The 72,089-nt window shown below is 42.6% G+C and overlaps 1 protein-coding gene and 2 long non-coding RNA genes across 4 annotated transcripts; 2 read left to right on the top strand and 1 right to left on the bottom strand.

Annotated features, from left to right (window-relative positions):
• Positions 1-34,653: 34,653 nt before the first annotated feature.
• LOC122236402 lies at positions 34,654-35,553 on the top strand. Its single transcript, XR_006214460.1, has 2 exons — positions 34,654-34,883; positions 35,380-35,553. It is a non-coding gene; the product is annotated as an uncharacterized LOC122236402 (long non-coding RNA).
• Positions 35,554-37,735: 2,182 nt separating this feature from the next.
• Positions 37,736-57,977, top strand: LOC122236714. Of its 2 annotated transcripts, none has more exons than XR_006214918.1 (4): positions 37,736-37,944; positions 39,715-39,932; positions 50,161-50,222; positions 56,053-57,977. It is a non-coding gene; the product is annotated as an uncharacterized LOC122236714 (long non-coding RNA). The 2 variants fall into 2 exon arrangements; XR_006214917.1 differs by having other exon boundaries at positions 56,030-57,977.
• LOC122236709 (transport and Golgi organization protein 1 homolog) lies at positions 51,543-55,026 on the bottom strand. The gene is made up of 3 exons (XM_042979408.1): positions 54,977-55,026; positions 54,755-54,848; positions 51,543-51,676 (listed from the first exon to the last, which is right to left on the bottom strand). The coding sequence occupies exons 1-3, from the start codon at positions 55,015-55,017 to the stop codon at positions 51,563-51,565; spliced, it is 249 nt and encodes an 82-aa protein (XP_042835342.1). The 5' UTR covers positions 55,018-55,026; the 3' UTR covers positions 51,543-51,562.
• Positions 57,978-72,089: the final 14,112 nt, after the last annotated feature.

Genomic DNA, 72,089 nt, shown 5'->3' with positions numbered 1-72,089 from the left:
TTATAACAGTGACTAGCCTCATGTAGCTGTATAAATTTAAATAAAACTGAAATTTGGTTTGGTTTCTCAGGCACACTAGCCCCATTTCTAGCGGTCAGGGGCCCACAGTGACCAGTGGCTGCCAGTTTGGAGAGCACGAATATAGAGCATTTCCATCACTGCAGAAAATTCTATCGGAAAGCTATGTCTATGGTGCCTCGTTGGCAGTTAATCAGTGTTTCTGACTTTGGGTTGGCTTTTAAGTAACCAATTCCTAACTCTCTTACTTCTTTTTGCTTCCTGTTATGGAACCTGAGAACCTGAGATATTTCTATTTCTAGACTCTCTTGCAGGCAGGCTTGTCCTTGTGGCCCAGATCCAGCCAATGCAATAAAAGGGTATGCTTGTTGGAAGTTTTTGGGCAAAAATATGAAAGAAGAGGGGCACCTGGGTGGTTTAGTCAGTTAAACGTCTGACTCATGGTTTCTGCTCAAGTCATGATCTCTTGGTTTCGTGAGTTCAGGCCCCGTGTCAGGCTCTGTGCTGGCAGAGCAGAGCCTGCTTGGAATTTTCTCTCTCTCTCTCTCTCTCTCTCCCTCTCTCTCTGCCCCTTCCCCACTCACGCTGTCTCTGACTCTCTCAAAATAAATAAATAAACCATTTTTTTTAATATGAAAGAAGAGAGAAGTGTGCATGGAGATCTTTCTTACTAGATGCCCCTTTGCCTTCAGATATAGCCATGTGAGGATGCCTTACCTAAATGTGCTGCAGCCACATCTTGTGCCCAAAAGGGAAATACCAGAACCATCCCAGATATAGCTACACAGACCCCTGAAATGGTTAAACCGCTCGATCACCTCTAAGACCCTGTTAATCCTCAGACATCTTAGTATGCAGTTAGTTACATTATTTTACTATTTAAGCCTCTCGGTTTTAATATTAGTTATGAATGCTAATTCTTATTCACTAACTACACCATTAGGAAAATTGTCTGTATTTATGCCCTGCCTCTTCAACTATGTTGCAAATACAAGGAGGCAAGATCATCTTAATAACATCCTTTTGGCTGATCCACAGCACATAGTAGGTACTCTAAGTCACATGAACAGATTGATTTCATACTGCTTTGGGAAATCAACAATGAGGGGCTCCTGGGCTGGACCATGGTTTGTGAATTTCTCTTCTGAAACTAACCTTAGCCTGTGTGAAAAACTGTGTCATTTTAACAACAGCAACACTTCAATCTATATTTGTACCTGAAAGTTACACTAGAAAGGTGAGAGAGGGAGAAATACAGTTCTTCATTTTTACCTCCACAATACACCCATGACAGATCAATTTTAAAAATTAATGTGCTAGTGTGATGTCAGTGGCAATTTGAAAGGAAGCCCATGAGTCTCATTGAAAGCTCTGCCAGGTAATTCGGTCACACTGAGCTTCAAGAATTATTTCCAGTGTGTGGTGTGTGTGGTGTAATGTGTGTGTGTGTGTGTGTGTGTGCACACATGTGTGTGTTTTCCTGAGTGGCTTATTATCAAAGATGTGTGAAGTGAAATAGGACATTAGTAACTTTGAGTTTCTTTATGCCTTTGGTTTTCCAACTTGTGCCAAAATTCTACCTCTCAAACTGATAGGAATTCTCATTTCATTCATTCTTTTAACTTCCATCGTTGGGTACCCAGCAGACACCAAAGATCCAAAAGTGAAGAAGACACAAACTCTGCTTCATTAACATTATCATTGTGCTAGCATTTATTTATTCAGTTTTAATTTAAAAGTTTCTTTATTTATTTTGAGAGAGAGAGCATAAGCAGGGGAGGGGCAGAGATAGAGGGAGAGGGCAAAAATCCCCAGCAAGCTCTGGGCTGAGCCCAACGCAGGGCTCAAACTCACAGCTGTGAGATCATGACCTGAAACGAAATCAAGAGTCAGACGCTGACCCAACTGAGTCATCCAGGTGCTCCTATAATGCTACCATTTAGAAATTGTCCTTTAACCCATCCTCAAACTCTGGCATGGAGTAGTTGTCTATGCCCCGTGTATAGGGCCACTTTTAAGGCTGGAGGCAACTTGGCCACAAGTGCACACTGAAGCCTGTCGGGACAATTTCAGAATTCAAATTTTGATTTTCTAAACCCTGGTTTTCCCTCTGAGCCATGCTGGGAGGGAAAGGGTGTTGGGGCACTGGTGGTGGTATCAGAGTCAGGGTTCCCTATCTGCCCTGTGCTAGGTGTGACACTATTTCTCTAGGCCTCTGTTCCTTACCCTATAAAATGGATGTCATAATAGAACTTATTCCACAGGGTTAGTAGGTACTCAGTAATATAGTAAGTGCCCAATAAGCAGTAAATTATATAGTAAACCATTTTAAAGCAATAGATAACATGAATCTAGATATGTGCAGAAATGAGCAAAAATGTCTGCAGGAGGTCCTGTGTATTCACTCCAGATTAAGTGGACAACAGGTTGGCTGGGATCAGGTCTGGGGAGCACATTTCTTCTACAAGAAAGGGCCATACTGTAGCTCAGCATCTCATGGGACCAAGAACTCACTTTCCCCTATGAGAAAGATTGTACTGGGCAGCTGTTATTGACAGATAACTCCTGAAGAGCTGATTCTCAGATCCAGACTGCCTGGTACTATGAGTTCCCACTGGAGGAAATAATGCAGAAAGCCCTGATCTGGTGCGGACTTTTGTGAAGTAATGAGACCAAGTAGGGCTCAAGCCTTCTCTTCTCTGGCTGATCTTGACCTATGGAAATTTCCCCTTTCTCCGACAAAAGCTATTCCTTAAACCACAGAGTTCGTCTTGAACTCTGATTCATAACAGGTGGAGGCTCACCGGGACCCACTTTGCCTAATAAGTAGGTGAAAGATAGATGCCCACTGACCAGATGGGAATCGGTCCATAAGACTTAGTGTATCTGCCCGAGAACCAAACAAGCTGTGACGGAAAGAACATCCAGAGAAGCCCAGTATAACCCCAAAGAAACATTATGAGTTCCGTGTAACTACTCATTTTGACACTGTAATTTTGTGTTTGTGATTATTATGCTCCTGGGTGGCTCAGTAGATTAAGCATCCAACTTCGGCTCAGGTCATGATCTCATGGCTCATGAGTTTGAGCCCCACGTCAGGCTGTGCACTGACAGCTCAGAGCCTGGAGCCTGCTTCAGATTCTGTGTCTTCCCCTCTCTTTGCCCCTCCCCCCACTAATATCTATCTCTTTCTCAAAAATAAATAAACACTAAAAAATTTTTAAAAAGAAGTAACTAAACCTTTCTTGGCCCACAACCAGTGGTGATAAAAGAAACTTTAACCCCCTCCTCCTCATGTTTATTAGCAACATTATTGAAGTAACCTGTCCAGCCGTTCTCCACTCACCCTTCTTCTCTCCTCCCCAAGAAACAGGCACCCTTTCTGAAGCAGTTGTGGGGAATAGTTAAGTGTGAGGGCCCTAAAGCCAGACTGGGTTTAAAGTTCAAGTTCACCACTTGCTAGTAAAATCCATAAACTCCCCGTGCTTTAGTTTCCTCAGCTGCAAGAATGGAGATAGGGGTAACTGTACCTGTCTTATTCAGTCATTACAAGACTTAAATGAATTAATTCATGTAAGCATTTGGAACGTTGGCCAGCATACAGAAAGCAATAAATGTTGGAAGAAGGAAGGGAGCAGCATGCTGCTTGTCCCTTGTTTTCCTTCTGGTTCTGGACCTGCCTAGACTTCAGATGACATGGATATTTTAGGAACTGTTGCTACTTCCCAATAGGATGTAAGGGTTGAGCCCAGGACTCGTTTGAAGAATCATGTTCAGATGCTCATCTTTCTTCTTGTGTCTGAGGCAGAGGGTGAAACAGGGATTCCATGAATGTGAATTCTTGCTCCAGTGTGATGCACCAAAGTCTAGATTTGTGCAAGGTACTTATGAGGTCCAGAAGTGGCCACAGGCCAGGCTGTTTTCTTCAATTGACTTTACCCACAAAACACCTGTGCTTTGGTCTTCTGTCTCATGTGAGGGTGTCTTTCATTCAGTTATGAATTGTGGGGGAGTGGGGTGGAGAAGGATAGTGCTAGTCCTTGGTTTCCTTCAAACCCCACAAAGAGATAGGCAATATAATACTAATTTTGTAGACTGGGCTAAGGATACACTGCTACTCTGGGAATTGTGTAGACTTTGATTTCATTTATATTAGTAGCACATTCTCATAAGGGTTTTAAAACAGGGACTTAGGCAATATCCAAGTTTATTTTTTAAGCTGGAGCAAATTATTCTCTACATATAATTAAGCACTTTTGAGAGTCCAGTAGGAAATGATAATTCACTAATAAATGGTAATCTTAGTAATTCAAGATAATTAAAAAAAAATCTTCCTCTGACTGATCCTCAGGGAGAGACAGCTTTTTCAAACCGCTGGGGGTATTCTGTAAATCTCAGGTAATGTCATTCCTGTAATTCATTATTTATTTACACATAGGAAGGCGCTGACTCAACAGGCAGCAGTTGAGCCATTACTTAATTAACGTCTCATGATTAATCTCATTACTTCCAGTATCTCTCTTCTGGTGACATGTTCCCCAGATTTTCTGGGATGGCTCCAGTTTTAAAGATCCTATTGTGTTCTCCCTCCAATCATCAATCTCTCAAGGAAGTGACACATCATCTTTCAGGTTGGATCTGGCACACAGAAGTAGCAGAGTCACCTGTTCCTTGTGTGTGTGAATTTCGATTTGGAAAGCGTCCCTCACCAAGCCCTGGAGAGAGTTGAAGCAGTGAACTTGAGGGCACAACCATGAGAGGTGTTACCCTGTATGAAGAGCCTGGGTTCTGGAAGCCGAGGGCCTGGGGTGAGATTCTCCCTTTGCCATTTAGCTATGGGACCATAGGAAAGTTGCCTCACTCAAGTTTTCTGTTTGGAAAACAAAGGTCTGTTGGCCCCTGCTGTTGTCTTCCTTCCACTTTATTTTTTAAAAGTTTATTTATTTATTTATTTTGAGAGACATAGCATATGAGTGGGGGAGGGCAGAGAGGAAGAGAGAGAGAATCGAGAGAGAATCCCAAGCAGGCTCCGCACAGCCAGCAGAGCCTGATGCAGTGCTCGAACCTACAGACCGTGAGATCATGACCTGAGCTGAAGTCAAGAGTCAGATGCTTAACCGACTGAGCCACCTAGGCACCCCTACCCTTCTACTTTAAAGCAAAATGTCCAGGTTCTTCCATAGACCAGCAGTAAAAAACAAACACAAACACAAAAACAAAATGCAGCATTTACATGTTAGACTGAGTCATAAGTTCTTTGTTAAGAAGGGGCTGATATTTATCTGCTATGTACTTCCCTTCTTGTCAGGCTAGCACGTATTCTGTCTGCTCATTCTCTGTACTGAATCTTAAGTATTTTGGCAATGTCCCTCTCCTCTCCTTTTCCATCCCTAATTAAGAGGATTAACTTCTGGGGTCAGAAAGACGTGGGTCTGAGTCCTGATTCTATGCCCATCGGCTCTTTGATCATGGGCAAGTTATTTAATATTGCTTTACCTTTGTGCTCTGTCAAGTAGGGACACCAGTAGGCACTATGGAGTATTCAACAAGCATCAAGCTCAGTGTTTAACATCATGCATAAAGCCTAATAAACATTTGTTATTATCAGTATAGTGAAAGAAAGGACCTCAAAGTCTTCAGCTAGAAAATGGACATTAAAAACCTGTCCAATAAGGAGGATTAAAGGAAAACCTCACACTTGCAGAGAAAACTCCCACTTATAAAAAGAAAACTATACCAAATAAAAAGTAGAAGAAATGTAACCAAAATTGACAATTTGCCTCATCAGTGGTTAATGTTCACTTAATCGTATGAATGTAATTAGAGAATATCAATTTGACTGAATACGTTGTAATAGATCTATCCTGGGAGGGTGAGGGAAGAGGAGGAGAGATTTAAGAGAGTTAAGTTCACATCTACCATAAAAGGCAGTCAATAAATATTGCCAAAATTGATTAATCAAGAAAACACAGCCAAAAATAGAACATGTGGAAATGTGGATGCAAATATGGCAAGATACAGTGAAAAAGTAAAAAATGTTGCACGTGGCTAGGGAGCTGTACAAGAGCCAAACAATGCTATTTTTTTCATTACAAGCCTTTTATCATTGTATTATTTAGGAATATATTAGGTTGCAAGGAGCAACAACAATAAAATGTATACAAACAGGAATAACTTAAATGTGAGAAAGTTTATCCCTTGCTCAGATTAAAGTCCACAGGGTGAAGCCAAGCCCTGGTATGGCAGCTCCATTCCACAAAAACCCAGCAGAGAATTCCTCCCTGGCTCACCACCTCAAGGAAATGGCTGTCTTCATAGCCCCAAACTACCCTCCTCTCAGTGATGTGGGGAAGAGACTAAAGAGAAGGCCAATCAGAATGGGACTGGAGAGTGTCTTTAGGAGAGCTCCATGAAGCAGCCACAACACTCCTTCTTGCATTCTATTGGCCAGAACTTATCCCATGCCCACTTTTAGCTGCAAGGAAAGCTTGGAAGCATGGCGTTTATTTGGGATGGCCATATGTCCAGCTAACAGATTTCCTACTTTGGAAGAATGGGTGTTTGGATATAGGATCAACTAGCACTATTTGACTTTTGGGTGACTTTAAAGTTCAGACACTTTAGTCAAAGTAAAATCTAAATGCAAACCAAATAGAACACCACTTATTATGTGGTGGTTATGAGCTTAATCTCTAGGTTCGGAGGCTGGGGGCTGAATTTTACATTATTTACCCAGTAACTTCATTTCCTTATGTGATATGGCTGTTAAAGCAGTTGATACTAAAACATGCTTACGATAGCAGTTGGCATATGGTAAGGACACGTTCAGTGTGTGTTTGTTGTGGGGGTGGTTGTTATAAACATTTTACAGCTATTAAAATAAATAAGTACCTAAACTTCAACTATCTGACAAAGACAAATAAACAAAAGGGACAAATTAACGAGTACAATTACATCCCTAGGAGACACTTAAGGAATCATTCAAGAAATAGAGAAAATTAACACATTTTAATAAATAACATTAAGGACATCCATAAAATACTATGTACAGCAAAGAAGAAATTAGTACATAAAAAGGGGGCAATGAGACAGTATTAGATACAGTTAACACAACTAACATACAGCCTCAGATTCTCTGAACCTCACCAAGGTCACAGACACATACTGGTGTCCTGGACCCCACCCACCTAACAGCACAGGAACTGAGACCAATCAGTTACTCTCCCTGTTTCTGGCCCTTGCCACCACTCTGGAAATGGTGTACATTCTGGTTTGTCCCACAGGAGGTGGATGGTGTTACTCACATTGGGGCTGAATTAACTCCTATGGGGCAAACTTTTGACCAGTGAATGATAAGAGCCAGGAGGAAGCTGAGACCACAGGACATGGAATAAATGCAAGTGCACCAATTTTCTGGTTTTTTTTTTTTTAGTATAAAAAAGCTAACAGACATGTTTGAAAATAGAAACATATTATTCAAAGTTCCAAAACTAATCAGTAGAAAAAAAGCTGAAAAAGTACTAAACAAAAATCAGTAGTAACAAGGAGCAAGAAGCAATTAATAACATTAATTGTCTGCATTCAGAATTAATGGCATAAATATATTATTTAAAGTTATAATGTTAACTGCTGGGAGAAAAACCCTCATATACATTATTGGCAAATCTTTCTAAGTAGTAGAGTAGGAAAGACATAATTTTAAAGCTATACCATTATACCCTATTGAATAAAAATTTTCACTGTTTAAATATTATGCTGGTATAGTTTCACATAGAATTACTTTTTTAATTGTGGAAGAATACATACAGACTCTCGCATTGGTTGACATAGGAGAAGAGGTTTTATCTTGTTTTTGTTTCACATTATATAGCTTGGGGTTGTTGTAATAGTTATGTTGATCATGTGTGACATTTACAAATAAACTCTTTGGGGAGGGAAACTGATATATCAATACACACAATGCCTGGCATGGAGCACACGGTCAGTGACTTCTTGCCCTCATTGAACCAGTCAATCACAGTAGTTATGAATTAAAGGATGTATATATAAAGCACTGAGTACACTGCTTGGCATTTCTCAATGAACACTGATTATTACTATCATTTTGATATTGATGATCTTCAAGTCTCTAGCCTTGAATTCAGTACTTGTATCCCACATGAAACAAGTGGATTTCACACACCAATCTAGAAAGTTTCCTTCTTCCAATCAACTCAGGGTTTAAAGATTTTCCACAGACTTTATGGCAAATCCTGGTTTCCACCTTCACTTGAGTGAGATTCCGAGCATCAGCATCGTCATCTGAGAAATAAGGACAATAACAAGATCTAGCTCAGAGATTATAAATGCAATACATCAAGTGCATGGCACAGAGCAAAGTCCCAATACGTGAAAGCTCTGTTACTGTTGCCCTTGTTACAAACAGCAGTGAACCCAAAGGCAACTCTTATTGCCTTATCTTATCCATTGGATAAGAGACGGGAGAAATGCCTCAACAAGCACTCGGGCTTAAGACAGATTCCTTGAGACCCTCTGCAATTGGGAAGCACAAGGCATTCATTGGCCTGGTCATCACTAGGATCTGCTGCCTCCCTGTGGAATTTCACAGACACAGTCATGAGACAGGCAAATCTTCCAGGCCAGAATTTCATTGTGAAGCCAATCTTAGAAAGATATCCAGGGCTTCCTAAATGATTTGCTCATGAATCATTACTATGCAAGTCTTTATGCAATTGTCACCTTCTCAGTGAGTCCTGTGCAGTCTACTCCATTTAACAGAGCAACTCATAGCTCACCCCCTCTGAGTCTCACACTGCTCTGGTGTTTCCCTTTTTTGTTGCGTTTATCACCTTCTAATATACTGTATAACTTATTTATTCTCGTTCTCACTCTCACCATTGATTTTCTATCTTTTCTCTTTACTTCACAAGGACAGAGGTTGTTTGTTTGATTTTGGTTGGTCTCATTTTCTTCCAGGTGCCTAAGACAGTGTCTGATGCATAGAAGGAACACAGTATTTTTGAATGAATGAATGAATGAATGAATGCCTTCTCCTGTAACATGACATGAAATGCTTGGGAAGCTTGAAGGTATTGTGATTTTTGTTGCTCTTGGTGTTTCTGAACTGCGTATATGCATCGACGGCCACAGTCCAGGCTGCCAGATGTTGCTATCCTAATTCAGTTCCGATTCTGTAACAGGAATCACTTCGGCAACATGGTCTTTGATTGCTGTACATAGGATGCAAGCAAATATGCCCAGTACTGGATCAGCAATAGAAATTCAGTGGCACCTATGCGACTTTAATCTGCACTGCCCTCAAAAGACTGTGCTTAGCGTGTGTCTGTGTATGTGTGCATCCACGCACGCATGTAACCCACACAGGATCTTGAACATGCAAAACATGCGAAAGGAAGAACTAATTTCCTTTCTGATGATTAGAGGGTGAAAAGAGGGAAAATGGAATTTGATGAATCTTGAAGACTTTGATCTTACGAGGCGCCTGGGTGGCTCAGTCGTTTAGGCGTCTGACTTTTGATTTAGGCTCAGGTCATGATCCCAGTGTTGTGGGATCAAGCCCTGAATCAGGCTCTGTGCTGAGTGTGGAGCCTGATTGACTCTCTCTCTCTCTCCCCTTCTGCCTCTCTCTCCTGCTTGTGCTCTCTCTCTCTCTCAAATAAATAAATAAAAATTTAAAGACTTTTATCTTATACTTTCAGCCAATGTGAAAAACATTTTAAACCCAAGTTTTCAAAAGCACAGTCCAAAATGGGGTGGGCAAATCTGAGTGAGCTCTAAATCCCTTTCTAGCCTAATATAAGCCAGGTGTACAATGCAAGGCTTCAAAATCAGGGCTGTGTTCAAATACCTGCCCTTGAAACCTCACTTTAACCCCACTGAGCCTCAACATCTTCATCCATCAAATGGGTATCACCATTTGAGAATTAAGCGAGATAGTGAATTTATAGTTCAACTCTTTGGTGTCCCCCAAACCCCCAAATTCAGCTCTTTGAGTCACTTTATAAAAACTTTTAGCTCAAGTCCTTCTTCCCATCTACACCATGAATACAGGAATACCTTGGGTAGTTTTCTGGTGGGCGATTACTTTTCCCTTAGTAGCTTCTTACTCCGATTTCCTCTTTCCTCTGAGTTGTGACTTATCTTTTCCTGATACTTTCTCTGCCCCATGTCAAAGGAAATGTGTAATATTTCATTACCCTCCCACCAAGAGTCTGGTAATACAGGCAATTATGTGGGGCTCATTCCTAATAAAAATTGGGGGCAGCAGAGAAGGCTTATCTCCCAGAACAATACAACAGTCAAGTAAACTTGCCTGTTGTTAAAGTTTTATTAAGCATTCTTTTGCGGACATCTGTCACTGGATGTGTTACGGCAGGACACCTCCCCCTTGCCATACTCCCAGGCCTCACCCACTGTTCCTTTCTCATAGGTGCCTATACTCTCTTCCTACATTTTTGTGTTTTTAGCTCATCAGCCCCCACCCAAAATTAACATTGCAACTACTTCTGCATTTCTAAAAACCCAGGAAGGGACTGTGTCCTAGGAGTAGCCATTGCACAGAGGACTGCCACCCTTCAGCATGACAAAGCCACAGAATCTATGACATACACCCTTTCTTGAACATGATTTTCAATAATCTCAGGTCTGGCTTATTCTTCCCCTTGCTCTCTGTATGAGGAAGGGGGAGGAAGCAATATTTGTCCCCACGCTGATGTGACTTATGCAAGTACCATTAGGAAAAAGGTTTTTTGCTGTTCTTATATCAGACCTGTTATCCCAATTTTTTTTTCCCTGTGCACACTGTCTGGTACATAGTACATGCTCAGTAAACAGGAGCACTTATTATGGTGCTTTTCTCCAGGTGAGATTTTTGCAGTTCTGAGAGCGGGAGGCAGAAAACAAAGCCATGCAGTGTCTTCACCTGAGACATTAAAAACAGACAGTGTCTTAATTGGGTTTCCTCAAACCAGGACCTTAGATGAGAACTTGGGTGCAGGTAGTTTCTTGGAGAAGCCCAGAAGCTGAGGGAGGGAACAGGAAGAGTGAAGTAGAAAAGGGAGAAAAGCTAATAAGGGGTGTGGGGTCCATACCCACAGTATACTACTGAAATCAAAGGGATCCATTATCCTAGGGAACCTCAGAGGAACCGGGACAGGGGTGCTGGGGCCATTTTCCCACTGACTTCTGACCCTCATTGGTTGGGGTTGACTTGTAGGGCATACTAAACCCCCTCCCACCCTGAAGTTCCAGATTTGTCTTGTTGCAAGAGGAGTCATTTCCATGGTGTTGGAGAAAGTCCCAAGGTAGAGAGCAGAGACTTTCCAGCACTTGAATTGTGAGCTGTTGCACACTGGAGACCTTTTATCTCAAGCTGCAGGTGAACACACAGGTGGGCTGCACCGAGGAGGAGCAGGCTGAGAAAAGCATTTTGCTGGAGGGAAACAGAAGCACTGAACCTCAGTCCTGACATGACTACTAAATATTGTTTGACTTCAAGTAAGAACTTAAGTCTTCTGTGCCTTTAACCGTCTCTTCTCTATTACGAGAAAGGGGAAGGAGACTCTTTCATTGTGAGCCCATCCTGTGGGCTAGACAAATCCCCTGGGGATTCCCAAGGATGATCTCTATCTTCCTAAGGACCAAGAGAAGTCATGTTTTTTAAAATGTTTATTTATTTATTCTGAGAAAGAGATAGAGAGTGAGCAGGGTAGGGGCAGAGAGAGAAGGAGACAGAATCCCAAACAGGCTCCACACCGTCAGTGCAGAGCCTGATGTGGGGCTCGAACCCACGAACCACGAGATCATGACCTGAGCCAATATCAAGAGTCAGACACTTAACCAACTGAGCCACCCAGGTGCCCCAAGGGAAGTTGTATTTTTCTTCTCTATCTACAGACAGGAAAGCAAAGACCAAGAAAGCAAAAGGTATATGGCCAAGTTCACTCAGCTACCAGTGAAAACATTGAGCTTTGAGTCCAGGCCTTTAAAATTCCCAAATCTTGACTCCTCCATCACACAAGATGAAACAGGATTCATCTTGTGAATCCCACCCCAAGGATAAAGGGCAGCACTGCTTGCAGAACCCTCGTGAGCAAAAGTCCTCCCAAATGGTTAAAGGCTTGTTGCTGTGCTGAGAAATCCTGCCCGCCCTTCCTGGGAAATGGGAGTCAACGAGGCTGGGAGTTGAGTAACTCATGTGCTAAGCTTTGGGCAGCTCCACATTGATCTTGCTTGGCTCTACACATGAGTTCACGCGCGCGCGCGTGCGCGCGTGCGCACACACACACACACACACACACACACACACCAGCCATCTGCCTCACCTTTCTAATCCAATGGCGTGAGCTGCACTAGAAGCAGACTTTGCAATTTGGTCCTGTGTCTGTGACTTGATAGACCACCAGACACCTCCTGCTGGACCAGACCCCGAACTGGTAGAATTCATTTTATTTGGATGTTTCTTTGTTTTTCTGTTAACTTTTCTTTTAAGGGACATTTTTATGAGTCATGTGCTGGCTTCTCTTCTCCTAAGTCATCTGATTTCCATTTAGCTTCTGCACGAGCTTCAAGATGTGTTCTCTTTTTTTAACAGTCATTTTAGTGGGACTTAATCGGTCTGGTACAGGCTCTCTCTGAAATTTTATGTTTCTGCTCGTTTTAGGGGTGGTGGATTTTTAAAATTCATTTGGCTTGGCCAGCTCCATATTTTCTTACATACTTTTTTACTTTTTACTCCTTTCCCTGCTATTGTTTTGCAATCAACTAACTTGAAACCTTCATGGATATTTCACTTGGCTTAGTTCTTCCTAGCTGAGTTTTACTGTTTTCTAAGTGTTTATTTCTCACAAGTTTCTCAATATACTTTGGTTGCTCCTCTCCTACTTTTGGATGCTGCTGAAGAGCGATAGCTTTTAAGCATCCTGGTAAAAGTCCTACAAGTTAAGTGACGCTGTGTCCTCATTTGTCTTGGGCAGCCCCACTTTGTCCTGCTGTTCTGGCACCCAGTCCAAGTATCCTGAAAACGTCCTGCTTCCAGTAGGATGATGAATTTAATGGCCATCCTATCTAAAAGTGTGTTTGCAGGGCGCCTGGGTGGCTCAGCTGGTTAAGCATCTGACTCTTGGTTTTGGCTCAGGTAATGATTTCACAATTTGTAAGATCAAACCCTGTGTCAGGCTCTGTGCTGACAGCACAGAGCCTGCTTGGAATTCTCTTTCTCCCTCTCTCTCTGCCCCACCCCACTCTTTCCCTCCCTCCCTCCATCCCTCCCCCACCTCTCTCTCTCCCTTCTCCTTCTCTGCTCATGCTCTCTTTCCCTCTCAAAATAAATATATAAATAAACTAAAAAAAAGTATATTTGCCCCACTTCCCTCAACTGACGAGGGTTGAGGATACTTGTGTCCTATGGGTCCAAAGGCAGAAGACACATCCTACCCTATGTTATTCTCTGTGTGATTACCTACAGCTTGGGAAAGCTCCCTTTCTTTTCTATCGGGGAAAAGTTGTTAATTTACCTTGTGTTTAAATTTAAGCCTGTGATTGGACATCTATGCAGAGCATGTCCTTAGGAAAGGATGATAACTGATTGGAGGTGTGAAGGAGGAAAAGGTAGAGGTACAGCATTATACGGATTGATTGATTGATTGATTTAGACTAATGTTATAACATAAAGGCTGCAATGTCCTAAGATCTGTTTCAATATTTTTTCATGAAAATAGGAAATCCTAGGGTCTCTCCTTCTACTCATGTATTGGAAAGGGCTTTGGATGGTTGACATGGTTTTGCAGCCCAGCTTCATTCCGGACCAATGGTCCAGTCTTGGACAGATTACTAAATTGATCTAGGCTTCCTTCTGCCACTGGCACAGATTATGAACATTTGACCTTTCAGAATGTTGCGAGGATTAAATAAGAAAAGGTATACATGGAACTAGATAGACGAGTCAGTTGTACCAAATGTACAATGTACCAAATGCAAATATACTAAGTGCCACTGAATTGTAGACTTTCAAATGGTTAATTTTATGTTAACCATAAATGGTTAATTTATGTCCATTCCAACTGAATAAAAAAAAAATTCAAAACAATGTATGCAAAAAGTTCTCATGCACAGCAAGTGCTCATGGCCCTTTCTCTGTCATTAGCAAAGGGTCAAGGAGCATCTCTGAGAGTTTTCAGTGGGACCCAATTGTTACAGGGCCAGTTTACCTTCCCATGCTGAGCACTGCTCAGCTCCAGCTGCTGCCATTTGCATTGTAGAATAAGACTTAGACTCTCATCACCCTGTAATCTCTTCCTTTGAACCATACGTCAGTGATCACAGAAACACCTGCTGGCTGGTTCTTTGACCAGCCTGCCATATTATTTTATATTTGTATAATTAATCCAAGAGCTTTATACTTGCTTGGTCCTCCTAGGCATTCTCTCTACTTGATTGGGCAAGACTGACAGTCCTCATTCTCCTGATGTGGAAACTGAAGCAGAGCACTTCATCCATGGTCACACAGCTCTATAGGGGCGGAAGCAGAACTGGATGCCTTCCTGACATTCATCTACTGGGCCTTTCCTTCCTCTGGAAATAAAATAATTCTTATCATTGTTCCTGGTGCACCTTTTCTTCTTTGTTTCTTCTTCTTGGAGACTTTTTTTTTCTTATTCATTCTATCCTTTCTTTTTTTCTTTCTTTCTTTTTCTTTCTTTCTTTCTTTCTTTCTTTCTTTCTTTCTTTCTTGTCCTTGAAGTGTTGACTTCTTCCTCAAATATCACCATTATTCCTCTTTACTTATAATAATTTTTTCCCTCATTTTAACAAAGCATTCAGAGTGGATGGTTATATGAGCAACTGCACAACTTTGCAATGAAAGCAGATCCAGTTATTCAAAGAAGCGGGAAGGGGAGGGGCTTCTTAATACATTGATACATGAGAAAAGCAGGTCACAGAGAAATGACATGCCTGTGTCTGCGTGAACAAAGTTTTGAAAGCACATTTTATATATTCAGGCAAGATACAAAGTCAACTATTATTTTTTTTAATATGAAATTTATTATCAAATTGGTTTCTGTACAACACCCAGTGCTCATCCCAACAGGTGCCCTCCTCAATGCCCATCACCCACTTTCCCATCCCTTCCACCCCCATCAACCCTCAGTTTATTCTCAGTTTTTAAGAGTCTCTTATGGTTTGCCTCCCTCCCTCTCTAACCTTTTTATCCCCCTTCCCCTCACCCATGGTCTTCTGTTAAGTTTCTTAGGATCCACATACGGGTAAAAACATATGGTATCTGTCTTTCTCTGTATGACTTATTTCACTTAGCACGACAGCCTCCAGTTCCATCCACGTTGCTGCAACTGGAATGATTTTATTCTTCCTCATTGCCAAGTAGTATTCCATTGTATATATAAACCACAGCTTCTTTATCCATGCATCACTTGATGGACATTTAGGCTCTTTCCATAATTTGGCTATTGTTGAAAGTGCTGCTATAAACATTGGGGTACAAGTGCCCCTATGCATCAGCACCCCTATATCCCTAGGGTAAATTCCTAGCAGTGCTGTTGCTGGGTCATAAGGTAGCTCTATTTTTAATTTTTTGAGGAACCTCCACACTGTTTTCCAGAGCAGCTGCACCAGTTTGCATTCCCACCAACAGCGCAAGAGGGTTCCCATTTCTCCACATCCTCGCCAGCAACTATAGTCTCCTGATTTGTTCATTTTAGCCACTCTGACTGGCATGAGGTGCTACCTGAGTGTAGTTTTGATTTGTATTTCCCTGATGAGGAGTGACGTTGAGCATCTTTTCATGTGCCTGTTGGCCAATTGGATGTCTTCTTTAGAGAAGTGTCTACTCATGTCTTCTGCCCATTTCTTCACTGGATTATTTGTTTTTCGGGTGTGGAGTTTGGTGAGCTCTTTATAGATTTTGGATACTAGCCCTTTGTCCGATATGTCATTTGCAAATATCTTTTCCCATTTCGTCTGTTGCCTTTTAGTTTTGTTGATTGTTTCCTTTGCAATGCAGAAGCTTTTTATCTTCATGAGGTCCCAATAGTTCATTTTTGCTTTTAATTCCTTTGCCTTTGGAGATGTGTCAAGTAAGAAATTGCTGTGGCTGAGGTCAGAGAGGTTTTGTCCTGCTTTCTCCTCTAGGGTTTTGATGGTTTCGTGTGTCACATTCAGGTCCTTCATCCATTTTGAGTTTATTTTTGTGAATGGTGTAAGAAAGTGGCCTAGTTTCCTCCTTCTGCATGTTGCTGTCCAGTTCTCCCAGCACCATTTGTTAATGAGACTGTCTTTGTTCCATTTGATATTCTTTCCTGCTTTGTCAAAGATTAGTTGGCCATACTTTTGTGGGTCTAATTCTGGAGTCTCTACTCTATTCCATTGGTCTATGTGTCTGTTTTTGTGCCAGTACCATGTTGTCTTGATGATGACAGCTTTGTAGTAGAGGCTAAGGTCTGGGATTGTGATGCCTCCTGCTTTGCTTCTTCTTCAAGATTACTTTGGCTATTCGGGGTCTTTTGTGGTTCCATATGAATTTTAGGATTGCTCGTTCTAGCTTCGAGAAGAATGCTGGTGCAATTTTGATTGGGATTGCATTGAATGTGTAGATAGCTTTGAGTAGTATTGACATTTTAACAATATTTATTCTTCCAATCTATGAGCATGGAATGTTTTTCCATTTCTTTATATCTTCTTCAATTTCCTTCATAAGCTTTCTATAGTTTTCAGCATACAGATGTTTTACAACTTTGGTTAGGTTTATTCCTAGGTATTTTATGCTTCTTGGTGCAATTGTGAATGGGATCAGTTTCTTTATTTGTCTTTCTGTTGCTTCATTATTAGTGTATAAGAATGCAACTGATTTCTGTACATTGATTTTGTATCGTGCAACTTTGCTGAATTCATGTATCAGTTCTAGCAGACTTTTGGTGGAGTCTATCGGGTTTTCCATGTATAATATGTCATCTGCAAAAAGTGAAAGCTTGACTTCATCTTTGCCAATTTTGATGCCTTTGATTTCCTTTTGTTGTCTGATTGCTGATGCTAGCACTTCCAACACTATGTTAAACAACAGCGGTGAGAGTGGACATCCCTGTTGTGTTCCTGATCTCAGGGGGAAAGCTCTCAGTTTTTCCCCATTGAGGATGATATTAGCTGTGGGCTTTTCATAAATGGCTTTTTGATGTTTAAGTATGTTCCTTCTATCCAGAATTTCTTGAGGGTTTTTATTAAGAAAGAATGCTGAATTTTGTCAAATGCTTTTTCTGTATCGATAGACAGGATCTTATCTTTTCTTTTATTTAATGTGATGTTCACACTGATTGATTTGGGAATACTGAACCAGCCCTGCAGCCCAGGAATGAATGCCATTTGATCATGGTGAATAATTCTTTTTATATGCTGTTGAATTCGATTTGCTAGTTGAGAATTTTTGCATTCATACTCATCTGTAGTTCTCTTTTTTTGCTGGATCTCTGTCTGGTTTGCGAATCAAAGTAATGCTGGCTTCCTAGAATGAGTCTGGAAGTTTTCCTCCCCTTTCTATTTTTTGGAACAGCTTGAGAAGGATAGATATTATCTCTTCTTTAAATGTCTAGTAGAATTCCCCAGGGAAGCCATCTGGTCCTGGACTCTTATTTGTTGGGAGATTTTTCATAACCGATTCAATTTCTTCACTGGTTATGGGTCTGTTTCCTGTTGGAGTTTTGGAAGTGTGTGGGTGCTTAGGAATTTGTCCATTTCTTCCAGGTTGTCCAGTTTGTTGGCATATAATTTTTCATAATATTCTCTGATAATTGCTTGTATTTCTGAGGAATTGGTTGTAATAATTCTATTTTTCATTCATGATTTTATCTATGTGGGTCATCTCCCTTTTCTTTTTGAGAAGCCTGGCTGGAGGATTAGGAATTTTGTTTATTTTTTCCAAAAACCAACTCTTGGTTTCATTGATCTGCTTTACAGTTTTTTTAGATTCTATATTGTTTATTTCTGCTCTGATCTTTATTATTTCTCTTCTTCTGCTGGGTGTGGGGTGTCTTTGCTGTTCTGATTCTGTTTCCCTTAGGTGTGCTGTTAGATTTTGTATTTGGGATTTTTCTTGTTTCTTGAGATAGGCCTGGATTGCAATGTATTTTCCTCTCAGGACTGCCTTCGCTGCATCCCAAAGCGTTTGGATTGTTGTCTTTTCATTTTCATTTGTTTCCATATATTTTTTAATTTCTTCTCTAATTGCCTGCTTGACCCATTCATTCTTTAGTAGGGTGTTCTTTAACCTCCATGCTTTTGGAGGTTTTCTAGACTTTTCCTGTGGTTGATTTCAAGTTTCATAGCATTGTGGTCTGAAAGTGTGTATGGTATGATTGCAATTCTTTTATACTTATGAAGGGATGTTTTGTGACCCAGTATGTGATCTATCTTGGAGAATGTTCCATGTGCACTCGAGAAGAAAGTATATTCTTTTGCTTTGGGATGCAGAGTTCTAAATATATCTGTCAAGTCCATCTGACCCAATGTATCATTGAGGGCCCTTGTTTCTTTATTGATCATGTGTCTAGATGATCTATCTATTGTTGTAAGTGGAGTATTAAAGTCCCCCTGCAATTACCACATTCTTATAAATAAGGTTGCTTATGTTTGTGATGAATTGTTTTATATATTTGGGGGCTTCTGTATTCAGTGCATAGATATTTATTATTGTTAGATCTTCCTGATGGATAGACCCTGTAATCATTATTTAATGCCCTTCTTCATCTCTTGTTACAGCCTTTACTTTAAAATCTACTTTGTCTGATATTGGTATGGCTACTCTAGCTTTCTTTTGACTTTCAGTAGCATGATAGATAGTTCTCTATCCCCTCACTTTCAATCTGAAGGTGTCCTCAGGTCTAAAATGAGTCTCTTGTAGACAGAAAATAGATGGGTCTTGTTTGTTTTTTTTTTTTTTATCTATTCTGATACCCTATGTCTTTTGGTTGGAGCATTTAGTCCATTTACATTCAGTGTTATTATAGAAAGATATGGGTTTAGAGTCATTGTGATGTCTGTAGGTTTCATGCTTGTAGTGATGTCTCTAGTACTTTGTGGTCCTTGGAACATTTCAGTCACAGAATCCCCCTTAGGATCTCTTGTAGGGCTGGTTTATTGTTGATGAATTCCTTCCGTTTTTTGTTTGTTTGGGAAAACCTTGATCTCTCCTTCTATTATGAATGACAGACTTGCTGGATAAAGGATTCTTGGCTGCATATTTTTTCTGTTCATCACATTGAAGATTTCCTGCCACTCCTTTCTGGCCTGCCAAGTTTTAGTAGATAGGTCTGCTACTACCCTTATGTGCCTACCTTTGTATGTTAGGGCCTGTTTATCCCTAGCTGCTTTCAGAATTCTCTTTTTATCTTTGCATTTTGCCAGTTGTGCTATGATATGTCATGCAGAAGATTGATTCAAGTTACGTCTGAGAGGAGTTCTATGTGCCTCTTGGATTTCAATGCCTGTTTCCTTCCCCCGATCAGGGAAGTTCTCAGCTATGATTTGTTCAAGTACACCTTCAGCCCCTTTCTCTCTCTTCTTCTTTTCTGGAATTCCTATGATTCAGATATTGCTTCATTTGATTGCATCACTTAGTTCTCTAATTCTCCCCTCATACTTCAGGATGTTTTTTATCTCTCTTTTTCTCAGCTTCCTCTTTTTCCATAATTTTGTCTTCTAATTCACCTATTTTCTCCTCTGCCTCTTCAATCCGAGCTGTGTTCACCTCCATTTTATTTTGCACCTCATTTATAGCATTTTTTAATTCATCATGACTATTTTTGAGTCCCTTGATCTGTGTAGCAATAGATTCTCTGCTGTCCTCTATGCTTTTTTCAAGCCCAGCAATTAATTTTATGACTATTATTCTAAATTTTTGTTCCATTATATTGCTTAAATCAGTTTTGATCAATTCATTAGCTGTCACTACTTCCTGGAGTTTATTTTGAGGAGAATTCTTCCATTTTGTCATCTTGGGTAGTCCCTGCAGTAGCTCCAAACTGCAGGGAACTTCCCCCGTGCTGTCCAGGAAAACTTGTGTTGGCAGGTAGGGCTGCAGTCAGACCAGATGTCTGCCCCCATCCCACCACTGGGGTCACAGTCAGACTGGTGTGTACCTTACCTTCCCCTCTCCCAGAGGCAGGACTCACTGTGGAGTGGTGTGGCCCCTGTCTGGGCTGCTTGCACGCTGCCAGGCTTGTGGTGCTGTTTCAATGGGATCTGGCCAAAGGCATATTAGCCAGGGTGGATCTGCAAGGTGCACTGGGCAGGAGGGGCAGGCATAACTCGCTTTGCCATCAGTGGTCCCCTGTGGGAGGGGCCCTGCAGCCCGGGGAGGGATGCAGGCCTGTCTGAGGGATGGATCCACAGAAGCACAGCATTGCGCATTTGAATGATGCAAGCAAGTTCGGTGATGGGAACTGGTTCCCTTTGGAATTTTGGCTGGGGGATGGGAAAGGAAAATGGTACTGGCCAGCGCCTTTGTTCCCCCACTGAGCTCTGTTCTGGGGCTCAACAACTCTCCCTCCTGGCATCCTCTCACCTTCCTTGCTCTCCAAGAGCAGAGCTGTTGACTTTTGACATTCCAAATGTTAAGTCCTGCTGGCTGTCAGAACTCACGCAGTCTGGCCCCTCCGCTTTTGCAAGCCAGACCTCGGGGGCTCTGCCTTGCCCGGTGGACTGCCCGTCCACTGCCCTGGCTCCCTCCCACCAGTCTGTGTAGCACACACCACCTCTCCACCCTTCCTACCCTCTTCCATGGGTCTCCTGTCTACAATTGGCTCCGGAGAGTCTGTTCTGCTAGTCTTCCGGTGTTTTTCTGTGTTATTTAGGCAGATGTGGGTGGAATCTAAGTTATCAGCAGGATGAGGTGAGCCCAGCATCCTCCTACATTGCCCTCAACAATTATTTTTCAAGGGCCCTCTGGGTAGGGTGAATAACCATCCCAGTGTACCAGTTCCTGGGAAACAAGACTTTGGTTTAAAATTTTTTTAATCTTTATTTATTTTTGAGAGAGTGAGAGCAGGGGAGGAACAGAGAGAGAGGGAGACACAAAATCCAAAGCAGGCTCCAGGTTCCAAGCTGTCAGCACAGAGCCCGGCACAAGGCTCGAACCCACAAACTGTGAGATCATGCCCTGAGCCGAAGTCAGACACTTAACTGACTGAGCCACCCAGGCACACCAACAAGACTTTGGTTTTAAAGACTGGGAGAGTTCTAGGCAAAAAGAGACAGGTTGGCCACCTTAACTCTGGGCAGTGATGGGATTGGAGGTGGGATGGGTGAGGAATGATGGGTGTAGAACTGCGGCCTTCTACTTTGTTCCTTAAACAATTTCTACCAACTTTGAATCCAACTACTTAGGTTACAGCAGAGCCTAGATGCTGAGTGGTCTTACCCAAAGCAATTCCCAACTCAGGGCATCCATTGCTCCATGTGCTAAATAACCATTTTAGTAGGGGTGCCTGGGTGAATCAATCCATTGAGCCTCAGACTCTTTTTTTAAAAAATTTTTTTTTAACGTTTATTTATTTTTGAGACAGAGACAGAGCATGAACGGGGGAGGGTCAGAGAGAGGGAGACACAGAATCTGAAACAGGCTCCAGGCTCTGATCTGTCAGCACAGAGCCCGACGCAGGGCTCGAACTCACGGACTGCGAGATCATGACCTGAGCCGAAGTCGGCCGCTTAACCGACTGAGCCACCCAGGGGCCCAGAGCCTCAGACTCTTGATTTCAGCTCATGTCATGATCCCAGGGTCATGAGATCGAGCCCCACATTAGGCTCTGTGCTGACAGCAGAGAGCCTGTTTGGGATTCTTTCTCCCTCCCTCTCTGCCCCTCCCCCACTCATGTTCACGTGCACACTCACTTTCTCAAATGTAAATAAATAAATAAATAAATAAATAAAGGGCTAGTAATAACAACCACCCCCAAAGAAATCAGTGAATTGAAAAAATGAGTATTCTTAGTATGGTTTTTGGTGCACAGCAGGTACTCAAGAGTGCTAGGTGTCACATATCGAAGCTATTTGATTCTCTTCCAAGTGACATGCATGAATTGTGTTATTTAAATCACAAAGTTGTGACTTTTAATTTCAGGGAAATAAGACTGTAGGAAAAAAAAAGAAAAAGAAAAGCATTCTGATATCCTCGCACCCTTCTTGTGTCTATGCTGTAACTCTATCTATGTGTGTGTGATCCTCTATGTATCATCTTCTAAACATTTTCCACAGCTATTCTTTTTTATTCTGTTATTAAATAAATATGTTTGACTTCAGTCTATCTCAATGCTCAAAATATAATGCAGAGCCTCTCTTTTGTCACACACAGGAATGGGTCCAGTCCTCCACGTTCTCCTTATTTGCTTATTTAAACAGTGGTTGCTTCCTTCATTATCCAGTGGTATGGGACATTTGGCCAGAGCAAGCAAATTTCACTGTATTTAATTGTCAGCTGGGACACTTGCTGTGTCCTAAAAACAGGTTCTCCCTTAGAATGCGTTAACCAAGACCCACAATGGAAGACAACCAACCCATTCATACTTCCGGGTTGTGTTTATCTTTCCATTGTAAGGAAAAAGACCTGTTTGCTTGACCAGAGGTCCTTGAATTAAGCCTGTCAGCAAGAGATGCCAACTTGGAGATCACAAATATATGAGAATTGATAGGTTTCTTCAAAGATTCCCACCTCCAAATCTCTCAGTTTTCAGTGAGAGGAGGGATTTAAATTTAGGGAAGTATAGTTATTTATTCAAGCTAACAAACATTTTTTCTTCTTAATAGGAGTGTCAACAGAACCTCATTTCATTGGTTTGCTAGTCCTTCATATGTTAAGGTACAACCTCTTATATATACGGGGGCTCTTAAAAACAAGTCTTTTCTTTCCCTTTCTTTTTTTTTTTCTTTCTTTCTTTCCAATACCAATGCCACCTGTGAACATTTTTTTCTTATGTTTTCATTAACTTATTTGTGACTGCTTTTAAGCAGAAGGCACTAGGGCCAAATGGCTGAAAATTCAGACTGCCTCAAATCATACCTTGACCTGACAACATTAGGCAAGTTCTTCCAAGTTTCTATTATGTAGTTGCCTCATTTGTAACAGGAGCAATAGTTGATCTCACAGGAAATTTGTAAGAACAAATGATGTAATAAACATATATAGCTTAAAACTGGGCCAGGCACATAGTGAACCCAAAAGTGCTAACTTCTGCTGTGTATGTGTATATATTTATACCACAGAGATGGGATTTTGGAGCTCTCTGTGGCAGTGGTAGGCAACTGGGTGGCCGTCATTGTTTAGGGCACCAAACTCCCTTACTCCTTTTTTTCTGGTAAGGACCTCATTCTTTGTGGGGACTGCTTCTGGTGGACCTGCCCACTCCAGAATCCTAAGAACAAGGGAGTTCATTGGCCTGTATCTGGCCAATCAAGTCCTTCCCCTGGATTTGGTAAATAGAGGCTTTGATAGTGATGATGAAAGTGATGATCACAAGAGCCAGTCCTAATGAACACTTGTTATGTGCCAGACCTAGTTCTAAGTATTTCACACATATTAACTCATTCGACCCTCATGACAACCCAACGAGGTGGGTACTATAGTTATTCCGATTTTTCAGGTGAGGAATTGAAGTTCAAAGAGATTGAGTAGCTTGCTCAAGATCACACAGCTGATAATGTAGGAGTGCTAGGAGATCTTTCTTTTTACCACTGTCCGAGACTGGCCAGTTTAAGAGATTCCCTCTTTCACCTGAGGTCCCTCACCTGGTGATGGACACCTGGATCTCTGTGAGGCCATGTGCTGCTTTCTCCTCTTTCCACACTGTGGAAAAGCACATGTGTAGCAGGCCAACATTCAGGAGACAGCAAAGGTGAAAGAGAGAGGGAGGGAGGGAAACAGAGAAAGGAGAAGAGAGAAGAGAATATTATTTTTTATTTGTAATTTGTTAATGTTTATTTTTGAGAGAGAGAGACATACAATGAGTTCTAATGGGAGAGGGGCAGAGAGAGAGGGAGACGCAGAATCTGAAGCAGGCTCCAGCCTGTCAGCCCAGAGCCCAATGGGGGGCTCAAACTCACAAACTGTAAGATCATGACCTGAGCCAAAGTGGGACACATAACTGACTGAGGCAACCAGGTGTCACAAGAGAGAATGTTATCTGGATGACAATGTCTGAGTTCTCTACCTTGGGCTTCTCAGTTTTGTAATATAATGAATTTTCTTCCCCATAATTCCTCTTTTTAAAACCAATTTGATTTGATCCAGTCCCTTTCAAACAAAAGGATCCTGACTTATTAAGGTAACAAAAATGGGTGTTGCTTCATTTTCTATTGTGAAAAAATACACGTAGCATACACTTTTCCATTAGTGACATTTAGTACACTCACAATGTTGTAGAACTATCACATTATCTAGTTCCAGAACATTTCTTAAAATGTTTATTTATTTGTGAAAGGGAGAGCACAAGCACGGCAAGGGCAGAGAGAGAAAGGGAGGCAGAGAATCCAAAGCAGGCTCCAGGTTCTGAGCTGTCAGCAAAAAGCCCAATGCAGGGCTTGAACCCATGAATCCCGAGATCATGACCCGAGCTGAAGTCAGAAGCTCAACTGACTGAGCCACCAAGGCACCCCTCCAGAACATTTTTATATAAGGGGCTGAAAAGAAACTCTGTATCTATTAAACAATCCATTTCCATTCCTCCCTCCCTCCAGTTTCTGACAACCACTAATCTACTTTGTGTCTCTAGGGATTTGCCTATTCTGGTTATTTCTTGTAAGTGGAATCATAGAATATGTGGTCTTCTTTCACTTAGCATAGTGTTTTCACTTAGCTTGTACCATTACATCATTCCTTTTTATGCCTGAATAATATTCCATTGTATGGATATACCACATTTTGTTTATCTATGCATCAATTCATACACAACTGGGTTGTTTCCATCTTTTGGCTATCAGGTATAGTGCTATGAACATTTGTGTACAAGTATTTGTCTGAACACCTGCTTTCAATTCTCTTGGGTATGTACCCAGAGGGGGAATGGCTGGGTTATATGGAAATTGTATGTTTAACTTATTGGAGAACTGTCAAACTATTTTCCACACTGGTTGAACCATTTACCTTCCCACAAGCAATGCAGAAACATTGTTACTATTTAAACGTAAAGGAAAATAATAAATATTTTCATATTTATTGGTCTCATGTAAAGGTTTTGGGAGACCTCACAGTGCACACATATATGCACAATGCAGTGTTCAATGTTTAAGCATCTTCTTTCTACAAAGCTCTCACCCGGCTTTGCAGATGGTACAAACGAGGAATGATATTCACTTTCAGCGCTCAAAAGGCTCATAAGAGAAGTTGTAATTAAATTTCCACCGTTTGGGTCACAATTAGTATAGATAGCCCATTTCATACGATACGACCTAATACATAAGCAGTTACAAAAGGTAAGTTGTGATTTCAAGCCTTTAGTGGAATGTTATTTTCATATAGTCTTACAGTCTAATGCGTATACTTAATTAAGGACCCAGTCAATCAGCCAGCAAGTATCTCTGGGTAGAGGTGTTCCAGTTATGTGCTAAGTATGTTGCAAAGTGCTGAGAATACAGACCCTAATGAACTTAACCAGTCTAGCCCAGCCCCCAATAATAGTCATTTAGTGACTAAAGGAAAAGAAATATGCTGAAATGTTAAGCACCTCTCTCTAGTTATTGGATTGTGGGTCATTTTTGTCATTCTCTTCTTTTGACTCTCATACGTTTTCTTAATTTTCCTAAAATGAACATGCATTGCTCTACCAGTTAGAACAACACACACACACACACACACACACACACACACACACACGTCTGTGTGTGTGCATATATATATGTGTGTGTGTGTGTGTGTGTGTGTGTGTGTGTGTGTGTGTATATATTCCCTTAGTCAAGCTATAGACAGCAAAAATCCAATTAATTTGTGGTATAGCTAAATAAGAAATTTTAAATATTACGAACATGATATTTCATAAGTAAGGGTGAATGTTTTAAGATATTTTGGTTTCTTTTGGCCAGCCTAAATTGAATTGCTATGGTATTTTTTGTAACATTTAAAGGTCCTTGAAAGTGTCTCCTAGCTATGGCATTAATATGTCTTAGTTTCAAACATTTGTTTTTATTGTCCCCATATATTCATATTTTGGCCTCTTCTGATTCTTGTGAGATTATTGCTCTGAAGAATGTGGTGACTCTAATTAAAACTCTTAGAATAAGTTAAATAGTGTAGACCAAGGTTTTGTTAAAATAAACACCATTAATGAAAAATTTGCTTTGGGAAATGGGTGATTTATGTAGTTTCTCCAATTTCTATTCCTTGAGGGGGGAAAGCAGTTAAAAAGTTGAAGAAGTGCTTTTTGGGCATTGATTGTAGCATCAGTGCATTCGAATATACATGCTTTCTTCACAGAGCCAGCGCTATTTATTGAGGGATTCCTGTGTGCCAGGCAGCATACATTGGTTAATTCATGCAACCCTCATAATAATGTAACAAACCAGGATTTAATTCGCCCACTTCATAGATGAGAAAATGATGTCTTCAGCAATGTGTTAATTCCCTAAGGTTAAATGGCTGGTGCAATAAAGTGAAATTTAAAGTTTGATCTTTTAGATTCCGAAGCTGATGCTTTTTCCACTGTATTATACTTTTTTTCATAGAGTAATGAATAAGAAAAACATAGTTGAGGGGCACGTGGGTGTGTCAGTCAGTTTAGTGTGTGACTCTCGATTTCAGCTTACGTCATGATCTCATAGTTCGTGAGATCAAGCCCCATGTCGGGCTCTGTGCTGACAGCATGGAGCCTGCTTGGGATTCTCTCTCTCTCCCTCTCTCTGCCCCTCTCCCCACCTCTCTCTAAAAATAAATAAATAAATAAATAAATAAATAAATAATAAATATTCAAGAAAAGAACATTTTATCCTTAAATATATATATATTATATATATATTATATATATATATAATATATATATACACGTTTAAACTAGATAAGGATTTCTTGATGGGTAGTGTTGACATTTGGGGCCAGATAATTCATTTTTGTGCGGGCTTTCCTGTGCATTTAGGTAACTAGCAGTGTCTCTAGGCTCTACCTACTAGGTGCTGGTACCAGATATTGCTAAACCCACCTGAAGGAGAGAAATCATCCCTGGTGAAGAACCATATACTAGGAGCACCTGGGGGCTCAGTCCGTTTAGTGTTCGACTCTTGGCTTGGGCTTAGGTCACGACCTCACAGTTCATGGGTCTGAACCCTGTGTAGGGCTTCACGCTGACAGCACAGAACCTGCTTGCGATTCTCTCTCTTCCTCTCCCTCTGCCCCTCCCCTGCTTGCATTTTCTATTCCTCTCTCTCTCTCTCTTTCTCTCAAAATAAATAAATAAGCTTAAAAAAAAAGAATAACCATGTATTAAATCCTGTTCTCATTATTCAGAGGAAACACGATCAGTTTTGAGTTTTCATAAAGACAGACTGAAAAGGAATTTCCTAAAACAAACTTGCTTGAAGGAGTCCGTAGTTACGTTGACATGAAACAAGTGGAAGCAGATATTGGAGATTTGACAATAATTGGTCTCGTGCAGACCACTCAGCGAGGTAATTTAGGCTCCAGAGCAGCCTCCTGCGAATTTAGCTCTTCACTCACTGCCCTGCCTCTGGGATATCAGCACTAATGGATAAGGGCTATGACATATTTATACAAGGAGAGAAGACTTTTCATTATAACATAAAGGATAGCCCGCTCCTTCAGAAACATTAAATCAAATGAGATAAAAACCCAGAAAGGCAGTCAGGCAGTTAACAACTCTTCAGAAACGCCAACTCCATGATGGTCATTGTTCTAAACCCTGGGGATACCATAGGGAGAAAACACACAACAGCTTCCTTTACAAAGTTTGAAGTCCAGTAGGGAAGACAGACATAGCAAAAAATTACACACGTGATTCATTAAGCGATTATACATATGCATGGGGCTGCGAAGGATAAATCCTTACTATGCTTCTTGATGCCGGGTCAAAAAGCACACGATCACTGTTTATGCTATGAACAAGTTCTTATCTCTGAGCTCCAAATCCATCTGGCTCTAGTATGTCTTCTGGTTCTGCACAAACTACATTTCCCATATGCCTTTAGCCTGGTGGCTTCCTGTGAGATTCTGTTACCAGAAAGCAGAGAGGGAACTTAGGAGCCAGGAGGAAGTAAGGAGAAAGTAGGAGGTCCTGGAGAAAGGACTTCCTTCTCCCCTGTTTGCTCAATGTCTCTGGCAAAGTTGCCCCAGCAGTGCCCTTCAGCCCAGAGCAGCAGCTGGTTGCAGCCTCCAGTTCCTTCTGGCATTGCCAGGACCAGCCCCATGCCCTCTGGAACCGCCAATGGTAGCCCGTCCTGCCCCTCCTCAGAGCCTTGCAGTGCTCCTTCTCCACTTTTGTTCCCGAAACCCTCCAACACCTGTGCGCTAATAACCTATACTAAGTCTCCTCCATTAGAACACTTCGTGTCCTGTCTGTTTTCTTGACTAAACCCTGCCTGCCTCATGATTTTGAGTCAAGCTTCATCCACCAAGCAGAAGCACAGGTATTCTTCGGGTCAACGGAGGCGAGGAGAAGATGGTGACTTGGAGTCTTCCCTGTTTAGGAGGGTGACTTCCAAAGACAGAATCACTGGAAAGCAGCAACACATGTCTGAGGACAGAGAAATGAACAAGACAAAGTCCCTGCCCCCATGGAGCTCAGGATCTAGTGGGAAGAGCGAGGCTGCAAATGGGTAAGTCACAAACAAGTTACACAGTTTGGCAGGACACATTAGTTTTCCTAGGGCTATGGCAAAGTACCACAAGCTGGGTGGCTTACAACAGCAGAAATGTATTCTCTCACGATTTTTGGAGGCCAGAAGTCCAAAATCAAGGAATCCAAAATCTACTCATGGGCATGGCCATGCTCCTTATGAAGTCTTTGTGGGAGGACCTTTCCTTGCCTATTCCAGCTTCTGCTGATGCCAGGCATTCTTTGGCTTATGGTCGTGGATTCCAATCTCTGCCCCCATCTTCACCTGGCCTTATCCCCTCTGTGTATGTTTGCAAGAACAGTTGTCATTGGACTTAGAACCCCACCTGGATAATCTAGGATGATTGCATCTCAAATCCTTACCTTAATTATATTTGCAAAACTGCTTTCTCCATAATAAGTCGCATTCACAGATTCCAGGGATTAGAACGCGGACATCTTTTAGGGGGCCACCAGTCCATCGACTATACAAGGTAAGGAAATAGAGAGGTGGGCAGTTTTAGGTAACACACTCAGGACAAGACCCCGGTGAGCAGAAGGAGCAGCCATGGACAGGTGAGAGAAGAGCTTTCCAGAAAGATGGAAGAACAGGTCTGAAGTGCCAGGTCTACCCCTCCCCTCCTTTCCCTCTGCTCCCTAAACATTTATTTCTGGGTGTCATGATCTTTCAATATTCTCTCTGCTTTGGACTCTTTCCTGACATTCTCACATGGTGGTCTTTGATCATCATCTTTAAATTTTTCCTCCTGCAGGTGATGACCTCTGACCACTCTCTCTAAAATACCCCTGTCCCCATGTCACAGAAACCTACCATGCTCTGCTTTCCATCCCCCGGCCCACATCTGCCTTCAGCCTCAGCTGCAGAGGACCTGTCTGTGAACTCAGATTCTTCTTGTTCTTGCAACATGTTGCCCCAAGCTCCCCGTCTCTCCTTCTTCTGTCTGCATCAGGGCCACCTCTGACTGTGTGGGAGTCCCCTCCGCCAGTGTCTAAGCCCAGACCCAAAGTGTGAGGAGTCCACACCCCTGGAGTCTGGAGCCAACTAATGAATGTTCCATATCTCTCAAGTGGACATTTTGGCAGGTATTTTATACACGTCTGTCCCTTCCCACAGGAGTGTAAGCACTAAGAGAGAAACCCTTTTCTGACTTCACATACCCAATTATCATCCATTGACTGACTCCTGTGTGCATTGGTTATTTCAGTGACTCTTCACCACTCAGGGGTTCAAATCTCCATTTTATGAGAAACCACCTCAATTCAGTTTAACCTTTGCTGTTCTTGAATATATGAAAAGTGCTATCTACTACAGTTCATTCTAGAAAAATAAATAAGAATTTCAAGGTAAGTTGCTAGTAATTATATCTCATCCTAATCTTTAGCAACACAATACAGAGAAAAGTAGAAGACTAATGCTATTTCTACTAAACTGATTTCCTTTAAAAATAAAATCCTAAGATTAATGTAAAAATTTTTCATTTTACAGATGAAAAGTTGGAGTCCTGGGCAGTTTGTTAACTCCTCAACATCATAGCCCAAGATCATCTCCAAGAAGTGAAATTTAAAATCAATTCTTTCAGATTCCCAAATCAATGCCCTTTTCATACTATTACACTTGCTTTCACTGAGTAGTGAAACGGAACTTCAGACAACACTGGCCATCCAGTGAAACCACTGATTAATTCAATGGAGGATGAATTCCTTTCATTAAACTCTGTTTGTCCTAGATTAAATAGTGAGTGGAAACCAATGTGTATTAAGATTCTACCTCAGCATTATTTGATTTCCTCACTAATCACATAATGGGAGATGTTCTCTATAAACCCTTAGAGAGGAATCTGGAAACCCTTGATTTGACATAGAAGCACTTTTTTTCTCCTGATAATCTAGGAGTGCTGGTAAACAAAAATTAACCTCATCAAAGGTCCCAACTCAGTTGCGTTTGGCCAAACCAGACCTAGTTGTGATAATGGTAATAACATCATCAGGCCAATTACAGGAGGTACACTGTGGCCAGATAAGGAGAATGCCAGTAGTAATTTAGTGATTGAAAATGAGTTCACTAATCCAAATTACATTTCCTCTTTTTTTTTTCTTTTTTAGTAATGGTCTTGATCCCTATTCTGATCTCCTCATCCAAAGTAACATTTACATGCACGAGACGCTCTGCCCGGGATTTTAACCTTTCCTAATCTATCCCCACAACAACCTGGTGAGTAGTATAATTAAAATCACAAATTAATGGCAGGATCATAGAAAGTCTTCACTGTTCAGAGGTGGAGAGAAGTTATAGGCTACTCTGAAAATCTGATGAAAACTTAGGGATGCTTTGGGAACAAAAATACATATAATCACAAGATACACACACACACACACACACACAAACACACAAACACATATACTTTCCAGGGGTGTTCATATAAGTCCAAATATGAAGTTATATATGAACTTGGGTTAAGAAATTCTGAGTAGGAAACTCAGGCTTAGAAAGCTACCAGCAGCAGTAAGTTGCCTAAAGTACCCTAACAGTTAAGGGGCTAAAGTATGATGGGACTCACAACTGTTTAACCCCAGAGACTGCTTCAAAGCCAACACCATGTAGTTTCCTGAGAAATGGCAGTAAATTCAAACCCAAGCACATTTTGATTAAACTAGAAAGCACACTAGTGTCACGACTGCAGAATATTAACTTCAAGGAAGATCATCACGACTGTTAATAGAACTCCATTAACCTTGGGAAAGTGCACTTGTCTTCCAACTCAGGAAAGATCAGGCACTGGGAGCCCATTTGCCTCGGGCACATCCCAAGGCAGGACAGTCCACTTGGCCATTGAGCACATCCTGGCTTTGCCTGGTGAGACTGTGGACCCCGGCCTGGAACAGCCAACTCCCATTGCCCAGAGTCACTCAATTCCCCATGGCCTGAGCATCAGCTGAGCGCTGAGCTGCTGAAGTAGATGCAGAATAGGACACACTCAAGATGGTAATTACCAATGGACTTTGGATTAGGCTGAGCAAAGATGAGTCTCCTGTGTTAGACGTGTCAGTTTTCATTACCTGCACATGAAATGAAGGAGGCATGCTGTGATGGGCACTTGATTAAGAAAATTAAACTAATTTAGCTGTAATCCTGTAAACACAGAGAGGCAAAGGCCCTGAGCTCTTTAATTTGCTGATTTGGCCCCATGAAAAAGCTTAAATGGTAATGAGGATCTTTTTTTAATGAGAAATGTTTTTTAACATCTGAGATTGGCATTTCTTCGCCATTATGAGGGAAACATTCACTCAGTCGTTTTGATACTTGAAATTGTATTTATATCACATGAAAAATCCCATATAAGTCTAACTTGAATCTCAGGTTTTAAGTGAATTTGATTAACAGAGGAATTTGGAACACAGAATTTAATTTTTGAAGAGAAATATTTCTAAGGTTGCATTTTGTAAATTTACCAGGAGATGGCAGTGTCTGACAAAGGGTTTTGATATTCCCTTCCACATCCCACCTCCACCCGCTCTCTCTGTAAAAGTTTTTTTTTCTTTTTCAAAAGCCATGGCAAATAATTGCAGAAATATAGGCGATACTCAAACATTACAGCTGTGCACTGCAACTGAAACCAGTTGTTTCAATCCTTTGGAAAAGTAAAATATTTATTTTTAATCCTTCTCTATCCTAAGTAATGGGTTCAATTTATCTCAATAAATCAAACCATATTATGAGATTAATTTATGGTAATGCAAATAAATTTAAATCAATGAGAATTATTTTTGTAAATACTGACTCAATGGGACTGTTCCGTAATTTCTTTTTTACGTTATGACTTTCTAATAACTATATCATCAGATTTTGCTGTTTTTTTCCAATTCAATTTACCATTAATGTGTGCTGGGCACTAAACTACAATCACTCTGTCAGACATATTACCTTCCTGTAGGCGTCAAGAAATAATAAACAGAAAGATAATAGTCAAGGGTCAGGAGGAAGGAATTTGGAATTTAGAGTCTGCCAGTTCTGGTTCAAACCCTTGTTTTAATTACCCTGAAAATGGCATTTTACGATTACTCCTTTTTTTCATACTACTTTCTGTTTGTGTGTATGTCCACTTTCCACTGTATCTCAGGAACTGTGCTCTGAGTTTATATCTTCACACACACACACACACACACACACACACACACACACACAATATTTTATTCAATAAGTAAGCCAAGTACTGTGCTAAGAACTGAGGCTGCAGTGGTAAATAAACTAGACAGTTCTTTCCTCTATGAAGCCTGCTTTCTGGGGAGCAGAGGCAAACAATAAAAATAAATATACAAATAATAGATGAGTTTCAGAAGGGATCATTGGTACAAAGTAAAATTAAGCCAGAAATAAAAAGTCTGCAGGTGTGGTGGAAGAGGACACCAGACGGGTCCTGGACATAGATGCCTGCCTCTCTGGAATGTGCTCCTTTATTAGACTGGCATTACTGCCATCAATCTTCTAGAATAGGATGCCTTGGCTTTCTGCATTTATAAACATGGGCAGTCATGTGTGGCGACCGTAGTCTCTCCTTGTGGCATCTGGTACCTCCAGGCTGTAGGTGGGACTTTGTGGGAGGGTAGAGATTTCCGGCACTGATGCTCTTTTCTCCTAGAACCTGTGAATGAACAAGGGGCCAGGTGCTGACACCTGCATCATTGGGTTTCCGCTCCTGTGGGCGTTCTGCTTCTGTCTGTCATACCAACATACCTGTCACTTCTGTTCTGTAGGTCCCTATGGATGCAAGAGGACCTCCTCCTTTACCAGGTCCACCCTGCAGGCCCTTCCCCACAGCTCCCCTTTTATCCCTGTTCATGTGCTCTCTGAGCTGCCTCCAGCTCCTGAGTGTCCTCAGGGATAGGGCCTACCACCTCCTCCTCGATTATTTGTAAGATGATCTGAACAGTATGAGTGGATGTGTTCAGCACGTTCAGCTTCTGTCTTGTTGAGTCTTTGAGAAGACGTAGAGATGGCCTCACAGGCTTTGCAATGCAAGGGTGCTGCTGGCTGAGGACACTGTTAAGCTTCCTCAGGTTTCTCCAAACATACATATGTTGGGCTGTGTCATTTTCCCTGTAATGAGGTCAGCTGTAGGTCTCTCTTGTGGAGAAGAAAAGAGTCTTTTTGTAGAAAAGCAGGCACATCATTTCTGCAGATGTGCCTCGTACTTAGACACAATGTTCCTGAGCTCCGTGAAGGATGAGATGCACCCCTAAGTGTAGGTGCCTCAGGTATCCCGTCTGAAAGAGGGGCACATGCATTATATGACACAGACCTTGTGGTCTACCATAGCGGAAGTACCAGTGAAGGATCCTCGAGTGCAAAACTGGGGGAAACTTGAATCTCATGCAAGAATAGAATTGGAAGTTGAGCACGAGAAGTAAGCAGAGTTTGAGGAGGTGCAGAGGGGACGGTGTTGGGGTCAGTAGGATGGACTTGGAGGCCATCTCTGGCAGGGCCCACAAACTGGGAAGGGAGCATGAGGACAGTGTAAAGTCTGCAAAGGACTGCTGCACGGGTTCAACCACAATGTAGAATGCAGTCATCATCTCTGAAATGTCAACGTTACCAAAGTGCAACTAGTTCATAATCTAAATAAAGTTTGTTGTTTCCCTTGGTTTTCTGAAGGGTCTGGACATGTATGAAAGAATGTTCTGGGAGACTTGGGATAGTTAAACTTAGTCTTATGGAATCGCTTGTCTGCCTAAGTTTGTGTGTCTCAGTGAGACTAAATGCAATGAAGGCACGTTGTAGATCAGCTGTGCCGCTTCCTTGGCCTTCAGCCTGAGTCAGACTCTTGGTGGGAAACTCAGGGGCGAGGAGGAGCCGCCCCTGCTGTACTCTGGTCACCACACCCATGCGTCTGCTGTCACCATCCTGCCTGCAGGTTTGCGCCTCCGAAACTTCCCTCGCAATCTCCTGAGGCTTTGCCTGTGTTCCTGCTGTGTCAGCTCTAACACCAGCTCTCGGCGGTCATCTCAGAGCCTCAGGTTTGTAATCTGAGAAACAGGGACAATGTTGGTTTCTGAGGTCAGTACGATGAAGAGGTGAGTTAAGCACTTAAGGAATTTGTAAAATGTATGGGATGAGTGGACACTCACCCTTCTCAGGGTGGCAATGAATGTATCTCCACACAGAAGGTCATCGACAGATGTTCATCCAATTTCATGAAACTAAGAGTGTAATGCCTGAGGCTGAGAGGTTGGCAATCCCTGTTTCAAAACATACGGCAAAGACCCCTGTGTTTTCTCTTTTAAAATTCAGGTCCTACTTTACGAAAAAGAAAAAGATAACTGTGATACTGTGTACATTCAGGGATCTATATCTAAGATTTGAAGACAGTCATAATCCCTTAGAGGTAGACACACAGATGCAGCCACACAATTAAGTGTTCATCCAAGGCCACAGATATATTGTTGAAGACAAAATACATAGAGGAGAACACAAGATCCCATTGCAATAACCCAAAATCTCGTTGCCTTACAGGAGAATGTGAAGTTCGAAGAGGACCCTGAACTGTGACCAATAGGCAGTGGTGATGTGATATATTTAGAAAAGTTGTCTGATATGCGTATTTGACTGAATTCTTTCCCTGACCATTCCTGTCCCCTCTATTTTGTTTTTCCTCGTTTCCCCTAATAAACCCATCACAGTTCTGTATCTCTGTCATTATCTGCTTCCAGGAGGACCTACGGTCATTCTGTGTTGATGTACACAGTGTGACCCCTGTATACACGGTCACAAACAGGTAGAATCTACAGTTATAGGGGCAGAAGATAAGTGACTGTTTGAATTGTATTGACTGCCCATGTCCCGCTGGTTCCTTCTGGGGTGGTGGCCACAGCCTTCCTCCAGATCTGGTGACAGTTGTGTTCACTCGTCAATAGATCCTCGCCAGCACGTGGCACTTCCTACTCACCGTGGTGTGTGGTGATCAGCAGGGCAGCTCTCAGTCCCCAGGACATGGATGATTCATGATTGCAAGACATGGATGAGGGGTCAGCAGTGTCTCGGGTAGAACAGTGAGGAAACCCTGCATGAATCCACATGTTGTGGACTTTGCCCACGTACCAGCTACCTCACAGCACCAATCCAGGTGGGAGCTGAGGTAGACTCATGGTAGTAGTTGTGGGTGTGAGTCTTATAATGGCCCATATTCCTCTCAGTGTTTTCTGTTTTTATCTTTTATTTTGATGCAATGTTTATTTTTGAGTGACAGAGAGAGCACAATTGAGAGAGGGGCAGAGAGAGAGGGAGACACAGAATCCAAAGCAGGCTCCAGGCTCTGAGCTGTCAGCACAGAGCCCGACGCGGGGCTCAAACTCACAAATCCTGAGATCATGACCTGAGCCAAAGGTGGACACTTAAGTGACTGAGCCACCAAGTCGCCCCGCCCCCCACTGTTTCCTTTTTGAGGGCCGGGCAGGGCAGATGTCAATGACATGATACCCATTCCTTCCGCACCACCAAGGAGGAGTTGGGTGTAAGCATCTGACTCTTTCCGGGTCCTCAACGCCCATGCATTCTGCCCCAGAGCCCCTGACTCCTGCTGGGCCCTCCTTCCTCCCAGGTTATGGAGGCAACCAGCCCTCCATCCACGTTGGGGTCATGGCTGGGCCACCAAGGGCTCAAAATCTGGCTGTCCACATGCTTCCCTGCGGTGGCTGGGAACAGCAGTGCTCCAGTAAAGGTCAGCATGAGCAGCTTCTCTAAACAGGATTCTCATCCACTATGATCAGGGCCTGAGCTAACACATGACAGGGGAGAGGGGGACACAGGAGATGTGGTGCTGTTTCCTGGACAGGGCTGCACAGAGCAGAAGGCCAAGGGCTGCTAATCTCTGGATTCTGGATGGTAGGTGAGCAGTTTAAAACACCACAGCCTTCTCTTACATCAAAAGAGAAACCTATATCTTCACCCAGCCTTCCTCTGGTATGAAGAGATGACAATTATTATTTGAAGGCACAATTATCTACCTATGAGTCTGATGGAAATGATTTCATCCATCTTCGTCCATGAAGCACTTTTCATTGAAATTACCCATATAGAGGCAGGAAATTTATACCAGATGTGTAGCTCCCTCTAGATGCGCATTCTGACCTTGTCACATTTGTGTCCTCAAAGACATTATTGACAACTTGAAAAATAAGCTCTCCACATCAAGATGGTGTCATTAGAGAATGTGGTATAAATGGAATTTCATATGTTCTCAATTAGAAATAATTTTTAATGGTGAAGGAGAAATTAATAATATTGTCATTTTTAATTGAAATATAGTAGACTCACCATGTTGTATTAGTTTCAGGCATATATCATGGTGATTCCGTGTGTATACATTACGCTCTCCAGGTACCTCTACAAGGGTAGCTATATTGCGAAAGCATGCAACGCTTTCTTACAGGATTGACGCTATTCTATGGGCTGTACCTTGGATCCCAATGGCTTATTCATTCCATAGCTGGAAGCCTGTATCTCTTTCTCGGAGGTGTCAACTTTTTTATTTACCCAAGTATTTCGGTGCTAAACACCATGACCTGTAGGTCAGCAGGTGTCAATTTGCAGTCTGTATTTCTGCGAATGCTGCTTAAGGCATTACACATGATATCACTAGGTCAATCAATTCGGTTTCATTCTGCACTCAGTAAAAAGGAGAAGGAAAAGGTTTCTTTGTGTCCCAAGCAAGCCCTTCACCAAGACCCTTCCGGATCAGGAGAACAGGCTTCACTGGACCAGCTGCACTGTCAGTACTTCCAGCTGAGCAGCCATGGCCTTGAGCATTGCAGGAATTCGCACGGCGGCCGGCAGAGGGCGCGCACGCACCACGCTCAGGGAGGGGCCGGGCCTCTGCGTGGCCAGTGATGGCCTGAGAAGGCGCCCACTAGGCTTTTCTGATCCAGGGCGCCCCGGAGCTGGAAAGGCTTCCTTGCTTCTGAGGACCCAGTGCTTCTGAGTGTGGGCAAAGAGCCAGAGCTGCGTTTCCAGCAGGTTCCGCCCCCATCCCCGCGCCTGGGGGAGTCCCTGGAGGCTTCGCAGCCCCTTGGCGTCTCCTAGGTGATGGGGCTGAGTCCTGAAGCGGGGGAGGCAGGGCCTGGGCGGCTTCCCTGGAAGCGCGGGTGGTCGGTTGGCGGCACAGTCCCTCGCTTTTTCTGGGCTGTTCCGTGGTTTGTTCCTCATTTCCCCTGCCGGTATTTCCCTGGAGGATCCGTGGATTCAGGGGGTCCCGTGACGCCACGTCAGAGAGGCTGGGCTTGGTTTGTTCCAGGTTCAGGCTTGTTTCGGGGGAGAAATCCTGACACAAATTGGGAGGAACGGGAGCCGCATTCAGTTGGGAAGTGAAGCCGCCAAATGTTGACTCTCAGGACCTTCTAGAAGAATGGGCTGGGACCCAGCTCATTTTCATAATTTGAAACTATTAGCCAAGGCGCTTACAGTAAAGTCAAACAGATGTGTAGCTCCCTGTAAGTTGCATGCGACCTTGTCACATATGTGTCCATCAAAGATATTATTAGTGACTTTTCAGAGAAGCTCTCAACATCAAGATGGTGATGTTAGAGAATGTGGGATAAATGGAATTTCACAGAGTCTAAATTAGGCATGATTTTTTTTTTAATTTTTAATGTTTACTTTTTTTCTTTTTTTGAGAGACCCCCAACTGGGGAGGGGGGAGAGAGAGGGAGATGCCAAATCTGAGGCAGGCTCCGGGCTGTCAGGCAGAGCCTGACGTGGGGCTCAAACTCATGGACTGCAAGATCATGGCCTGAGTCGAGGTCGGACGCTTAACTGACTAAGCCACCCAGGTGCCCCAGGAATGGTTTTTTAATGGCAAAGAAGGAGAAATTAAAAATAGTGTAAAGGATGTCGATTATTTATTGAAATATTGTTGACACATTTGTTGTATTAGTTTTAGGCATAAAGTGTAGTCATTCCATATGTCTATAAATTATGTTGTACTTAACCACAAGTGTAGCTATCATGTGAAAGCATGCAACATTATTATTACAGGATTGACTCTATTCTATTGGCTGTACCTTGTAGCCCTAGGACTTATTCATTCCATAGCTGGAAGCTGGTATCTCTCTCTCAAAGGTGTCAGTTCTTTATCTAACCTAAGTATTTTGGTGGTAAACACAATTAGCTCTTGTTCAGCATGTGTAAATAGGTGGGCTATTGTTCTGTGACCCTTGCTGCAAGCGTTACAAATGATGTCATTACATAAATAAATGTGGTTCCATTCTTCACTCACAAGAAAGGAGAAGGAAAAGATTTCTTAGTGTCCCAGGCCCTGTCACTAAGAGCCCTCCCAATGTGGAGAACAGGCTTATTTGCCCAGAACACCTTCAGTCCCTCAGCTGAGGGCCATGGCCTTCAACAGTGCAGGAATTCCCATGGTGGCCAGCAGAGGGCGTGCGAGCACCACAAACCCTGGGGGCGGGCTCCTCTCTATGCACGGTGATTGCCGGCAGAGGGCGCCCCATCGGCTTTTCTGACCCAGGGCACCTCAGAGCAGGAAGGGCTTCTGTTGCTCCCAGAGCTCTCAGGGCCTCTGCCACTGCCTCAGGACAGAGACCAGACCTGCGTTTGCAGCAGGTTCTGCCGCCCTCCCCAGGGGAGACCTTGGGAGCCTTGCAGCAGCTTGGTGTCTCCTGAGTCGCCAGAGAGAAGCTGCCTTGTTGCACTGAGTGTTGAGGAGAGGGCCCTGGGTGGCTTCCCTGGGCACTGGTCAGTCGGTCAGCAGCACAGGCCCTTGCATTTTGTGGGCTGTTCCCGTGTTTCATTCCTCACTTCCCGGACAGTATTTGAACAAGACGTATTTTATTAAAGGACCTGGGATCGCGGGGTCTCACGACATCGCATCATGGATGCCGTGGATGGGTTGTTCCAGATTCAGGCTGGTTTCCAGGGAGAAATCCTGACAGAAATTCAGAAGACCGGGAGCTGCATTCAGTTAGGATGTGAATACATGAAATATTCGTCTCAGGACCTTCTAGAAGAATGAGCTGGGACCCACTTTCCGAGTCCTGCCGGAACCAAAGACCGAGGTAAGGGCACAAACTGTCCCCCACGTTATACATGCTTTTAAAAATTTCCATGGTTATTTTTCCAACGTAGTGAAATGATTGAAAACTACAGAAAATCTGGTAGGTAGGTGTCATTAACCTTATGTAATAGTTTAGTTTAAATTCCAGGTGGTAAAAGTAGAGTGTAATATTAGTTTCAGGTGTGAATATAGAGCAACACTTCCACACGTCACTGGGTGCTCATCCCAGGTGCACGTCTTAATCCCCATCACCTGTTTCATCCATTCCACGCCCCCCCCATCCCACTGTGGAAACCCTCAGTTTGTTTCCTAGTTAAGAGTCTGTTTGTCACAGTCTCCTTCCCCCAATCCCCCCATCCCCGCCCCCTTTGTTTTGTTTCATTTCCATGTGTTAGTGAAATCATATGGTATTTGTCTTTGTCTGACAGGCTTATTTCACCCAGCATAACATTCTCTCGCTCCATCCACCTCATGGCAAATGACAAGATATCATGTTTTACAGCTAAATAATATTCCATTCCATGTACTACATCTCAATTTCTTCATCAGTTGATGGAAACTTGGGCAGTTTCCGTAATTTGGCTGTTGTAGCAAATGCTGCTGTATCCCTTTGAAGTATTATTTTTGTATTCTCTGTGTAAATATCACATAGTGAAATTGCTGGATTGTAAGGTAGTTCTGTTTTCAATTTTTTGAGGAATCTCCATGATGTTTTGCAGAGTGGCTGCACCAGTTTGCATTCCTACCAATAGTGCAAGAGGTTTCCTCTTTCCCCACATCCTTTGCAACACATGTGGTTTCGTCATTCACTGATTTTAGTCATTCTGAAAGACGTGATGAGTTATCTCATTGTACTTTTGAATTGTATATCCCTGAAGATCAGTATTGTTGAGCATCTTTTCATGTGTCTCTTGGCTATCTGTATGTTATCTTTGGGAAAATACCTATTCGTGTCCTCTGCCCATTTTCAGTTGGATTTCTCATTTTTTGGGTGTGTATAACTTTATATATTTTGGACACTAACCCTTCATCAGATGTCGTTTGCAAATATGATCATGCTGTAGGTTGTGTTTTAGATTTGTTGATTATTTCCTTGGTGACAGAAGCTTTTAATTTTTATGAAGTCCCATTCTTTTTGCTTGTGTTTCCCTTACCTCAGGAGATATATCAACAAAGGCGTGTGTACAGCCATTGTCAAAGAAGATACTGCCTGTGTTATCCTCTGGGATTTTTATGGTTTCGCGTTTCACACGTAGGTCTTTATCCATGTTGGATTTATTTTTGTGCATGTTGTAAGAAAGTGGTCTTTTGTTTTGTTTTGTTTTGCAAGATGCTGTCTAGTTTTCTAAAAACATATTTTGAGACTTTTATTTAAGTGAATTTATTTATGTTTGAGAGAGAGAGAGAGAGAGAGAGAGAGAGGGAGAGAGGGAGAGCGCATGCAGAAGAGGGACAGAGAGAAGTGGAGAGAGAGAATCCCATGCAGGCTCTACACTGTCAGTGCAGAGCCTGACACGCGTTTCAAACTGGTGAATGCTGACATCATGACCTGAGCTGAATCCACAATTAGATGCTTCCGTGACTGAGCCACCCCTGTGTCCCAAGACTCTCTTTCGTTCATTGGATATTCTTTCCTGCTTTGTTGAGGATTAATTGACCATATAGATGTGAGTTCATGTCTGGGTTTCCATTCTATTGATCTATGTGTCTGTGTGTGTTTTCTTTTTCTTTCTTTCTTTCTTTCTTTCGTTCCTGTTTTTTTTTTTTTTTTTTTTTTTTTTTTTTTTTTTTTTTTTTTTTTTTTTTTGCCAGTACAGTGTTCTCATCACTACAGGTTTGTAATATAACCTAAAGTCTGGAACTGTGAGGTCTCCAGCTTTGCTTTTCTTCTTCAAGTTTGTTTTGGCTGTGTGGGGTCTTTTGTCGTTCCATACAAATTTGGGGATTACTTGTTCTAGTTCTGTGACAAATGTTTCATTAGGGTGATAGGGATTGTATTACATGTGTAGATTGTTTTGAGGAGTGTATACATTTAACAGTGTTTGTTCTTCTCATCCATGAACATGAAATGTATTCTCATTTCTTTGTGTCCTCTTCCATTTCTTTCATCAGTGTTTCATAGCCTTTAGAGTATAGGTCTTTCACCTCTTTGGTTGGGTTTATTCCTGGTATGTTGTGGTACTTGGTGCACCTGTCAATGGGATTGATTCCTTACTTTCTCTTTCTGTTCATCCATGATTCAGCTATAGAAACGCAATGGATTTCTGTACATTGATTTCTGTATATTGTGACTTGTGAAACTCATGTATCACTTCCAGCAATTTTTATGGGGGCCTTTCATGTTTTTTATAGAGAGCATCATGTCAGTTACAAATAGCGAGCGTTCCACTTCTTCCTTGCCGATTTGGTGCCTCTTATTGCTTTTTGTTGTCTGATTGCTGTGGCTAGGATTTCCAATACTGTGTGGAGTAACAGTGGTGTGAGGGGTCATCCCTGCCTTGTTGCTGACCTTCGAGGAAAAGCTTTCAGTTTTTCCCCATTGAGGATGAGATTAGCTGTGGGTTTTTCACAGGTGGGCTTTACTATGTGCAGGTAGGTTGAGTCTCAATCTACTTTGCTGAGGGTTTTTGTCATGAATGGATGTGACATTTTGTCAACTGCTTTTCCTGCATCTGTGGAAAGCATCATCTTGTTCTTATCCTTTCTACTATTACTGTGGTGCATCATGTTGATTGATCTGTGAATGTGGAACCACCCTTGCAGCCCAGGAGTATATCCTACTTGATTATGGTCAATGATTCTATTAATGTATTGCTGACTTTAGTTTGAATGTATTTTCATGAGAATTTCTGCATACATACTCATCAGGCTATTGGTCTGCAGTTTTATTTAAAACAAATTCTAAATATATTTTTAAATGTTTATTCATTTACTTAGAGTACATAAAAGTGAGGGAGGGCAGAGGGATGGGAGAGAGAGAGAATCCTGAGCATGCTCCACACTGTCAGCGCAGGGCCCAATGTGGGACTTGAACCCAGGAACTGCAAGATAATGACCTAATGTGAGGTTAAGAGTTGGACAGTCAACCAACCGAGTCACCCAGGGGCCCCTGCAGTTTTCTGCTTTAAGGGAGTCTTTATCTGGCTTTGGTATCAGGGTAATGATGGCCTGATGACATGAATTGGTAAGTTCTCCTTTTTTATTTTTTGTAATAATTCGAGAAGAATAGATATCACCCCTTCTTTAAATGTTTGGTAGAATTCATCAGTGAAGCCAGCTGGCCCTGAACTCTTCTTGTGTTGGGGGAGATATTTTTTTTATTACTGATTCAGTTTCTTTCTGGTTTCAGATTTTATGTATCTTCCTGTTTCAGGTTTGGTAGTTTATGTGTTTCGAGGAATTTATCCATATTTCTCAGAGTGTCCAATTTGTTGCCTATAGTTTTCCCTAATATTATCTTCTAACTGTATTTCTGTGTTGTGGACTGTTACTTCTCCTGTCTTATTTGTGATTTTATTGATTTGAGTCCTTTCTCTCTTCTTTGTGAAAAGTCTGCCTAGGAGGTTTTCAAGTTGATTCCTGTTTTTAAAGAACCAGCCCCTGGTTTCACTGATTTGGTCTAGTGTTTTTCTAGTTTCTATTATCACTTCTTTCTGCCTTAATCTTTATTATTTCCTTCTTTCTGCCGTCTTTAGGCTTGCATTGTCCTTTTTCTCATTCCTTTGGTTGTTAAGTTTCGATTGTTTGAGATTTTTCTGGCTCTGTCAGGTAGGCTTGTATTGCTATATATACTTCCATCTTAGACTGCTTTTGCCTCATTCCAAAGGTTTTTACCAGTGCATCTTCATTTTCATTTTCATTTTCATTTGTTTCAGTGTATTTTCTCATTGATTTCCTGGTTGACCCATTCGTTTCATAGCATGTTGTTTAGCCACCCTTTATTTGTGGCCTTTATTCACTTTTTCTTTCTTTCTTTCTTTCTTTCTTTCTTTCTTTCTTTCTTTCTTTCTTTCTTTCTTCTTTTGTGTGGATGACTTCAAGTTTCCTAGTTTTGTGGTCAGAAAAGATGCTTGGTCTGATCTCTGTCTTTGGGTACCTGTGGAGGCCTGATTTGGGACCTAGAATGTGATCGATTCTGGAGAATGTCCCATGTGCACTTGAAAAAAATGTGCATTCTGCCATTTTAGTATGGAGTGTTCTGAATATATCTGTTAAACCCATCTGGTCCAGTGTGTCATTCAAAGCCATTGTTTCCTTGTTGATTTTCTGCTCAGAGGTTCTGTCTGTTGATGTGAGTGAAGTGTTAAAGACTTCTACCATCCTTAAATTATTACAAATGAGTTTCTTTACATTTGTTGTTAATTGTTTTATATATTCAGTGATTGTATGTTGGGTGCATAAAAATTTACAATCGTTGGATCTTCTTCTTTGGTTGTCCCCTTTATTATGAGACAGTGTCCGTCTTCATCTCTTGTTACAGCTTTATTTTTTTAAATTTAAGCTTTAGTTGACGTACAGTGCATGATTGGTTTCGGGAGTAGAATTTAGTGATTCATCAGTTACATACAACGCCCAGTGCTCATCACAACAAGTGCCCTCCTTAAAACCCATCCCCCACCCATCTCCCTCCATCAACCCTCAGTTTTTGCTCTATCATTAAGAGACTCATATGGTTTGTTACCACTCTTCTCTTTTACTGCCCTCTTCCCATGTTGTCATCTGTTTTGTTTCTTAAATTCCACACGAGTGAAATCACATATTTGTCTTTCTCTGATTGACATATTTCACTGAGCACAATACATTCTGGCTCTATTCACATCATTGCAATTGGCAACATTTCATTCTTTTTGATGGCTGAGTAATATTCCATTTTATGTATGTCTGCATTATATATACGTATGTATATACATATATATGTACGTATGTGTATACATATATATAACACACACACACACCTACCCCACACCTCCTTTATACCTTCATCGGTTGATGGACATTTGGGCTTTCTCCATAGTTTGGCTATTGTTGGTAATGCTGGTATAAATATTTCGCTATTTCACTATTAGGTATTTACCCAATTTCACTATTAGGTATTTACCCAAAGGGTACGAAAATACAGTCTTGGTTTTAGAGTTTATTTTGCCTGATATAAGTATTGCTGCTGGCTTTCTTTTGACATTATTGGCATGAGAAATATTTCTTCATTCCCTCCCTTTCAGTCTGCAGGTGAGTTTAGGTCCAAATAAGGCTTTGTAGGCATCATCTAGATAGGTCTTGTGTCGCGACCGGCGCGACAAACCCCGAGGTCAGGGTCCTGAGGGTAGGGGAATGCAAGAAAAAAAGAGAGAAGAGAAAGTTTGGGAACAGGAGGGTCCCCTGGGCTGATGGCCCAAGTGACGGCTTTATTGTTGCTGTACACAATCTTTTATAATATAAGGCTCTCGTGGATCAGGTCATTCTAAGAATAAACAGGTTTCACATGATCACTGCCAGCCAAGATATTTAGTTCTGTGTACCTTGTGAACTGTCTGAACGGGTCACAAGACCTTGTTGATAGATTGCTAGCAAAACACAGTTCCCATGTTTGTTTCTATCTGACTCGGGGTAGAAAAAGGGAGGTAGCATTACTGCTAACACCTGCAGACCACAGGCTTCAGGAATTAACTTTCTCAGCCTTGACCAGGCTTTCGTATGCCCTTGAAAGTGGGGGAATGGGAAGGGGAACCACCGGGTTGGCTAAGTCAACAGGGAACGTTGCTCGACCTGGTCTCAGCCTGGCGCCGGGGCCTGGCCTCCCACATGAATGGGAGGGGGAACCACCGGGTTGGCTTGAGTCAACAGGGAACATTGCTCGACCCGGTCTCAGCCTGGCACCGGGGCCCGGCCCCCCACAGTCTTGTTGTGTGTTTATTTGTTTACTTGCTTTTTTCCTTTTGTCTTTTCTGACACCCTACCCAATGTCCTTTGATTGGAGCATTTAGTCCATTTACATTCAGAGGAATTATTGATAGATGTATATTTAGTGCCATTTTATTAGTTGTTTTGCCATTGTTTCTTGATGTTTTCTCTGATCCTTTGTTGTCTGTATCACTTTTGGTCTTTCATTTCCACTGAAAGAGTCTGATTTAAATATTCTTTTCTTTTGACTGGTATTACATTTATTTATTTATTTTTAATATTTATTTATTTAGTTTTAAGTTCAAGCCCAAGTTAGTTATCGTATAGTGGAATACAGTTTCAGGAGTAGAATTTAGTGATCCATCAAGTACAAAAAATACCCAGTCCTCATCCCAAGTGCCCCCCCTCATGCCCATCACGCATTTAGCCCATTCCCCAATTCACTAACCCTCCAGGAACCCTGCGTTTGTTCTCTATATTTAAGAGTCTCTTATCGTTTGACTCCCTCTCTGTGTGTATCTTATATCTGCTTTCCTCTCACTATGTTTATCAATTTTATTTCTTAAATTCCACAGACGAGAGAAATCATATGATGTGTGTCTTTCTCTGACATATTATGCTTAGCATAATAGAGTCCGGTTCCATCCATGTTGTTGTGAATAGCAGTTTTCATTCTTTTTGATCGCCGAGTAATATTCCTTTATATCAATATACCACATCTTCTTCATCCATTCATCAGTCAATGGCCATTTGGGCTCTTTGCATGATTTAGCTAATTTTGATAACGCTTCTGTAAACATTGGAATGCATGTGCCACTCCGAGTCAGCGTTTGTGTATCCTTTGGATAAATACCTAGTAGTGCAATTGCTGGGTCATTGTGTAGTTCTATTTTTAGTTTTTGTGATAAATCTCCAAACTGTTGTCCAGAGTAGCTACACCAGTTTGCATTCCCACCAGCATTGCCAAAGGGTTCCCTTTCCCTGCATCCTTGCCAGCACGTGTCGTTTCCTGAGGTGTTAATTTTAGCCATTCTGATAGGTGTGAGGGGATATCTCCTTGTGGTTTTGATTTGTATTTCAGTGATGACGAGTGAGGTTGAGCAACTTTTCATGTGTGACCAGTCTGGATGTCTTCTTTGTTAAAGTGTCTCTTCATGTCTTTTGCCCATGTCTTCATTGGATTATTTGTTTTTTGGGTGTTGAGTTTGATAATTCTTTATAGATTTTGGATATTAACCCCTTCTGTGACATGTCACTTGTAAATATCTCCTCCCATTCCATTCAGCTGCCTTTTAGATTTGCTGATTGTGTCCTCTGCTGTGCAGAAGCTTTTTATCTTGAGTCCCAATAGTTCATTTTTGTTTTTGTTTCCCTTGCTTCTGGAGACACAACAAGCAAGAAGTTGCTGTGGCCAGGATCAAAGAGGTAGGTTGCCTGTTTTCTCGTCTAGGATTTGGATGGTTTCCTGTCTTACATTTAGATCTTTCATCCATTTTGAGGTTGTGTGTGTGTATGGTTTCAGAACGTGGTCCAGGTTCATTCTTCTCACTCTCCACTTTTCCCAGTACCATTTGCTGAAGAGACTCTTTTTGTCCATTGGGTATTCTTCCCTGCTTTGTCAAAGATGAGTCGGCCATATGTTTGAGGGTCCACTTCTGGGTTCCCTGTTCTGTTCCATTGATCTATGTGTCTGTTTTTGTGCCCATACCATACTGTCTTGATGATTATAGCTTTGTAATACACGATAAAGTCCAGAATTGTGACGTCTCCCGCTTTGGTCTTCTTCTTCAAGATTACTTTGGCTATTCGGGGTCTTTTGTGGTTCCATACAAATTTTAGGATTGCTTGTTCTAGCTTCGAGAAGAATGCTGGTGCAATTTTGATTGGGATTGCATTGAATGTGTAGATACTTTGGGTAGTATTGACATTTTATCAATATTTGTTCTTCTAATCCATGAGCATGGAATGTTTTTCCATTTCTTTCCATTTTCTTTTTCTGTCTTCAATTTCTTTCATAGACGTTCTGTTGTTTTTTCTTTTAATTTTGTTAATGTTTATTTATTTTTGAGGGAGAGAGCAAGGGGGAGAGAGAGAGAGAGCGCGTCCATGAGCAGGGAATGGGCAGAGAGAAGAGGGAGACACAGAATCTGAAACAGGCTCCAGGCTCCAAGCTGCCAGCACAGAGCCCTATGTGGGGCTCGAACCCACAAACTGGGGAATCATGACCTGAGCTGAAGTCGGTGCTTAACCAACTGAGCCACCCAGGCACCCCTCTATTGTTTTCAGTGTACTGGTCTTTTACCTCTTTGGTTAGGTTGATCCCTAGGTATTTTATGGTTTTCAGTGCAATTGTACATGAGATCAATTCCTTGATTTGTCTTTCTGCTGCTTCATTATTGGCGTATAGAGATACAATCAAACTCTGTATATTGATTTTATATCCTGAGGCTTTCCTGCATTCCTGTACGAGTCCTAGCAATTTTTTGGTGGAGTCTTTGGGATTTTCCACGGAGAGTATCATGTCTGCAAAGAGGGAAAGTTTGACTCCTCCTTGCCAGTTTGGACACCTTTATTTATTTTTGTCGTGTGATTGCTGAGGCTAGGACTTCCAACAGTATGTCGAATAACAGTGGCCAGAGTGGACATCCCTGTCATGTTCCTAACCTTAGGAGAAAACCTCTCAGTTTTTCCCCATTGAAGGTGATATTGGTTGTGGGACTTGCGTATCTGGACATTATGATGTTGAGGCACGATCCTTCTATCCCTCCTTTCATGAGGGATTTTTGTTTTCCCATCAAGAAAGGATTCTGGATTTTGTTAAATGCTTTTCCTGCATCTGTTGAGAGGATCATGTGATTCTTATGCTTTCTTTTATCAATGTGATGTATCCCATCAGTTGATTAGCAGACATTGAATCAGTTGTGCATCCCAGGAATAAATCCCACCTCATTGTGGGGATTAATTCTTTTTATGTATTGTTGGATCCGGTATGCTAATTTTTGTTGAGAATTTTTGCATCCAGGTTCATCAGGGAAATTGGTCTGTAGTTTTCCTTTTTAGTGGGTTCTGTGTGCAGTTTGGACTCAAGGCCATGCTGGCCTCATAGAATGAGTTTGGAAGTGTTCCTTCCATTTCTCTGGCCATAAGCTTATCTTGTTCCTTCATTTGGGATGCATTCCTCTTGTCTTGGCATTTTGGCTGAGTATTTGCCTTCTCTGTGTTCCAAAAGCTCCTTGTGTTACCTGCCTGTGAGATGAATGGCTTTATGAAGAGGATGTCATCTAGTGTCCAGGGCCGGGCACATCAGGGAGTGTCTGTGGTGTGTGTTGCATGCACTGTTTTGTGTTCTGGCTGCACTATCCTTCAGGCCAGTTGTATGGGCAATGTATGGTCCTTGGCCAGAATGTGGTGACTTTTATCTAGGTCTGCTCTGATCTGCTTGTTAAATGAGACTCGAAACGACTGCCACGAGAAGTGAAGCCCTGCACAACTGTCTGGTCAAGAGAGGTGGTGTGGTCAGGGGCTTCTGCTGGTCTTCAGCTCCACTGGGACCGAGGCAAGCTTGACCTAGAAGGCCAGTCTCACCAGAGCACAGGAAGGTGGGGCTTGGTGTAAGCAGGTTAGGCAGTCAGTGTGGGAATTGCCTTGTTTCCAGTAGGTGGCTCTATGTTTATGCTGGGGGGCAGAGGAGGGAAATGGCGCCACCCAGCTCCTCTGTCCCAGCTCCTTTGTCCCCTCTTTGTGACCACTGCGAAAAGAGAAAGGCTCTTTTCCTAGAGGATTTATGGAGTGAATACTAAATTAATAAAATAGCATACTCCCCATAGGAAGACATCTAAGTCCACGGTCACCCTCCACCCTTCATCGCCCTCCGCCACAAAGGCTGCTTATTGTGTATGTGAAGAACTACAGAATGAGAAGGAATGACAGTCCCAGTTTCCACCCATGGAATCATAGCCCTTGTGGCTCAGAGCTCTGCCTCTAAGCCCCCGCCTGTGCCCGATCTGCTGCGCTCCTGACAGTAGGGTCTCCTCCTCTCTGGAAGTGCTATCCAGTGGCACAGAGACACATGGGGCGATAGGGATCCTGAGGTCCTGCAGAGAATCTGGAAAGAAAGCATGCTCTTAGAGAAACACTTTGCCTATACATGTTAATTGGGCTCAGCTAATTTATTTTAATTCAGAGGTGCTTCTCAGCTTAAGTAGAGTAAAATTTGCAGGGGACTTTTGTCCTCTAAAAAAATGAGCTAAAATTCTAATTAACAAAATTAACACAAATGCACTTTGATTTCTGGTGTGAATTTCCGTGTTTTACCCGTACCTGTGACACAGGACACAAGAGAACCTGCTCATGTGAACCCAAGTGAAGGCCATGGTGGGGACTTGCCACACAGGTAATTTTGGAATTGTTTCTTTTCACAACTTAACTTTCAGTGCGTGTTTTCTACAACAAGTATGTCACCTCTTATAGTTCAGAATGTTCATACCCAGGGCACACCTGAAGGGATTCTGGACAGCATGTTTACCACAAAAAGATCGAATGCTGATGGATATGAAAGTTATGCTGTCTAAGACCACTCTAAATGACACATACAAAAATATAAGTTGCAGTGAAGGCAGTTCGCATTTTCAAATTGTAGAGATATCCACAGATTTTCTGAACACATTAAAACCCTTGACAGAAAGAGGAGAGGAAGAAACAGCAAGAGCAGTGATGCCACATTGAGGAGATCCAGAAAGAATGAGGCAAGCCAGGAGACTTCCAAGTGGAGTGTGGGATCATCCACCTTGGCTTATTTCCAGGAACACACTGGAAAAGCCCTAAGGTCCTCACCCCTAAGCACACTTAACTTGTAAACTTAGCACAAAGAGATGCCAGGTGGACAGTAGAGAAGCCCGTAGACTATTCGGTAAAGGTTGTGCGTTTGGAAAATAAAAACACAAGCAGACATATCATACGACCCAGAAACCAGAGACATTGGCAGGAGAGTGTGCTGTACAGAAAGATGTGGGTGTCAGGAGAGACTTAGAACTGAAAATGGCCAGAGCATTTCCCTCGTACTTCTCGCACTTTTGGTAGAGTCAGTATTGGTATCACTCACGGGAGTGACACCAGCTTCTGGATCTGCTAAAGGCCCTGGATGGGATGGACATTTATTCTGATTTGAGTAGACTGTTGGGGGATTCAAAACAAAACAAAACAAAACAAGACAAAACAAAACAACCCTCCCCACATTCCTCAAACAATTAAACTCTTTGCTCCAGTCAGATCACAAATCACATGCAGAGGGTGTACCTCATCCCTCAGGTGATCCCCAAGAAGTGGAAGACCCATCCTGTAAACGCTGACAAAGACCTGTAAAAGCCTTGATTCAGATGTTTTCATCACTCATCAAACAATGATGGATGGCTGGGGCTCGAGTAGATGGATATACGTGAGGCTGTGCCTCATGCCTCACAGAGCCCAGCACACGGGCAGGGCATTTCTGCTGAACCGCTATGTCTGCTTTTCTGCATACAGCCCCATTCCTTCTCCACGAGAGACACCTGTACCAACACAGAGTGGAGGAAATGACAGAAAGATGATATGTCGATCATGAAACACGAGGAATGTGGTAATGGCGGCAGACACATTCCTCTTGCATCATAATGGTCTGTGGTACCACCTCTGCACCTTGGCCAAAGACCTAACACCAACAAAAATGAGTGTGCTTTACAAGTCAACTCATACCGCTCAGATCATCTTACCAAGTGTTGCTGGTGGAGGGGTCGGGGTGGCCGAATCTGCAGAATCTTGTCTGCAGAATCTTCCAGTTAATGGAGGCGGTCCCCATGGATCCACACTGTCCTGCAGAACAGAAGTGACAGCTATGTGCATATGCCAGACAAGAGAACCAATACCAAAAGCAGCTGTAACCCAGAGGAGAATGTGTCAGCACCTGCCACCTTCTCTGCCACCAGGATCCAAGAGAGTAGCATCAGTACCTGAAAACTCTGTCCCTGCCACTGGATACCACCTGCAGCTTGGGGTAGTAGATGCAAGAGGTGGAACTGCTGTCACCACACATCACTGCCCATGTCTGCGGAAGTAAAATGGCAAGGGTCCTGTCCTAGAGGGTTAACAGAAGTAATTACATAGTAATGAAGTAGCATTCTCCAGACAGGCAGGCAGGCATCTATGTCCCAGTTCACCCTGCATCCCTCCTCTGCAGTGATTCCTGATGCTCTGTTTTTGGTATATTAAGAACACAACAAATTGAGTGCAGATAAATGGCTCATATTCTGCTCGTGGAATCACAGCCTCTCCTGGCGAAAAGTTCTGCAGCCAGACCCTCGCTTTGTCTCCTCTGCTCCTCTCCCTGAAAAGAGTCTTCCCTCTTGAAGTGTTGTCAAAGGCCTCTGAGACCTCTGGGGAGTGGAGGATGCCTGGGATCTTGCAGGGGAATGAGAGTCTTCTGTGAGGAACAAGTGACTTGTGGTGAATGTCTCCAAAGCTCCGATGTGTTCATCTTAATTCATAGGGAATTTTGATTTTAAGCATACTACAGGACACAGAGTAATTAAGTCCTACAGAAAACAAGAGGTCAAAATTCACATGACAGAATTAATTCAAGTGTGCTTTGATTTCTGGTATAAAACTCCTGGGATGTGTCACGAGACTGTATCAGCTCTAACAGGGACTGGGGACACAACCAGAAACTGCTCATATGAACACAATCGAAGGACACAATGTTCAGATTAGTTTTACCTAAGGTATAGCTGGAAGGATTCCAGACAACTCATTTACCAACAAAGACGGGAAGGTGATGAGTGATGATAATGGCTTTGTCTAAGACCACTCTAAATTGCACAGGGCACAGGGACGCCTGGGTGGCTCAGTCGGTTGAGTGACCGACTTCAGCTCAGGTCATGATCTCACGGTTTGTGAGTTCAAGCCCCGCGTCGGGCTCTGTGCTGATAGGTTAGAGCCTGGAGCCTGCTTCTGATTCTGTGTCTCCCAATCGCTCTGCACCTTGCCCACTCATGCTCTGTCTCTCTCTGTCTCAGAAATAAATAAACATTAAAAAAAGTTTTAAATTGCACAGGGCACAAAATAAAAAGTTGGAGTAGTGGTGGGGTTTTGCATTTTTCAATTTTAAACAATATGGTAGACTTTCTAGCAGGTTAATCTCCTAGCCAGAGTCAAGAAAGGAAGACACAGCAGCCACACTGTTCCCACAGAGTTGAGGTCTGGAAGGGGTGACCCAGGCCAGGCGACGTCTGTTTGGAATATGGGGTCATCCTCCTCTCGTTATTTCCAGAAACTCATGGTAAAGTCTTAAGGTACTCAGCCTCTAAGCCCTTTGGGCTTCTAAACTTACCACAAAAAGATGACAGGCTGAAGCTTGTAGAGAAGCTTGTAGGCTCCTAGATTAAGAGTGTGCATTTGGAACACAAATAATAAGCAGACATATCACACAACACACAAAACGAGACTAGGCCAGGGGAGCGTGCTGTAGAGACAGATGAGGGTTTCCCGAAAGTGTTACGACTGAGAATGGTCCCAGGATTTACCTTGTCCTTGTCTGCATTCTTTGTACAGTCAGAGCTGCTGTAACTCACAGAGGTTGCATCAGTTTCTGGATCTGCTAAGGACCCCAGAAGGGATAGAGGTTTATTCTATTTTAGTGGACCGTGTGAAATTAAAAGAAACCCTCACCTCATTCCTCCAATATCTTAAACTGTTCCCTACACAGGTCCTTGGCCAGAGGCAGAGGGTATCCCACATGCCTCAGGTAACCCCCAAGGATAAGGGGGACAATCCCATCACCTTGATAAAGACCTCACCGTGCCCTAGTTCATGTTTTTCGCAATTAATCAAATAACTGTGGACAGGTCAGGCTCAACTAGCAATCTCGAAGTCATCACTTAAACAGAGCTTTCTCAGTATACATTATGGGAAATCACCATTTCATTACAGATTCAGAATAAAAATGAGGATGCCTGGGTGGCTCAGTCAGTTAATCATCTGACTCTTGATTTTGGCTCAGGTCATGATCTCACAGCTTGTGAGTTCCAGCCCTGCATCAGGCTCCACCCTGACAGTGTTGGGATTCTCTCTCCCCACCTCTCTCTGGTCCTCCCAGATGCACGCACACACACACACACACACACACACACACACACACACACACACTCTCTCTCTCTCTCTCTCTCTCTCTCTCTCTCTCTCTCTCTGTCTCTGTCTCTCTAAATGAGCTTAAAAAAAGGGTAAATGGAGAATACTGAATGGGGTATATCATCAGGGAATGCTTAACCTGGGTATGTTTCTTCAGGCTCCAGGTGGATTGTTCAGTCTTTTTGCTTATCTATAAGCTGCCTTCTGCATGGAAAGTTATTATATAACTATACCTGAATAGAAATGTACTTACACTAATATACAAACGAGAAAAGGAAAACGATGGGTATTTAGCAGTGAAGCCACAGACTTGCCCTGATAACATCAGAGGACGAAGCTATATGGAGCCTGAATTATGAACGTAGGGCTATGGTTCAAGAAAAAATAAAATAAAAATGACACATTAAAAGTAGTAATGAAATGAACTCCTGAAATAAAATTAAAATAAAGTCTTCACATTGTGTCAAGGTGGGAAGAAAGCTAAGGCCCATGTCCCGTCATGCCCTCCAGGATCCTCTCTTTAGCTAGGGGATGCTGGAGGAGGTGGGAGGGTCCACAGTCAGGGGAGGGGCCTGAGCTCCACCAGTCACAGGGACAGGTGCTCCGCTGCCTGGGGCACCAGAGGAGAACGCCCTCCTGTCACCCCTTCAGACCACCTGCTGTCCTTAGGTAGTAATTGTGGTTCTGTCCAGGACACACGATGATCACCCACAGAAAAAGGCTTTGCCGCAGAAATTAGGCTGCTGCACATCACCACGTGCCCCTTACCTCTCCTCCAGGGTTCTGCGTCTCTGGACTTCCAGGCATTGGTCTCCGCCTCCTGTATCCCTCAAGCAGCCTCTTTCCTTCCATCCCATCCAGTCTTGGATACAGAAAAAGAATGGACTTCTGTAAGAGTTGCAATGCCACGTCCTCTGACTAGACACTAAACAGCACAGCTGTCATCCCTCAAAACACCCATAAAAACTCATGTCACGTTCCCTCCCACACCTGTGTTTCAAGCGGGCGACCTCCCGGCTCTGCTCTGCCATTTCCCTCTCCCAGATCCGAGGCTTGATCTGGGAGAGAAAAACACATCCACCTTCAGTCGTGCCAGACTGTGCACCAAAGAGGGAAGGGAGGAGAAAGGAAACACTTACCCAGTTGTCCTGAGCATTATTCTCATGAACTGCGATCTGAAAAAGCAACAATGAAAAGTCCGTGTTTAGGAATTCCAAGGACCACTACACTCGCCCACATGAGGTACTAAGGGTTCAATATGTCAGGCAGAGCTCAGGGTCCCTGGTATCTGAAGGTGAGTTCTGTCTGCTGCAGCTGTTCTTGTCTTTGTCCATTTTGTTGCCTGTGAGTTATAGTTGCTTTTGTCAGATAAGGCCCAATATTGGGTATGATTTTCAATAATCTGCCCATGTTGTCATCATCCTCCTATCTGTCCCCTAATACAATTTTACACGTGAAACACTTTCCACATGATTGTAAATGTACAATAGGATCAGAACTATTATTCCATCCTTTCCTAACTCATGCCATGACCGTAGGGTTCAGAGTTCACATAATTCCTTCCCACTGTCAATTGTGCCCTAATTCATCATGTGACAAGTGTCTTTCATCATAAAGCTCTTTCCTCCTTTCACTTAGATCTTCACCACGTTTCCTAGGGTTGCAAAGACCAGGGCCGTGAAATGGCACTACCATGTTGATGGTACGATTCATTCTAAGACAGGCTGTTTCCGACAGATTATGAGACTTGACACCACCCCCCAGGAACGTTGGCATGGATGAAGTTTCCACACAGTCTGGCCATTGCTTGAAATCTGGAAATGTTGATGAAGTTAATTGTTTTGTTCTTTCTAAATCTTACCTTTTTGTCTGTTAATACTCTATGCATATGTCCTCTGAGTTTTTGTTTACATTACTATGTTGAGTCTAAACATAGACTTTTAACCTTGTAAAAAGGTTAAAAACAAAAAGATGAAGAGAGGTTTCATGAGCTGCTGGTAATTAGTAGCTGAACTCACTTGTACTTGTTTATTTCTTTCATAGCTATTTTCACATTTTCCCTGCAGCTGCCAGCTGATTCTTCTTTGCCGCCAGTTCATACTGTGTCATTTTCAGCTTCCTAAGATGGGAAAGACATATACACAGTCCAGGAGCCAAGGTCCACAAATTCTGCCTTTGTACCTCCCAGCACTCTTGAAGGCCTAGATGCAAATATCCCTTCCCCCACCTTGCCCATAAATGCACAGACTGACAACACAGTCAGAGATATGAACTGAACACCCCATTTAAGTTAAAGGAAATTCAACCTCTGTCTGCTGCCATGTCTCTGCTCTCAGACCTGTTTCCTCTCCTTCATCATAAAGTCATCAAATAACATTGCACTTTGTGCCTTCCCAGAGCTGGACTTTGGTTTGAGATGGTGAAGGCGCATTTCAGTTCAGTGTCAAAAACCTTGTGTGACCACCCATACCCATTAGGATGAAGCAAGGGATCATCACTAGTCTCACACCTCCGTGGGGAGCCCTGATTCTCAGTCCAGAAGTTGTACCCTGACACAGACAATCACCCTGAAAGACGACCTTCCAGGATATGGCTTCCCCACCATTGCAGCTCACTCCCAGACATCGCTAGCGTCAGGAGTACAACCCCTGCGTCCACCTTCACATATCCTGGTGGAGGAAAAGGCCAATCTTAGAGCAGCAACATCACCTGAGGTAGAACCTGATATGAACTGTCACACAGTCTGGGTTTATCTCCAGGAAACAGATTTCAGATGGAAAACTATCGACTTCATGGAGCCAATCTACTTGAACAAGACTCAGTTCATGGACAGTGAAGGCAGCAAAGGGAAATGCTTAGAAAGGCTGGTTTGCTGTGTTGCCCTCAGACTATTTTGTTCATGGTGTTGCTTTAAAGGGTTTCACCTTGCACTGGATGTATTCAGGAGTCACATGCAAAATTGAAAGACTCCTAGAAACTGACACAAAACCTCTAGACTGAGAAAGGCACATGCATTGCCTTCCGGCACCTCAGGCAGTCCTTCAACAAATGCTTTCTGGAGTGGCTGGAATGTAGTGGTTCTGTTGTAAGGGATTGAAAATAGAAAGGTGGCCAGGGTGCTGTACGTGCTCCCCAAAAGAGCTTAGAAATGATAAAAACAAGATGCCAGTGAGACAGAGCAGGCTCCACCCCAGGTGTGGGAAGGACTAACAGAAGCTGAGTCTCCAGGGAAGAGAAGGAAGTATTTCCTTTTCAATGTGAATGAGGGACTCTAAAGGCCCTGATCTCCTCGTGAGAACAAAAGCAAATACTGTACAAAGGAGGAAACATGTGAGCGAATGCACCAAATTTCTAATGACCCCATGAAGACACATGTGACCAAGATGGAGAAGAAGGAAGCCCAGGACAAAGCCAGCCTGGCAGTGGGAACCAATCTCCCCAGGACTCATCAATGAACTTGGGGACAGACAACTGAACTGCAAAATAGCTGAACAACTTTATGGGCACAGACTTAGAAGGAAACGTGTTTAGTTCAGAGGCGGCCAGCAAAGATGAGCCCTAGTGAAGCTGCGGGCTCTGGTCAAGACTCAGAGGAGTTGCACTTAAAACATCGGGGGACAGGAAATAACTCAGCTTCCTTAGGGATTGGTCTGCTGTGAACAATCTCACTAGCAGAACTGATGCAGGGATCCAGTACTACTGGCGCCCCTACCCACTTTCCAGAAATAAATTTCTGTGGTTTCTGCAGCAAGATCATTGATTTTTTCCCTACACATTCTTGACCCATGTGTGGTCCTGAACAAAAATGACCTAATTCGTGGATGAAAAGACAACGTGATGGGACTGAAACCCATGCGCCAATGTAAATGGATCCCAAGCAGATCCAGACATCAATGTTATTATTGCTGATACCTTCCCTCTTCCACCCCAAATACATGACACAATGTGTGACAAGCACTTAGGACAGAAAGGAAAATGTGGGTGACAGAAAGCAAGGTAAGAAGGACAGGCACAATTCTGAATGCATTTGGCAAAAAATTCAAAAAGAATTTTAATTATCTCTACTGGCCGTCACATTCATTCATACAACAGTACTTGTGATAGTTCTCACGTGAACATTTTACTCTTCTATAGCCACTTTTCTTTCTTCATAGAATTCTTCAAGGATGCCTGCTTTGTCCTTCAGCTGTTTGACTTTTGCTTCTTTGGTTGCTTTCACAGACCTCAATGCATTACACTTGTCTTCCAGGGCCTTTTTATTTTCTGTACAAACATGGATTTGCTTTCTAAGTGTGCACATGACCTGAGACTTGTTTTTGGTGAGATAGGAAAAGGGCAAGAACCGTGAAGGCAGGAAGGCACTCTTTCCCTTTCCAATGCAAAGTCCTTGTCGCCAATACGGGGATTTCTCCCCAACAGACAGCATACTTTCCAGTTGACAGTTATTGGACCTCAAGACTCTCAACTCTACATGCTCAAATTCACCATTTTCATCTTGCGTTTTTAAGTAAGACAGATATGAGAAAAACACTTTCCATAAGTAATGATCGCACACAAATTTGAGTGCACCTAACACAACAGGATTGTGCATTGCAATAAACAAAGACCTTGAGGCATAAATATAACTAGGAGAAGATAAAGATGGTGGGAAATAGTTCATGTGAGATAGCTTATAAATGGTTTTCTTGTTGGAATATATATATATTTATATACATCTCTATATGTGTGTGTGTGCATACACACACACAAACACATACTTTTTCCCTATTCATGTTGAAAATTCAATGTTCAGCATTACAAGAGGAAGAGACTATGAGGCACCTGAGTGGTTCAGTCAGTTGAGTGACAGACTCTTGATTTCGGGTCAGGTCATGATTCCAGGATCATGGGATCTAGCCCTGTGTTGGGCTCCACACCGAGTGTGGATCCTTCTTAAGATTCTCTGTCTTTCCCTCTGCCTCTCTCCCCCACTTGCATGCCCTCTCTCACTAAAATAATAATAATAATAATAATAATAATAATAATAATAAAGAATAATTTAAAAATAACTTTTTTAAAAAAGGAAGGGACTATACACTTTAGATTTTCCCCATTATCTCTCAACTGTCTTTGAGAATTTTCTATATATCTTGGAGGGCAGAGCTGAATGATGTGATAATTAGTTGTGAACATAAAAGATAAACCCTAGTCCTGGAAATGGCAAAATCATCATGGTGGTCATAGTGAAATTCCAGGTCCCTGGGCAGGAGGTTGGACTCCCAGAGGCCCGCTCTCTACTGTGGTAAATGGCAAGCTAATATGCTGTGCTTACCTCACCCAATGCCAATGAACAAAAACTCTCCAAAGCCAAATTACAGTAAAACTCAGCAGCCAAGTCTTAGCACTTCCTGATTCTTCACATTCCTCTCTCTCTCTCTGAGATAGCAAGGCAGCATGTGCACTTTGAAGGGTGTCTTTTAAAATTTCATTAAAGTGCTCAACTTTCTTGATGTTCTCCTTTAACAAACCATGCTGAATGAGTAATACTAATTCATTATTTTACCTGTGTTTTTAGAATGCAATCTAGGCAAAGAAGGGATTCTTACCTTCCATTTAAGAGCTCCATCAGAGAGAAACTTCCGTTGTCCCTTAGTTTCCTGAAGACGTTTCTTTAATTCATTGTTTTATAAAACATGAAAAAGGAATCAGAATTCAAAAAAAAAAACATAATGCTAGATAAACCTGTCTTCTAATGTGTGACTCCTTTCACAAATAGAGAGGTAGCTCTTTACACTTGTGAAGCTTGTCTTCATTTGGGACTGTTTATAGAACACATGAAAAAGGTCAGTAGGATGCTCTACCAGAGTGGAAGTAACCAAAATGAAATCACACAAAATATTTGAAAGGGCAATGCTACCTTCTGTTCCCAAGTGGATATTTCTTCATCAAGTTCTTTGTTTTCTTTCTTAAAATTATTGATCTTCGTGGTTGTTTGCTGTAAACTACCTAAAGGAGATAAAACGATTTCTGAGGTTGTTACCAAACCAGTTATATCGAATAATCCCAGTGTTTTAGCGGCACAGACACATGATCTGACAGGTGGGTGTACCTAACATTTTAGCTTTCTCGTGTGTCTGAAGAAATCAAGTTTCAGCAGCATTTTAAACCGAAGAAAGCCTATTTCAATGAGATTCCTATTTAAAATATTGTCCGAAATGGAGAAATGCAATAAAATATCTCCTGCTAATTTCTCTCTCATCTGGAAGCACCCTTCTTGGAAAATTCAGTCCCTTTAAATAGTCCCCACCAGAGATGAAACAGAAAAATCAAATCCTATCAACTTACATTTCTCTCCTCCAATTATTAAGGTACATAGATAGGTCCCGGCAAATAAAGGAACAAACAAAAACAAAAAAACATCATTTAGTCTCGATTTGAGCCTCTCATACCCCCGGGTGCTGGTTGGAATTCCACACAAAGAAAGCTCAAACTGCTGCTGACTGACTGATTGACTGCTCAAAGGCCTTGGATGACTTCCTGCTGCTCACAGATTGCCTTTCGTGAACCCTAGGCCGGGGGCCCTGGAGGACAAGGTCTTTGGAATCAAACATACGGGTACCATCTCAGCTTTACACTTAGTGGCTGGAGGATCTGGATTAATGGCAATTCCTAGAAGACAAACTTTTTTCATCCCGACATGCGAACATTACCCTCCAACCTTAAAGGAATATTATTCAACACACACGAAGCACCCAATAATTACAGGTGGATAGCACACGTAAGCTCTAGAACAGACTCCTCTAACAGGGATTAATTCTCTCATCTGACCACAGAGTGCAAACTTCTATTGGCCGGCCCACTGTGAGAGCTCTCATGCCCTGAGATCACTCTTCTCCCCACCACCACCACTGCATTCAAAGGGATGAACACCAGCCTTTGCGGGCTCGCTACGTGTCAGGCAGCCACCCTGGCTCTCAACAGACAGCGCCACAGCATCACCACAGTCTATGGAGCCCATGCAGAGTACATTTCCCCCATTTGTGTCACATTCCCTTCTCGTTCTCCCCTGGCATGGACGGCTCCCTGCACCTCAGACTCAAAACCTTGGTTTAAACCTCTCTTGTGACACACACCCTGCCTGGCAATATCTGGCTTCTTCTCTAAGCTTAGGCTTCTTGACAGACTCAAAAAGGGTTTTCTTATCTTCACATTTCAGCAAGAGCCGGCTCATGGCAAAGTGCTCACTCCACACCTCAGGCTCATGTCATCACTTGTTTCCTAACCATTTCTATGTAAAATTACACTCATTTCATTCCCTCTACTTTGGTGATGTGTTCCTCCTCCTGATCTCTTATCTTAAGGGATGGCAACTCCCCTCCACATTGTCACTTAGGCCCCAAACAGGGAAGAGAAAGATTTTCAAGAGTTAACATGCCAATTAGACATCAGAAACCACCATATGTATCCCTAGTTGAATTAAAATGCACATCAAGGAGTGCCTGGGTGGCTCAGTTGGTTGAGTGTCCAGCTCTGGGTCAGGCCATGATCCCATGTTTTGTGGGTTCTACCCTCACATCGGGCTCTGTGGTGACAGCTGGGAGCCTGGAGCCCACCTCGGAGTCTGTGTCTCCCTCTTTCTGTCCCTCCCCCACTCGCACTTTGTCTCTCTTGCTCAAAAAGAAACAAACATTAAAAAAACCCACATCAAACACCAGTACTGAGAAAATATTCCAAAGAAAACTAAAGCTTAAATTCTTACCTTGATATTCTCGAGGTTCTAAGAGAGGAAGAAACAAAATTAAGTTTGCTGTCAAAACATATTGTTAGTAAAAAACCCAGTGTTTAAAAACCCAGTGTTTAAAAAACCCAGTGTTTAAATACTAAAATAAGAATGCAATGAAATTACAATAATCATTTAATTTTGCATAAGGAATTCACAGGATTAAAAAATAGGAAAAAATTAGAATTTCCTATTTAAGTCATGATACTTCACAAACATTTCCGTTAAAACGCACAATGTGTATAGCTTATTTTTGACCCCCAAATCGATTTACATATTCCTAAATGAACATTCAACCTATGCAATTTTGAAAATTGATAATGCAGACATTTTTTTTAAATGCACTAAATCGTCATTTCCCTGACTTTTTCATTTTAAACCCAGGTTCCACATTGAAGTTTAGAACTGGGATTATTTTTAAATCCTGAAATAAAGAAAAAAGGAAGGAGGAAGGAAGGAAGGAAGGAAGGTAGGAAGGTAGGCAGGCAGGCACATTCTAATATTTTTCAAGTAGTTACCATAACTTAAGAATTTATAAACCAGGTTAAAATAGAAAAATCAATAATATTAAGCATAAGAAGTCAATGACTTCTGTTGTACATTCGTAAAGTATCTAAAGAAACTCCTTTGGAATATCTCCAAAAATATGCCCAAAATTTATGGAAGAATGGGAGAAAGTAACAATAAAAAATGTACTAGAGATACAACTGATAATGTTATATGGATAGATGTTTACAGATAGGGACTTAGAGAGAGGAGTAGTTACTATCATAAACATGGGATTGTTATTCCCCCCAAAATATACTTCTAGTTCACTTTCTAAAAACATTGGGGTTTTCTTTCAAGGTTTACCTTGATTCTGAATCACAGCTCAAAGTGTCAGATTTCTGAAGTAAATAAAGATTTGCCTAATCAGGTGATCTTCTCTATGCTGATGACATCTAGGAGATTTTAAGTTCCTTGAATACACAGCTCCAAGTAGGCAATGAAAGGAATTCACATTCCTATTTCACAGTATTGCACCTAAATCAATCAATAAGAACTATGAAAATTATTTCTAAAAGAATGCTAAAGTCCTGGATATGGTCCCCAAAAGAACACATGTCATTTTACAAAAACTAGACTAACCAGCACTGTAGGAGCCAATACACCCACAGTGCAATTCACACGAATTCACATACGAAGCTTTAATTTTGTGCAAATGAACCTCTCTGGAGAGTAGCCTCCAAAATGTGTAACATTTGTTTCTTCAGCTCTCAGAAGCGAGGTCACTAAAATGCATGCTGGTGGGAAATGTACATGTCTTTGAGTGGCCACTGTCTGAAAGAGAGCAGGGTCTGTCAGCACAATGATCATGGGTATCGGACACACAAAAGACAAGCCATACTGGCATGAGTGTAAACATCCTCCCTCGTGGGTATTCTTGAAACATCTGGCAACTGTCTGGCTGCTGACATTCATAGTTGACTCTTTTGTTTTTGAAATTATTGTCAAGTTCGCGAGCATACAGTGTATATAGTGTGCTCTTTGTTTTGGGGGCACATTCCGTGATTCATCGTTTACATACAATACCCAGTGCTCATCCCAACAAGTGCCCTCCTCGATGCCCATCACTCATTTCCCCCCACCCCCGCATCAACCCTCAGTTCTCTGCATTCAAGAGTCTCTTATACTTTGCCTTCCCTTCTATTCGAAACTACTTTTTCCCCTTCCCTCCCCCCATGGTCCTCCATGAAGTTTCTCAAGTTGCACATATGAGTGAAAACGTTTGATATCTGTCTTTTTCTGACTGACTTATTTCACTTGGCATAATACACTCCAGTTCCATCCACATTGTGACACATGGCAGGATTTTATTCTTTGTCATTGCCAACTAGTATTCCATTGTATATATATACCACATCTTCTTTATTCATCAGTTGATGGACATTTAGGCTCTTTCCATAATTTGTTGAAATTATTATTGAAAGTGCTGCTCTACAGGTGCCCCTATGAATCCGCACAGGGCGGAGAGCATTTTAAGAGAAATAGTTCATTAGCTTCTCTCCCGGGAGCCCTGGGACAACACCCAGATGGTTGACGGCCCCAGGTGTTCTGGGCAGGGAGGGCCTAGCAGGTGGCCAGGGTCACCCCAGTTATAAGTGGAGCAGAGAGCAGGGAAAGACGCAGCCTTGAACAGAGTTGAGGGCCTTGAAAAGGTGAGATGATTCATGGAGGCGAGGTAGTGTCCCCAAAGCCAGTGTCAGCTTCCCATCTGGGGAGCCCTTTGTGGCTCCTAGGGGCAGGACCAGGAGCCTAGAGTTTGAGATCCAGCTGTGCTGCTTACCAGCTGTGTGACCTAGACTGGTTTGCTTCAGTAAAATGGTGTCCTTCCATGTACATGCCTGTGTCCATAACTGTGGTGAGGACAAGAGAAAGCCATGTACTGAGTATCTGTGTGCATTAACATCACCAACTACGGGGGATGCAGGATCATCAAGCCCAATGGTCAAGAATGAATTCTTGATACGTTTTATGGTGCGAAGAGGTGTTTTCATTTCAGCATGGGGACAGGACCGGTTGGAAGGAAGAGCTGCACTGGGAAAGTGAGGAGCAATTAACTGTATACTTTTCAGTTTGGGGGTGGAGAGGCTAGAGGTAACCTATCTCTAAAGGGATTTGTGCATGTTAAAGAAGACTCGTGGGATCCTGGAGGTCTGGCTGTTGTGAAGACAGGGTTGCTTTCAGTCTCTAGCAAATCATCAATATTTAGTGCCATTAGTGCCTTGAGCAGGGTCTCACTCCGCATGTCTCAGGGATTTTTCAGTGGGCTGCAGATTGTGAGAGAATGTAATCTTGACTATGATTCTCTTGCCTTTGTGCTCCTCCTCATTTCCCCCATGAATAATTTTTTAAGTTTCTTTACTTTGAGAGAAATATAGAGTGAGCAGGGGAGGGGCAGAGAGGGAGGGAGAGAGAGAATCCCAAGCAGCATCCACTCTCATATTGCTGAGCCCGATGTGGGGTTGAACTCACAAGCCATGAGATCATGACCTCAGCTGAAATCAAGTGTCAGAGTCTTAACTGACTGAGAGACCCAGGCACCTCGCCCCCTGCCGCCCCCTGAACAATTCTGAACCTTAAATCTTTAAGGTTGTTGAAGGCAGGGGGAAGGCCTCATCTTCTGTAACTTCTTCTTGCCGAATAGAGATGGAGAGATGTCCCTACGTCATGGGTCAACATTGATTAGTCAGGAATGTATAGGGGATTTAGGAAAAGTGGAGGCAGCTGAGTCCAATGTGGATCCCAAAGAAGTATGTGTGTGGTGGTAAGGACCATTTGTCAACCTGAAGTTATTATAGTGATGGAGTCTTGGCACCAAGCAGAGAAACTTTGGAAAAGGCAACGTATGAGTATTAATATGGCTATAAGAATGAGAAGTCCAACAAAGAGACCCTTTATAGTTGACCACAGTCGTCCTGAGCAGCAGGGCTTCCCCAGTCTTTTAAAGAGAGGGAAGTATTTTTGTATAGCCTTAATTTGAGTACACATGTCAGTTGGTAACCCTGCCATAATTCTGGAGGAATATTTCTGGATAACCTGGAGTGCATACATAGCACTCTGCTTTAATGAAGCATAGGTGCCTCCTTGGGCTGCAGTTAAGATATCAAGGGCCATTCGGTTTTGGAGGGCCACTTTTTAAACTGAGCTGGGTCTGTTTAAAGATGACTAGTTTATGCTTGGCTAAAGCCTCTATTTGTAATTTTATGTCAATAGAGGTGGCCCCTGGGGGAAATATGGCTAAGGGATCAAACCATCAAGAAGTCCTCTTTGTTTGATGTCTAACTTCAACAATATCCTAATTATGAGGAATCACGGGCAAGTGGGAGAAAACTTGTCCGAGCCAGGCCAGAAGCCAAGCCAAATACTTGCCATCAGACATGCCTGCAATACCTGTAGGTGTGGGTGAATTCCTCTTCTCAAGGTCCCCCAAATATCCTGAGGTCCCTGTACCTTCCGGGAAGTGATATTTCTGACTCTCCTGGTAAGGCTGCTGGGAAACCTGTAAGCAAGGTATGAGGCCAACTGTTGCAAAGGGCTTTCCTGACTTAATTTTCATTTCTTTAAATGTGTGTTTATTTTGGAGAGAGAAAGAGAGAGGGGATGAGTGGGGGAGGGTCAGAGAGAGGGTGACAAAGGATCTTAGCAGGCTTTGTGCTATCAGTGCAGAGTCTGATATGGGGCTCCAACTCACGAACTATGAGGTCACGACCTGAGCTGAAGTCAGATGCTTAACTGACTGTGCCATCCAGGCGTCCCCTGGCTTTATGTTTCATAAAGGCAACCTCAGTTCCTTAAAGCTGTATGGTCATATCTGAGTCTATGTATGTCCCTCTGAAATATGACATTCCAGTCAAAGCTTTGGTAAAATAACCAATACTTTCAATAGTGTCCTGTTACAAGGAGAACAGATTCTTAGTGAACTTAGGAAAACAACTGTAATTACCTTGTAAGAAAGCACTTTTGAATTTCAGAGGGTTGAGGTAGGAAAGTTAGATGCATCAATTTGTACACAAATGAATGTTTTACCATGTTTCTGTAAGTCATAGAGAGTCATGTTAAGAGAGTTTCCTTAATCTGGCAGAGCAAACATCAGAGAACAAGTATCATTTCAAACAAGAGTCACGAAAATTATAATCATTTTCTTCAGTTCATTTACTTCCATGTTACTAATTCTTGCTCAGTTTGAATGTAGCTTTCGTTCTGGAAATGCTTACCCATTGCAGCTTTATGAATTTTTAAGGTTTATTTATTTGTTTGAGAGAGACAGAGGCAGCATGAGTGGGGAAGGGACAGGGAGAAGGAGACTCCCAAGCAGGCTCCACACTGTCAGTGTAGAGCCCGACAAGGGGCTCAGTCTCATAAACCATGAGATGGTGACCTGAGCCAAAATCAAGAGTCTGATGCTTAACTGACTGAGTCACTCAGGTACCCCAGTTTTATGATTTTAAAGATATCAAAAACCTGCATTTGTTTAAAAAGAAGTCCTTTGTATGAATTTGCTTGAAGATGAAACACATTTTGCAAATGACAAAAGACCATAATACAGCTGACAAGAAAATTCAGTTATTTCTGTGACACAGAACACTTCGATAATCAGAATATCAAGGGATATTAAAACTTCAGGGATTTCATATCTATATCTGTCTCTATCTATCTTTCTCCCTATATGAACTGTTATAGCATTGATCCAAGCAATACAAGCTTAAGTTTATCATTATTTGTTTGTGCATTCCAAGTATCTTAACATACCAAATAAACAACCTAGTTGGTCAAAAAAGACTTCATTTACTATTTAAATCTTGGGAAAGTTTTAAAGTTCATGCCTAAATAGGATTATGGATCATAATAAAACTTAAAACTTATTTATTTAACTAAGGTGACAAGAGATTCCAAAGGCCAATAGATAGGGTACTATACTTGTTAGTAAAACTTAGCTCCTTTAACATTGTGAAGTTTTAACTTTCTTAACATACCAAAGACCTGCTAAAGGCAAAACAGGGAACCTTTGGTTTTCTGGGCAAGCAAAACAAAAGAGAAAACAAGATTTATGTTTTCTTACCAAGTGCAAACTAACAATCCAAGAAAACGTTGTCTTTTTTAGCAGAGAGAAAGCAGAATTGTAATCTAACAGTTCTAACGGATTCTGTAGAATCCATTCATTTTGGGGTGCCTGCGGAGTGCAGTTGCTTGAGCATCCCACTCTTGATTTTGTCTCAGGTCATGGAATCAAACCCCGAGTCAGGCTATGCACTAAGCGTGGAGCCTGCTTGAGATCCTCTCTCTCTGCCCCTCCCCCAGTGTGCACATACTGTCTCTCTCAAATACGAAATAAAGAAAGTCCATTCATTTCAATGTTAGTCTGTCCGGAGGACATATAACATTATTGTCCAAAGACTACCCTTCACAAACTTTCTACAACTTTCTTTCGCACCCAGATTTTGTCCCAAGCCATTTCTTTCCAAACAACTAATCTCATTTTAGTAGAAAATTACTTTCTTTTACCTCAACAAAAATGTATTCCCATTCATCACGTCTTCCTTACACATCTCTTTGTTTTTTTTACATGCAGAGTTACTTTCCTTATTTCCATCAGTCTTATTTACGTTTAGCAGAAGAATTTTAACTCTTAGAAACCTTAGTCTCCAGTGAAAACTAAGTAGTAACCAATTGTGAACTCTTATACCAGAATTCTTCTAGATCTAAAATTCATAAAACTACATTTTATAATTAAAAAACATATTTTTCCATAGTAAAATCTTTTAATACAGCACAAAGCATATTTCCAACAGACCCAAATATCCTCAGCTTCTCTGTAATAAGAAGCCAAAAGTACAAATCTACATTCCATAATCAGTGCTACAGCACTCAGTCCTATTTGGAAAAGGCCTAGATGGCCAATGGATCCAGTTCTATTTATCATTTAACCAAAACTTTCAAGTTAAAGACTTTGAAAGCTATCTTAACAATTATCCAAGAAAACTTTGAGACGGACAAAATTCAGAATCATTTTAAGTCCTCTTTTTGCTAACAAATTGCCACAGAAATAACACAAGCTTATTTGACTTTCTGCACACCTTGGTAGAATAAAAGTTTTGTATTTGAAGCTGACAACTCCAAAGACACGTCCATTTTCATTAAGCCAACAAATGTATTTTAAATACCATGTATATTTCCCCTGGGGCCACTAAAATGTCAATCAGTTGTTCCCCGTTGTCAATTTTTACCTGGGGCTGTGGCTGGAACTCTGAAGTGGGAGGTGTTAAGTCCAAGGGGGTACTCTTTGCTCCTTGACAGCAAGGGTAGGAGAAGGCATCAGAGGTACTGAGGATGTATAGATAGGAGTCTTTAGGGGTCTATGCGGGTACCACCGCACCCCAGGTGGTACAGAAACAGGTGGAAGGGTCCTGAGGAGGCTCACCTGTCTCCCTCACTTGACCTGGCCCCATGCAACACCCCCACGCTAAGTGTGCCCTGTCCCTACTCTGTGCTCCTGTCCCCATGGCCACACTACCCTGGCCACTCCCTGGAACCCAGGCCTGGACACAGCCTTCCATAAGCCACTGACGCAGGGTGCCCAGCACCGGGTTGGAACTAGGAAAACACCCCCTTCCATGACAACTTAGATGGGATAGGTCATGCCAGGGTCTGTGTATTCTGTCTGCCTGTGCTGGCCTCCAGTGGAGTGCCAGAGTTATGTGGAGTGTGCGTGTGTGTGCATGTGTGTGTCCAAATTTACGTTCTGCACCTGTTCGTGTGAGTTCTGTTTCTGTGAGTCTACTGACTGTGGACATGAGTTTCTTGTTATTTGGTTGTTTTCACGTTTTTCACTTGGGTTTATTTGCATGTATGTGTATCTGTGTCTGTCTCTGAATGAGTATGTATCCGCTGTGCAGACCTCTGTGTCTGTGACTGTATCATCTTTATCTTCCAGGGACACGGGTCCCTGTGGTGGGAGTGTCTGTGTGTATCTGTGTTTCATGTCTGTGCATGTATTGGTTGTGCATGTGTTCTGAGGCCCCTTTGGGTGTTCTTGATCATACCTGTGTGTGTGTGTTTTCTGTGTGTGTGTGTGTGTTTTCTGTGTGTGTGTGTTTGGCGTGTGTAGAGTTTGCTTTATGGGGCTGTTACACGTGGCCCTGCGTGTGTGTGTCTGTGTGGGTGAGTGTGCTCCCCTCAGGGTGTCACTGACTATATCTGCAGCGTGGGTCTGTGTGTGAGCCTTTCCATGAGTCCCATACCCGAGTACCCAGATGAGGCTGCGGGTGATTCCATGCCTGTGTGTCTTTGCTTATGGTGTCTGTTTCTTTCTGTGAGTGTGTATTGGTGTACCTCTAGGAATGAGCGGCTGCAGAGGAGACCTTCAAGGATGAGTCCTGGGGTGGGTGAGCAGGAGACAATCTGTGCTGCCCTCAACCTCAGGCTCAGCTCCCTCTGTCCATTTTTCTCCTGTCCTCCAGTGTCCCCACCTTGTGTTGCCATCTCACTCCCCAAGGATGCATGGAGTGAAAGGTCAACTCACAGGACCACAGGCCAGCGGCTGGGAGGGCTCCAGGTGGAAGGAGGGCTTATTAAGTATGGGGAGGGCTCCTAGACCCTGGTGAGGATCAGGGCTTCCTGGGCCCTGGGAGAGGTGAGTGAGCAGGGGGCCCCTAGGGAGGCCCGGGGAAACAGAGCTCTTGGGCCCCATGGAAGGAATGCAGGATTGGGCACCCCAGGAAAGAGCTGGAGGAGTCCTACAGGACTCGTGAGTCCCCAAAGGGCAGATCCCTCACTCACCTGTGCTGGTACAGGCTGGGGCCGGGAAGCAGCCCCAGCAGCATCCAGAGGCAGCAGGGGCAGCAGATTCCTGGGATGGTGGATGGAGCAGTGAGCCATGGTTTTGCAAGCAAGGAGAATCACCACGCTGGGCTGCCCTCGGCCCTTACCCCCTGCCCCAGCCACCTCACTGTCTCTTGCCCTGGCATCACCCTCCAGCAGGGCATGGGCAAGCCAGGCAGGGATGGGTACCTGGGGCCACAGGAGTGTCTCCCATGACCTCTGTGTCCTAGCTGTTGAATGGGCATAAGGAGTCACCCAGGGCCCCTGGAACCAGGACGGAGAACCCAGCCCTGGAATCTTCTCTGATGGGACTTGGGGAGAATTATGGAGGGACAGCATTTATTGCCAGTTCATTCACAGGATAAAAGCATAACACGAGTTCACCTTGGAGGCCGATGTCAGTGTTTTCTTACGCAGGCCACATTCAGAGCACTCACCCAGGGATTTTGAGGAAGGAGAATAACTGATATTAATTTAAAAGAACAAAAATGCTGGACCGTGGGCACTCCTGAAAGTGGGCTCTTACAAAACAAAGCCCAACCCTCCGTCCTCATCCTCTCCATAGTGGGGAAACTGAGGCAGTCAGGGATTTGGTCAAGATCACAGAGTGGTTTCTGGGTGTTTGGCTGATTACATGTGACCAAACTCCTTTTTCCAAAGTTCACTACTTTAATCTTGCCAGTGATGTTTTTGGGCAACTCTGGGACAAATATCACCTGGTGGAGGATGAAGCAAACCCATCCCGAATGAGTCCTGTTGTCATTTCCTACCAGTGACCCGTGCGTCGCCTTTGTCCCTGCCCAGTCCCCCAGACAGGTTGGTAGCATGTGGTGGCCTCACTAGGCTCCACAAAGAATGTCACGTTGTCCTGTGACCCGGTAAGCTGGATGCAGCCCTGTGACGTGCTCTGACCAGTGAAATGTGAGCAGGAGCGAAGAGTGCCACCTCGAACACAACAGTTGGGAACAACTGTGTCTGGCCACCTCTCTGTCCATCTCTTATGGCACCTGGTAGTTACCTATGGTGGGTGCTCTTTTATCCTGGTCCCAGGAGGACCATGGTGGACATGTGGCTTGAGCAAGGAAGAGACTTCTGTTATTATAAGCCATTATGACTTCAGGCCATTTGTTACCCACAATAACATCTAGCCCATCCTAACTGGTATGCATCCTCCGTTCTCCTCTCTATGAGGCAGGCAGCACAGCCTAACATTGGAAGCATGATGTCTGTTGTCAGATACACGTGAATTTGAGTTCCAGCTCCATCCTTTTATTAACCCCTACCGCAGGCAATTGCTTGGAGTCTCGGAGCCTCCATTTCTGCTCCGTAAGATGGATGGTTACATGATCTGAGGTTTGAAGGGGATTAAATGAAATAATAAAACACGTAAAACTTTGAGTCCAGGGCCTGGCACGCACAGTGAATGCTCAGTCAACAGTAGCTGTATAGCTTTATGTCCTGATTGTAACATTCAGAAAAGCTGCAACTGGTTACAAAAGAAAAGAAGGAAGTGTTAATCCCTGTGGCATATGTTTCCTTTCAACGTGTTTTTCAGCAAATAGGACAATATGTATATTCATTCATACCCTGCTTTTTTCTCTTCGTAAGAAATTGTTGTGATATTTATATGTGACAAATAAAAGACCTGCATCTTCTTTTTAAATTATAGCACATTAGCTATCTTGACTTCCCTATTGCTGGACATTTCCATAGGTTGCCCATGGCACTGAAAACAAACGAAGCAGAATGAAAACTATCAGAATGTATTGTTTGCTAGAATAAATATTTGTTAACTTTTCTTTGCTCTGTATCTATGTACTGGGTTGCAATGTAGAATGTATTTCTTATTACAAATAATGTTTTAAAAGGTATGGAGTTGTTGATTTGAATTTTTTTCAAATTTTGAAACGTTACACATACTCTTTTTTTTTTAATTTCAGGAATAGAACTTAGTGATTCATCACTTACATAGAGCACCCAGTG

This window comes from Panthera tigris, chromosome A2 (genome assembly GCF_018350195.1).
Source record: "Panthera tigris isolate Pti1 chromosome A2, P.tigris_Pti1_mat1.1, whole genome shotgun sequence".
Taxonomy (NCBI): domain Eukaryota; kingdom Metazoa; phylum Chordata; class Mammalia; order Carnivora; family Felidae; genus Panthera; species Panthera tigris.
This window is presented reverse-complemented; position numbering and strand designations above follow the sequence as displayed.

What these genes read in the sequence shown, in the direction of transcription:
- LOC122236709 (XM_042979408.1), bottom strand. Translation starts at nt 55,017, where the DNA reads ATGGCAGAGCAGAGCCGGGAGGTCGCCCGCTTGAAACACAG. An exon ending in GTCGCCCGCTTGAAACACAG is followed by an intron (nt 54,849 to 54,976) that starts GTGTGGGAGGGA and finishes TCTGTATCCAAG; the next exon opens with ACTGGATGGGATGGAAGGAA. An exon ending in CGCAGAACCCTGGAGGAGAG is followed by an intron (nt 51,677 to 54,754) that starts GTAAGGGGCACG and finishes TCTGTTCTGCAG; the next exon opens with GACAGTGTGGATCCATGGGG.